The sequence below is a fragment of the Scyliorhinus canicula genome, chromosome 5, assembly GCF_902713615.1.
Source record: "Scyliorhinus canicula chromosome 5, sScyCan1.1, whole genome shotgun sequence".
Taxonomy (NCBI): domain Eukaryota; kingdom Metazoa; phylum Chordata; class Chondrichthyes; order Carcharhiniformes; family Scyliorhinidae; genus Scyliorhinus; species Scyliorhinus canicula.
The window spans coordinates 125,297,449-125,369,537 of record NC_052150.1 but is presented as its reverse complement, the minus strand read 5'-3'; positions in this window follow the sequence as shown (position 1 = coordinate 125,369,537).

Genomic DNA, 72,089 nt, shown 5'->3' with positions numbered 1-72,089 from the left:
ATGAGAAAAAGAGTTGAGGCCCTACATGCAGAGGCATGACTGTGGGTTTCCGGGTCGGACACTGGCCATGCTGGCTGCGGAGGGGGGGCTGTCAGGGTCGAAGTGGGATATTAACCAAGGAGCAGACCATGGTGCTGTGGTGACCCTCCAGGGGATCGGGGTTTCAAGGCATGGACTGCTACTGCTGTGGCCTGCAAGGTAGTTATCTTGCTGCGCACCCCACTGACCACCCAGTGGCCCGTGGTTCTGCAGTGACACCGGCGATATGGGTATCCACCCTCCACCCTGTTAACCCCACATCCCAGCCCCCGCGCTCTGCCATACCAACCCCACCAAATGGCCATGCTCTGGAGTGCCGCTGCAATGACCAGGTGGTTCTAGTACATGGCTGCCTGTGACAGGGCAGGCCTGTCCTGGGCCACGGCCACGGCTTGCACAGATTGCACTTGGCCTTGGATATCTTGACCCATCGACGCAGCCTTCGCCCCCAAATATCCACCGTGGACTCCACCCATGCAGTGTTGGCCTGGGTGGCATGCATGGTCTGCTGCTGCACGCCGCTGGACTCCTCCAACTGCACCTGCAGATGCTGGTTGCTCGCCGACAACCCCTCATGTAGTCCCTGGTTCTGCAACTGCATCTCCAACAATCGATGGACCATCTGTTCCAGAAGCCTGAAATCTATCTGGATGGCAGCTAGTCCCTGGGGTTGGGCCGCCCTCTGACTGTCCGGCCCCTCAAGAGTTTCTAAGTCCCCTTGTTGTACCGCAGCACCTGTGTGGTGCGCACCAGGTAGTGTCCCAGGAGCCTCTTCAATAAAGTGCCCAGGATCATCGAACGGCAGAGGCTGGCAGCCTCCTTCCCACCCCGGGGTACAGGGTCACCCATGTTTCCTCTAAGGTGTCCAGCAAGGTCTCCAGTCAGGCATCTGTAAATTTTGTCTCTGCTTGTCTTGCTGCCATCTTGTTGGCTGCGATGGTGTGTGTGGGGAGTGAATGTGTATATACGGCAGCTTGTCAGCCTCCTGCATGTCAATCGCGTCAATGGCAAATCAGATACCGTTTTTCATTGTAATTGCTCATGTTCCACATGGCGCAGGAGCAAGCGCCTTAACCGTCAGTGATTTCACCAGATTTCCAGTCGTAGAACTCCACAAATCCTGCCCCCGTGTCAACACTTAGAGCCGGATTCTCTGCTTGCCGATGCCGAAAATGTATTCGGCAATCAGGCAGAGAATCCTTTTTGACGCCGAAAAGCGTGTCAGAACTACCAAATTACAGTAGATGTCCTGGGTAACAGTTCCAACTGAAATAATGTGCAAATACTCAAAATATCAAAAAGCCAGGAAATGTAATCTAAAATAAAACTATTTCAGCCGAACAACAATTTTATACTGCTCTCTACCCTATCGCTCCCACCTTATCCCCTCAACCCCAGCTAGTGACATCATCCAAGACTGGGTGCTGAGGAATAAAAAAACATGTGAAGCACCAATGAACTCAGCATGTTCAGACCATCTGTATAATGACAAGAAACTAACATTAATGGAGCACCTCTACTGAATTCTCACATAAACAGAAAGCCTTTCTTCGTCTGAACAAGGCAGTTTTATGAAAGCATTTGCACCTGTATTCTCTGGTGCATCCTTGCTGTTTGGTACATGTTCCCCCAATCACATGTGAGACTGCAACCCACCTCTTCCAGGGGTAAATGCTACCCATTTCAGCAGTACTGTTGTCTCTCCATTGCAAAGTCACTTCACTCTGTCAGCCACCATTAGATAGCAGCAACAGAAAGAGAACAGAAATAGAAACCAATTCACCACCATGAATGACTTAGCTGCCACTGCCTTGGGAAATAGTGCTGAATTGTTGTCAATGCAGGTCGTTCAACAAATTATAAACTGGCTAAATTTAAACTTAATAGTTTTTATGTTGTGACTATGCATGTCGATTTAACTATTTAATCACTTCACTTTCCAAATCACATTGCTTTGTGCGGTGTTCCCTGGAGATAGGCCTAATCTGTTAATTGCCTTGACTTGGTCAGGTGTTTATTTGAATAATATTTTCACCATACATTGTTCTTCCCTCGGAGGTCACAGTACTCTTATAATTGCTCTGCCTGAATTTCATTTCCTTAGTGCGTCTCCAGGGAGCACTGGAATTCTGATGTTTAAATAGCTTTGTGCTGAGACTATGCCACTTGATTGTCGTGTTGGAAAATGTGCATCAGGAATGGTTCAAATTTTCACTGTGCTAGATTTTAGCCTTAAGCCATGTTTTGAGGAATTGGCTGGAGTTTTGTTTAATAAATCAGTGATTACAAGTGCCCATTGAGCTTATTGTTTTGTCTTTTAGATGGAAACCTTCATTTCTCTCACATGCAGGAGATGCAGATCCTTTGCGTACAACTAGTGCATTGTTGTAACCGTGAGACACTTACTTTTAATATTGACCAAATTACTCAACACGTTAACTGCAGTTTATTAGAGCTGCCTCTCTGAAGCCTGCTCTCTCAGGGAGGTATAAATAAAGTTGGTTCAACAATGGCTGCCTACTGTCAAGCATGTGTTAGTCTTACTCAGTGCAATACATATAAAGATGGCAACGAGGATAGGATAGAAATTCTATTTACACTTCATTTGAGAAATTAAGGAGTGAAAAACATTGTGCCGCATCTTTTGGAACTTTAAAGTTAATTTTGAGGAAGTTTGAGCAATTTGAAAGATTGGTCCGTGTGTGCGCATTGCATGCAGGTACACAGTGAGTCAGCATCACATATAATTGAAAAATGGCACTGAGGGCACATTTTGGGATAATGCAAGAATTCAACTCGAACAAGGTGGACTGATATAGTTACAAACGTAGGTTATACATGTGGCTGAAAGAGAATAAAGTAAGAGATGAGGATAAAGTAAACAATTTCCTCTCCATGATGGGGCCAGATGTTTTCTGAGATATTGTCTAAATAACATTCCCCTTGAGATCCTAGTACTATGGACTATTCGGAAATTAATGATATTCTACACTCATATTATGGCATGATTAAAAATGAGATTACACGTGCATATAGGAAGCAGTTGGCAAGTGAGACTGTTGCACATTACAATCTCGCATTAAAGGAACTCTCACCACTAAGGTCATGGCACAAACCTATAAATCAATCTTAGAGACATATTTGTAAGAGACGTGAAGAAGAATATATCCAGACCTAGCTTTTGAAAAAAGGCAATAAGCTGCTTTGGAAGAAGGAGCAACGAGGTTACAATAATTGGGCAGGATTCTTTAATAATGGGGCTATGTCCTCACAGCGGCGTGAAAACAGGCGGCAATGACTCCGGCATCAACGGCCCCCGAAAGTGAGGAATTCTCCACTTTCTAGGGGGCTAGGTTGTCCCCGCAGCTCCAGCCGCTGCGGAACAGCCCACGGGAACAGCCGGAGTATTTCTGCGCATGTGCGGGGGTTCCCTTCTCGGCGCCTGTCCCTAGGAAATATAGCGGAGCCTGAGAAGGGCCCGGCGTGGAGTAAAGTAGGCCCCACTGAACCAGCCCGCCCGCCGATCGGTAGGCCCCGATTGCAGGCCAGGCCACCGTGGGGGGACCCCCCAGGGTCGATTCCCCCCACCCCCCTTTCCAGGACGGCCCCCGCACACTCACCTTCCAGGTCCCACTGTGTGGGAGCTGAGTAATCCACGCCGGCCGGAATCGGCCAAACTCATTGGCCATATGGCCCATCGGGGCCCGGAGAATTGCCGGGCGGCCGCTGTCAACGGCCCCCGACTGGCGTGGCGGTGCTCCCGCGGGGCCCTGGAAAATGGCACCGGAGAATGGGGAAGCCGGCGTCAGTGCGGCAGGGTGCGAGCCCCGGGGATTCTCCGACCCGGCGCCGGGTCGGAGAATCCCGGCCATGTTGTTATAACCTGACCAGAGGCCACGGGGTCTGCAACAACAGAATCCCAATGGCCTCATTTGAATATAATCTCCCCAGATGAGGGGCGGAGCTACACCCTTAAGTAAGGGTTCACTGGGACATAAATACCCCCGCCCAAGTGTGGACTGGGCGTGGCAGACCCTTCAGGAAGTAGGAACTGTATTCTGGAAAGTAAAATAAATATTGAGTTTTCTAACATTGAATCCGTGTAGTCGCCTAGAACTTTACACTGGCAACCAGAGCGAGGTGGAGCTGCAGACAACGCCATTTCCTCTAGACCCAGCCCACCCAACTAGGCCTCAAAAGACTTACCACCTGGCCGCAGGTATGCCGCTCATTTGGAAATTGGAGATGTTCCAAGCTGAGACACAATATATTGAACAAATGCGTTATTTGTTCCAGCTTTATGCCATTCCTAACAACAAAAGGCAAACAATGATCCTCCTCATGGTCTTTGGAGTGGAAACATATAGCATCATCAAAACTTTGACTTAACTGGCTTTGCCCGACACCCATTCCTTTGCAGATTGTTTGTGTTGGTGAGCAACCACTTCGATCCAAGGCTGCCACTTATAGTTAGCTGCTTTTGATTTCATATGGCCACATAGCATCAGGGGGAGTCAGTGGCTGACCTTTAGACCCGGTTACGGAAACTCGCCAAATTTTGTGAATTAGGCCCTGTTTTATCGAGTTTTTCAGAGATCTGCGGCATCCACAATGCGGTGACTCAAGAACTCTTGCTGGGGGAAAAACACCACGATTTACAGAAGGCGGTCAACATTACCTTGTTCCAGGAAGCTGTGGAACGAGGAGTCCAGGATGGCTATCCTAAACTTTAGGCGCTTGGCCGGGAGCGGAGCAACACCTCCCAGGGCTGCAGTTGAGGACTCCCACCACTGGGAGGTCCGGACCAGCATCTGCATTTTCACGACGTAAGGCACTGATGCTTCCCAACACCAGAGGTGCCCGACCAGAGGGAAGGACGCATCAGGACCCAGAGAAAACTACGGGAGAGGCACTGGTAGGAAAGGCCACCCTCCCGTCACTACCCCTCTGATGAAAATTCCCGGGATGGGCTCATCTTAGCGCCATGAGTGGCACATATTCAGCTCATGTTCCGGATCAACAGGGGCCGCAGTCTCGGAGGTCAGCACCACATGTACGACCATGTACACTGGGACATCCGCAGTCTGGTATTACGAGACATGGAAATGAAGTGGGTGATATATACGGCAGAGCCATTGGAAATTGTGAGCACTTCGTGGGAAGTATGGGGTACAGTCCGCCAACCTGCCATTGGTGGTAGTAAGACGTTCGGTCCCCAGCTTGCTGGGATGAGATTGGCTGAAGTGCCTCCACCTGGATTGGCAGAAGGTGTGCCACATGTATTGCGATGGCCCAGATACAGTGCTGCCAAGATTCCTGGGAGTTTTTCAGGACGGATTGGGAACCATCCGAGTGCCTCCGCCAAGATCTTTGTGAACCCTGAGGCCCAGCCATGATATTTTCGGGCTGACCCATCCGTCTGCTTTGAAGTCTAAGGTCAACGTGGAGTTGGACCTCCAGGATTGATCTGGGTTCATTTACTGGATTGGGTTGCTCTGATAGTTCCAGTTTGAAGCCTGATGGTTCCGTACTTCTGCGCGTGGAAGATAAAATGATGGTAAATTAAGGGAAGCACGGTGGCGCAGTGGGTTAGTCCTGCTGCCTTACAGTGCCGTGGTCCCAGGTTCGATCCCGGCTCTGGGTCACTGCCTGTGTGGAATTTGCACATTCTCCCCGTGTTTACATGGATTTCACCCCCTCAACCCAAAGATGTGCAAGGTAGGTGGATTGAACACGCTAAATTGCCCCTTAATTGGAGAAAAATGAATTGGGTACACTAAATTTATTTTAAAAAACAGATAAATTATGGTAAATTGGGAGTCCGATTTGGACCGCTGCCCAGAATTGAGGACCTGTACGTTTGGCTCAGTGGCGAGTGTACTTTCACCAAGATCGACATGAGCTATGCTTATTTACAGTTTGTCTTGCACCTGGCCTTGGTGGAAATACGTGACTGGGAATACCCATTGTGGACTTTAGGAGTATACGAGGTTGCCTTATGGAGTCTCCTCTGATATGGCTTGCACCCAGCAGATGAAAAGGTACAGGCGATCCAGCAGGCCTCCGTCCCAAAAGACCCCACAGAACTCTGCTCTTTCCTGGGCCTGATAAATTATTATGGGATTTGGCGACCATTCTAGCCCCACTGCATCTGTTGCTGAAAAAGGGGCAGTGGTGGCTGTGGGACCTCCCGCAACAGATGCCGTTTGACAAGGTGAAGCGGAGATTCAGCTCCTTGTGTCTGTTGACACATTTTGACCCATAAAAGCCTTTTTTCCTGATCTGCGATGCTTCATGTTATGGCATTGCGCTGTTTTGGCGCATTGGATGGAGGATGGTATGGAACAAATTACTGCGTTTGCTTCCCACACCTTGATGGCAGTGTAGCGGAAATATGTGCAGATTGAAAAAGAAGGTCTAGTGGTGGTTTACACAGTGAAGCAGTTGCACCAATACGCATACCTTTCTGGTTAATACAGACCAGAAGCCCCTCCTGGATTTGTTTAAGGAGGATCGGGCGATCCCCCCCCCGTGGCATCCCCTCACATTCAGCACTGGGCCCTGCTCCTGGCAGCTAACGAACATATGTTGGAACATCGTCCGGGAGCTAAGGTCCCTCACAGGGATGCTCTCAGCTGACTTCTGCTGCCCACCAGTATGCCAACACCCACTACCTCAGACTAGGTGATTGCGGCGTTGCACTTTATGGACTTCTTGCCAGTCACAGTGGCAGAGGTGAAGGCGTGGACACAGGCAGACCCACTGTTGGCCAAGGTCCGTCACATAGTACTGTATGGGGCTCAACATCACACCCGCCTGGATGATCTGCGAGCATTCACCACGAGGGTGCAGAGCTCAGTGTCGTAGATGGCATTCTGCTGTGGGGCTCCTGGGAGGTCGTGCCCGAGGGGGGCCGGGGGGCAATTTGCAAGGTCTCCACATTGGACACTAGGAGTCTCGAAGATCAAAATGTGAGCCCGGAGTTACATATGATGGCCTGGGAGAGACACTGACATCGATACGTTGACGAAACAATGTATGCGCTCCCCCACTCCTCAAAACCCCCACCACCACCCTGCCCCCGGCCGGCTAAAAGCATCGGAATACCATATAACAATCAAAGGTTCAGAGTTTATCTTGGGCAGGCAAAAGTACATGGAAAAGACAAGCCAATGACTCTCCCAAGGCTCAGCATTGGCTCCAATGCTGTTCAACTTGTACACAAATGATCTTCCAAAAACTACTTCCTGAAAATCCATATATGCTGTGACATCTGTCTTGCAGCTCAAGCCGTCGACTTTGACTACTTGAACTGGATCTTAGACATGGACTTGTCAAAACTTGAACAGTACTGCAAGACAAGCCAAGTCCTGAAAAAACAGCATTTAGCTTGTTCCATCTTCACAATAAGAAGTCTTATAACACCACGTTAAAGTCCAACAGGTTTGTTTCAAATCACTAGCTTTCGGAGCACTGCTCCTTCCTCAGGTGAATGAAAATAATGCGTGTAAGCCAAGTCCCGCACACATGAGTACGGCCTCAACCGGGACCTGGGATTCATGTCGCATTACATTCACCCCCCACCATCTGGCCTGGGTTTGCGATATCCTACCAACTGTCCTGGCTTGAGATAATTCACAACACTTTAACCTGTGATTATCCCTCTCTCCAGTTGCTCCATCTGGACCTGTAGACTTATTCACCTGCAAAGACTCGCATTCAAAATATCGTATTGCATCTTTGACTTTGTCTGTATATATCTTTCTGGAACCCACCCTTCATTCACCTGAGGAAGGAGCAGTGCTCCGAAAGCTAGTTATTCGAAACAAACCTGTTGGACTTTAACCTGGTGTTGTAAAACTTCTTACTGTGCTCACCCCAGTCCAACGCCGGCATCTCCACATCATCTTTACAATGCAGGAGCTTAATATCCTTATGAATCAATACAAGTTAATGCACCAAACAACTTCAACATTCCGCAGAGTGACTTTAGATAGGGCATTGGGCATTGACCATCCAGGAGCATCTAAACACAACTTCAACAAAGGTCAAGCCCAACTTAATTGCCATACTAGCCGGCTCAATGTGCTGCTACCACCACCCTCCAAACCTCAGCATTTGCACTGTCATACTCAGTAACAGAATATTGCCCCCCTGTTTGGTCAAGATAATCACACACACACACACACACACATACACACACAGAGCTGGCACAAGCTGAATGTGAACATGTGCTTCATTACTGGAACACAAACTATAAGAGAAGTAGAACCGTAGCTAGCTGCACGTTTGGGGCCTTTTCAGGGTTTTGGTATGGTGATGACCTTTGCTGTCTGCCATTTCTTTGGAATGGTGTTGGAATTCATGACAATTACAAAAGCAAGAAAGTCATGTTGGAGTCATATAGAGCACTGGTGAGGCCACAGCTGGAGTACTGTGTGCAGTTCTGGGCACCACATTATAGGAAGGATGTGATTGCCCTGGAGCGGGTGCAGAGACATTTCACCAGGATGTTGCCTGCGATGGAACATTTTAGTTATGAAGAGCGGTTGGATAGGCTTGGGTAGTTTTCAATGCAGCAGAGAAGACTGAGGGGCGACCTGTTCGGGGTGGTCAAGATTATGATGGGCATGGACAGGGAACAACTGTTCCACTTAGTTGAGGGGTCAGTTACGAGGGGACACAAGTTCAAGGTGAGGGGCAGGACATCCTTTAAAAAGTACCTGGATGAACACTTGGCATGTCACAACATTCGAGGCATGGGCCAAGTTCTGGAAAATGGGATTAGGATTAGCAGATCAGGTGCCTTTCATACGGTGGTGAAGGCCCAATGGGCCGAAGAGCCTTTTTGAGCACTGTATTTTTCTGTGATTGTGTAAAACTGGGTCAGCCAGGCAAGAACTAAGGGCTGGACACCACTTCCTTGGATCCCTATACTGGCAAACATTACTCCTCCATACATCCGCCGACTTGCAACGGCCCACAAAACGATATAAAAAGTTTGCAATGCCCCCACCTGCTACCTCATGCTAATCTAGTCAGCACCCCCATGTATGACTCTCATCAAGAAGATCTGGAAAAGCCCTCCGACACAGGACTTCAACTCAAATTCCACCTGGATAAATGAATGGGAATCATTGGACATGACAAACAAGCACCTGGTCTCAAACCCAATCCAACAACTTCCTGGTTTTAACCTTCCAAGGAAAGAGTGGTCTACCCTTAACGGTGAGAAGTCTTACAACACCAGGTTAAAGTCCAACAGGTTTGTTTCAAACACTAGCTTTCGGAGCACTGCTCCGAAAAGGTACCTCTTCATTCACCTGAGGAAGGAGCAGTGCTCTGAAAGCTAGTGATTTGAAACAAACCTGTTGGACTTTAACCTGGTGTTGTAAGACTTCTAACTGTGCTCACCCCAGTCCAACGCCGGCATCTCCACATCATGGCTACCCTTAACAGGTTCAGGACCGACCTGAGCTCCTGCTTAGCCAACCTCCACAGATGGGGCATTAGTTTCAGCACCCTATGTACCTGTGGGGGAGAGCAAACTATGCACCATATCATAGAAGAATGTCTAATCCACAGACTCAGTGGCAACCTATCTGCGCTCGACACAGCAGGAACAGAAGAAACTGCTTGGCTTCGAGACTTTGCATTTGCTAAATAAATAAATAAATAAATGCAGATAGTTTATTCTGATGCCAAATGTGTTGCTACAGGACACAATGAACACAGAGGTTAAGCTAAGTACTAGAAATATCTGGATGTCATGTTTTTGACAGAGGGCAAACAGCCCAGTCACATCTCCTTAGCAGAGGAGTGCTTTACATTTAGGCCTTCCACATCACGCTCAATCATCTAATGAGTTCTGAATATCAATTAGGCTTTTTCTGATTTCTGAGAAGGACCACAATATTCCACTACTGGCGGATAAAAGTTTAATAAAAAATGAGTTCATACTATGCCTTATCATGCTAAAATATCTCAAAACATTTTACACAGATTGCTTTGAATAGCAGTGATTATTGTTATGTCAGCAAGTTCATGCGTGCTGCTGCTTTATCAAAAACCACTTCAATTTAATACACTGGGCCTCACTGCCTGGGGCTGATATTAATTTAGCATGCATTGGACATTGTATTGATATGAACCCGGTGAGCTTCAGGCATACGAGACCAGCTGAGGGAGGTGGAAATCTGACCAGCCCCACGCAGAACCAAACAATATTCGCAGCCTGACTCAGGGTGGTGGTAAGTGTGTGAGTATGTGTGTGGAGTGGGGGGAGGGGGGGGGGGGGGTTGCTGGAGGGAGTGATACCAGTTGAAGGGGACCATCAGAAGCTTACAGCATTTAATGTTCAAAGTATGCATTGTGTGCATTGCACATTTGCACTTCATAATTTTAATCAATATTCCACGTACGTCATAAGATCTTAATTTGCACTTGACCAGTGTCCTCCCATCTGAAATAGGTAGGCTCTCTGACTACCCATGCATTCCCAGTGAGAACAGGGAAGAGGCAAACCAGCACTGTTGTCACACTGCTACCACACAGTTTATGCCAAGGCAGAGCACCAAAAATCAGCCTCCCTCTACTGGAGAGCCAGGCAGATTAAACTCTTGTGTGGAGGCTTAAAGACCCAGGGTGTGAAATTGGATTCAGTGATGTTAGGCACTAAGAGGCCCCTTCGGCCCACCAAATGGTGCCGGCGCACATTTCTGATGTGACATACATTGAATGCCAACATGCATGCCTCACGTCTGCTGAAAGTTTGCAGAACAAACAGATCATAACGTCGATCATCAGACAATGCTGATTTGACTCTGTCCTGCCATTTTGAAGCTCCATGTTGCAGCCTACTCTCTCGTAATCTCTCAGAGATGAACACTCATTCAATGGAATCAAGGACCACCCCTCACTCCCCCACCCCACCGGTGTCATTTAATTTAGTGTACCCAATTCATTTTTTCCAATTAAGGGGCAATTTAGTGTGGCCAATTCACCTGCCCTGCACATCTTTGGGTTGTGGGAGCGAAACCCACACAAACACGGGGAGAATGTGCAAACTCCACACGGACAGTGACCCAGAGCCGGGATTGAATCTGGGAGCTCGGCGCTGTGGGTAGCAATGCTAACCACTGCGCCCACCAGTGTCATTTAACAGAATCACCAACTACTTACATTTTGGATGCTATGTTTCTTCTGCCTGTTGCTGTAATTCAATGTATTTTGGTGCTTTTCCACACTTGTTAAAAATTTCAGCCCTCTACGGGAGTGGTCTGGCTGGCGCTGAATTAATTTTGATATTAGGAAGACTTGGACACAAGCCAATATTCAGACGTGGGTGGCCCAGTGTGACTCCTTCCTAGCACGAAGCATGACTTGGAAAAATGAGCAGAGGCCACACAGAGCAGGATATATTGCCCAGAAACAGGAAGAGGAGGGTGGGAAGAAAGGTTCTTTGTTGGGGTGAGTGGGGGGGGGGGGGGCAGAATAATGAGGTACAAAGTTGTGCTGATGGAGTTCTGCAGGTTGGGATGGATGAGCTGTGCACAAAGCCATGTGCCAAGTTGATGCTGGACTCTTCCATGTTTCTTGATACTGAACACAATTCTGGCTGTCTTTCCAGTGCACTGAACATTTGGCTATGTACACCCATGAGTTTGCTTCTGCCACCTGGTTCAGTCTTCGCCTCTGTCCTCTACAATACAAATAATATACAAATACTCCCTAGAACAGCAGCACAGGGCTAGTGTTGGACTTCATTCGCTGGTGAGCTGGCACCTTTAATGTACTTTTCCCTTTGCTTTGCATCCAGTATAATGCCCAGTGTCGTACCATGTGCAGATTCCCCCTCTACCCTTATCTTCTGAAATAACTGCAGCATCAGTGTCTGAACCAGTGATTGTGAAATCGAGTAAAGGTGTGACTTCACCTTGACTGTCTTCTTCCTCTTCACCCGCTACCTGGTCAAATTTAGTTTGTTGTATATGTGAAACAGTAAAGGGACAATTATTGGGAGGGGAGAGGAGGAAGTAAATGTGAGTTTTTACTCTCTGCCACTAATAATCAGTTGAACTTGTGAAATGAGGGGGAAGTGGGGTGGAGGAAAGATGGCATGATGATATTGTCAACACTCTAGCCACTGCCTCAACAATAACCCTTCTTTTAATGACAAGCACCTTCTTCTCCAAAGGGGTTTGAACATTTAGGCATGGCTCCCCCACTCTTGATAGCCCCTACTGTCTCTGTATGTTACTTTCTCCTGCAAGAAAACAATATGCTTGCATTTATATATATTATTAAAATAGTGCTTTGCACATCCAGCAAATGTGTCAGACGATTTTCAATGAATTAAGTACTTTTGAAGTGTAGACTATGTTGTAATATAGGCAACATAGCAACCGATTTCACACAGCAAATCCAAACAGCAACATGATAACGATCAGATAATCTGTTTTTATGATGTTGACTTGAAGATAAATATTGGCCAGGACAACGGGATATCTTCCCTGCTCTTCTTTTGAACAAAACATAAGATAATGTACATCCACCCGAGCAGACAGGTGGAGTCTCAGTTTAACATCTCATCCTAAAGCCATACCACCCATATACTGAACTGGTATATCAACATTGATATTTGTACTCTAGACCTGTGACTCAGAGGCAAGAGTTCTACCCACTGAGGCACAGCTGACAGTTATGAGAGAAACACACGGGAAGTGTGTCAGTGAGTGTCATGCATTTTATTTGGGTAATGTGGCTGCATTGTTGAATAGCTGATTGTGTAGGCAAACTGTGAGATGTTGTTTGAAACTTGTAACAGTACTAAATGTGTGAGGGTGAAGTGTAGCATATGAATGCAAGGGATGAGTCCTGATTCATAGATATTGTTTGGAACTTCATTATGTTTAAGATGCCATCCCTACATTAAGAAGATCACACCCTTAACCCGCATCAGTGAAAACTGTGGGTGCATGGAATGGGATCAGGAATCTCAGAATCAAACTCATTTTTTCAAATCCATGGAGTCTCTCCAACTCAATGAAAATCCAGTCCACTATTTCAGGTCAGCGTCCTTTCATCATTATATTTCATAATACCAGACTGCAAAAATTGGATAGTTAAGGACCGAAAGAACTTGCATTTATATAGTATAGGGATTCCCAAACCGTGTGTCATGATTGATCACATAATCACAGAATAATGCAGTGCCGAAGAGGCCCTTTGGCCCATCGAATCTTCACAGATGCATGAAAGGCCCTGACCTGCCTAACTAATCCCATTTGCCAGCACTTGGCCCATAGCCTTGAATGTTATGACATGCCAAATGCTCATCCAGGTACTTTTTAAAGGGTGTGAGGCAACCCACCTCTATTACTCTCCCAGGAAGTGCATTCTAGACTGCCACCACCCTCTGGGTAAAAAGGTTTTTCTTAAAATCCCCCCTAAACCTCCCGCTCCTTGAACTTGTGTATCCTCATAACTGACTCCTTCAACTAAGGGGAACGCTGCTCCCTATCAACCCTGACAATGTCCCTCATAATCTTGTACACCTCAATCATTTCCCCCCTCAGTCTTCTCTGCTCCAGAGAAAACAACCCAAGTCTATCCAACCTCTCTTCATAACTTAAATGTTTCATCCCAGGCAACATCCTAGTGAATCTTCTCTACACGCCCTCCTGTGCAATTACATCCTTCCTATAATGTGGCAACCATAATTGCACACAGCACTCCAGCTGTGGCCTCATCAAAGTTCTTTACAACTCCATCATGACCTTCTTGTTTTGTAATCTATGCTCCGATTGATAAAGGCAAGTGTCCCAGATGTCTTTTTCGCCACCCTATTAACCTGTCCTTCTGCCTTCAGAGATCTATGGACAAACACACCAAGATCACTTTGTTCCTCTGAACTTTCCAATGTCAGACCATTCACTGAATACTTTCAAAGTGTACCACTTCACTCTTATCAGGGTTGATATCTGGCACTTATCCACCTATTTCACCGTCCCGTCTATATCTTCCTGCAACCCAAGGCACTCAAACTCACTGTTAGCTCCCCGGCCATCATTGTGTGGACTGAGATTTTGGTGTTGATGGACTGCGATTTTGGGGTTATGAGCACCAAGGCTGTAATGGTGGTTGTGGAGCAGCGACTCTGAGGAAAGTCCTGTGACTGGCTCCGAAGTCCCATGGTTCATTGGTTTTGCTGGCTCAGGCAGCCTCAGTGTCAGCGTTGAGTGCACCCGCTTTTGTTCCTGGCTCTAAGTTCATTAATGGGGGGAGGGGAAATGAACCTTCAAATGACCACACTGATGCACGATCAATTACACAAAGACGAGAGTTGGATGCAATCGAGGCTTTAATACAGTAAGCTGTGTGGCCTCCTACAGCAGCTGGCGAAGTGGCTGCTGTACGGGGGGCACACATATTTATACTCCGCCTACTGGGCGGAGCCAGCAGGCAGGGAACTACCCCCGTACCTGTAGTACAGGGCCTTACCACAAAACACCTACACTGACATCCTCTATATACAATATATACAACAGTGGTGACTACCACACACACACATGACAGAATCACATCAATCAACAGGAAGCCTGAATGAAAAATCAATAAATGGGGGAGGGAGGTTACCCTTCAATTGAAGGGTTGAGGTGATGGATTGGGACAACATGTGTCTTATTAGGCCCAGTGAGAAAGATATTAGTTTCACAAAATAGTATAAATGGGGCGGAATTCCCCATTTGAGAGACTAAGTTGTGAATTGTGAGTGATCCACAGCCACAAAGGAAGCACTGGTCCCTGAGCAATCTAATGGGCTAGCACCAGCATCAGGTAGAACTTATGAAACTCCAATGTGTGATACTCAGGGTTGGGGGGTCGGCACTGGAGAGCCTGACAAGCAGGAGCTGCATATAAGCACTCCAGTCCCCATGCATCCTCACCCCAGCCAAGAAGATGGCACTGGATGTACTGGAGCATGCCCATCCCGTTGATCGGTCAGCTGGGGCCAGAGGGTACCTGGAGGGGTGGCCTGGGGAGTCACCCATTAGACCCGTGGTGCTAAGGTCACAGTGAGCAGTCAGCACTGTCCGCAGCCGCATGGCTGCCTTGCAGGCTGTGGCAATGGTGGCCCATTCCCGGTCACCCCTTCCCCACGACCCATCTCCTGGCCGCTCCCCACTATGCCCCCCTCCCCTTACATAGATACATACAAGATAGGACCAGGAAGAGACCTTTTGGCCCTTCGAGCCTGCTCCACCATTTATCACGATCATGGCTGATCATCCATCTCAATAGCCTACCTGCTTTCTCCACATATCCTTTAACCACATTCTCCCCAAGTGCTATATCTAGCCGCCTCTTGAATATATTCAATGTTTTAGCATCAACTACTTCCTGCGGTAATGAATTCCACAGGTTCACCACTCTTTGGGTGAAGAAATGTCTCCTCATCTCTGTCTGAAATGGTTTACCTTGAATCCTCAGACTGTGACCCCTGGTTCTGGACACACCCACCATAGGATGCATCTTCGCTGCATCTACTCTGTCCAGTCCTGTTAGAATTTTATACGTCTCTATGAGATCCCCCCTCATTCTTCTGAACTCCACAAAAACAATTCTAACCTACTCAATCTCTCCTCAGTCCCTTTATCCCTGGAATCAGGCTGGTAAACCATCGGTACACTCCCTCGAGAGCAAGAACATCCTTCCTCAGACCAAAACTGCACATAATATTCGAGGTGTGACCTCACCAAGACCCTGTATAATTGCAGCAACACATCCCTGCTTCTGTACTCAAATCCTCTCGCAATGAAGGCCAACATATAATTAGCCTTCTTTACCGCCTGCTGCACCTGCATGCTTACCTTCAGCGACTGGTGCACAAGGACACCAAGGTCCTGCTGCACATTCCCTTCTCCGAATTACAACCATTCAGGTAATAATCTGCCTTCATTTTTGCTTCCAATATGAATAACCTAACACTTATCCAAATTATACTGCATCTGCCATTGATTTGTCCACTTGCCCAACCTGTCCAGATCATGTAGGATCTCTGCACCCTCATCACAGTTCACCCTCCCACCCAACTTAGTATCAGCTGCAAACTTTGAGATATTACATTTTGTTCCCTCATCCAAATCATTAATATATATTGTGAATATCTGGGGTCCCAGCACCGATCCCTGTGGTACCCCACTAGTTACTGCCTGCCAATTTGAAAAGGATCCATTAATTCTTTGTTTCCTCTCTGCCAACCAGTTTTCTATCCACCTCAACACACTTCCCCCAATCCCATGCGCTTTAATTTTGCACAATAACCTCTTATGCGAGACTTTGTCAAACGCCTTCTGAAAGTCCAAATATACCACATCAACTGGCTCCCCCTTGTCAACTGTACTGGTTACATCTTCAAAGAATTCCAACAGATTTGTCAAGCATGATTTCCCCTTCATAAATCCATTCTGACCCTGACTGATCCTGCCACTCCTTTCTAAATGTTTCGCTCTCAAGTCCTTGATAATGGATACAAGAATTTTCCCCACTACCGATGTTAGGCTCACTGGTTTATAATTCCCTGTTTTCTCCCTTTTTGTACATTAGAGTGACATTAGCTATTCTCCAATCTGAAGGGACTGTTCCAGAGTCTATGGAATCCCGGAAGATGACCACCAATACATCCACTATTTCCAGAATCACCTCCTTAAATACTTTGGGATGCAGATTATCAGACCCTGAGGATTTTCGTCTTCAATCCCATCAATTTTCCCAGCACTATTTCTCTACTAATATTGAACTCCCTCAGTTCTTCCCTCTCACTAAACTTTTCATTCTCCAACATTTCTGGTCCCCTGATTCCACAGCCCACCTCCTAGCCACTCCCCACTACTCCCCCTGGCCTTGGAAGACACCCCTAGCCAGCGGCACAACTGTCAGCACACTGTAGTGATGTAGAACACTTTTCATATCCCCTCTCTCTCCATCTGCAACCACAGTGTTGCCTGGTTCCTGATTTTCAATACCACAAGTGAACCTCGTCGTCGGTAATTCCGCCTGGCGGAGGCAGAGCTTCCCGGGAGACCTGGATAATTGCGGATAGGGCCTTTTAATGATATGTCAATGGCCTCTCCTATACAACTTGCATGCCCACGCCGGCATGGAGCATAGAACGCATTCATGTAGCTGTCGAGGCACCAGAGCATGGCATTCTGTTGGGCTCCTGGCGCCGGCCTCTATTTTCGGCCGACCCTCAATCGAGTTTCGCGATGCCGGCGTCGCTGGAATCAGAATCCTGTCCATGATTTTCATACGTTTAAAGTTAGTGTGTATTTTAATATTTAAATAGTGAATGTTACCATCCCGCTGTTTTGTTTTATTTTGATGCCATGTCCACTCTCAACAACTGAAGGTGGCCTCCCCTAACCCCAGCCTTATATCCCCCAAACAATCATGCTAGGGTCACAAATCTGAGGCATTAAAATGGGGTGACCACCAGGTGAAAGTACTTTTTATGACCTCAGGAAGCTTCAAAGTCTTCTGCAGTGAATTAAATACTGTTGATGTGCAGTTACTGTTGTAACGCAAGGAAAAACACCAGCCAATTTGTGCAAAGCAGGATTCCACAAATAAGAAAATAATGTCCAGACAATTGTGGTTTTGTGCTGTTAGGTACAGAGTAAATATTGACCAGGACACTGGGAAATCTCCCCACCCCGCGCCCCCCCTCCGGATCAAAAGAGAGTTATGGAATCTTTTATGTTCACCTGGGAAGTCATACTGGATCTCCGTTTATGTCTCATTTGAAAGATGGCATCTCCAACTGTGTAGCACTTCCTCAGTACTGCACTATACCATCAGCCTGGATTATGTGAGTCATAATAGAATAGTGCAGGTCTTTCAGCCCATCTCACCTGTACCATCTCTTTGGAATCTTTCTTACTCTTTAATATTGGAGTGGAACCTGAGCCCAAATTCTTCTGACTGAGAGACTTGAGTGCTGCTACTGAACCAAGCTGACACCTTGGCTTTATCGTAAACCCATTACCGTGCAATTTTGTAATAAAATGGTTCAAAACTGAAGTAATAACTGATGTTATGATACCCTAGGGCCTACATAATACTCCATTATGTTCAATATAGTAGTGCAACCCAGCTTTACGACAATGGTGAGTTCTTGTGGAGTGTCTGGTGGACTGTTAAACTGGATATCTGACTTTTCCAAACGCATAAACACCAAAGTATGTCATATAAATTTTTAACTTCTCAAAACAAAATGTTGAAACATTTTTGGCAGTGATTTGGTGGAAGTCACAAAGAACCCAACATGCAGATGAATTTTAAAAATGTATGTGGCCTAATTGGCTGTAAGTCAAGCTTAGAGTCACAGAGTTTTACAGCACAGCTAATGGACTTTCGGCCCATTGTGTCTGTGCTGGCTATCAGGCGCCTATCTATTCTAATCCCATTTTCCAACACTTAGTCCATAGCATTGTAGGTTGTGGGGTGGGATTCTCCCTTCTGGGGACTAAGTCCCCACGTCCACATGAAAACGGGCGGGAATCACTCCGCACTTTTTCCTAGAAACTCCAGCCAGAGCTGCAGTTACACCCGCGCAGCCGCGCATGCACACGGTTGCCGGCCATGGGTCCGCGGGCGCGGCGCCCTCCAGGAGCCCGGCATGGAGTAACATAGGACAAAGGCCACCCCGGAATGAGCACGCCCACCAATCAGTAGCCATCGATCGCGGGCCTGGCCACCATGGTGCCCCCCCCCCGGAGTTGGATCGCTCCGCCCCCCACCAGGACGGCACCGCAGCCAGAACGCCGAGGTCCTGCCGAGTGGGACCACATGTGAACCACGCCAGCAGGACTTGGCGGAACTCGGTGCACACTCGGCCCATCTAGCATGCAGAATCGCCGTGGGGGGGGGGCTTTCAACGGACCCCGACAGACGTCGCGTCGATCGCACGCAACTGCCGGAGATTATCCAATCGCGAAGAATCGCGTGCCAGCGTGGGAGCCTATTTTGTGTAATTCTCCACCCCTGCGCCGAGCGGGATTACAGCATGGAGGGTCGGAGAATCCCGCCCATGGCATTTCAAGTGTTCATCTAAATGCCGCTTAAATATTGTGAGGCCTGCTCTCTACCACCCTTTCAGGCAGTGAGTTCCGGATTCCCACCGCCCTCTGGGTAAAAGAGGCATTCCTCAAACCCCCCTCTAAATCTCCTAGCCCTTATCTTAAATCTATCCCCCCCGATCATTGACTAAGGGAAAAGGTTATTTCTACCTACCCTATCTACGTCCCTCAGAATTGCATACACCTCAATCAGATTCCCCCTCAGCCTTCTCTGCTCTAAGAAAACTAAACCCAGAGTAACCAGCCTCTCTTCATAGCTGAAATGCTCTAGTCTAGGCAACACCCTGGTGAATCTGGTGCATCAAATTAGCGGCTCTGAGTGCCTCCAGTTGGTGGGAGCTGCCTGCCTGGTGCCAGCAGCAAAAGCAGATGGCAACCATGTTGGGGGCTGTCGCACCCTTACATCAGAGAGCAGGCAGCTGCTCAGATAACCAGGTGTTTGAACGCATGCTGGAAAGTGGCTGCAAAGGATAAGGTTACAAGCAACACGAGCTGGCGATAGTTGATCTCACGGATTAAAATAAATATCAACGACAAAGGGGCTTACTTGAATCTCATATGGAACCTGACAGGTGTGAACAAAGAGATCTAGGGGTGCAGGTTCATAGGTCTTTGAAAGTGGAGTCACAGGTGGACAGGGTGGTGAAGATGGCATTCGGCATGCTTGGTTTCATTGGTCAGAACAATGAATACAAGAATTGGGACGTCTTGCTGAAGTTGTACAAGGCATTAGTAAGGCCACATTTGGAATACTGTGTACAGTTCTGGCCACCCCATAACAGAAAGGATATTATTGAACTAGAAAGAGTGCAGAAAAGATTTACTCGGATGCTACCTGGACTTGATTGTTTGAGTTGAAGGAGAGGCTGGATAGACTGGAACTTTTTTCCCTGGAGCGTAGGAGGCTTATGGGAGATCTTATAGAGGTCCACAAAATAATGAGGGACATAGATAAGGTAGCTAGTCAACACCTTTTTCCAAAGGTAAGGGAGTCTAAACATAGAGGTCATAGGTTTAAGGTGAGAGGGGAGAGATACAAAAGGGTCCAGAGGGGCTCTTCTTTCACACAGAGGGTGGTGAGTGTCTGGAACGAGCTGCCAGAGGCAGTATTCGAGGCGGGTAAAATTTAATCTTTTAAAAAGAATTTAGGCAGTTATATGGGAAAGCTGGGTATCGAAGGTTATGGGCCAAATGCGAGCAATTCGGACTAGTTTAGCAGTAAAAACTGGGCGGCATGGACAAGGTGGGCCGAAGGGCCTCTTTTCATGCTGTAAACATCTATGACTCGAAGACTCATTGCTTTTCTTCAAAAATAAGAAATGCACTTTTCTTCAGTTTTTATTCATTCATAAACGTGGATGTCACTGGCTAGACCAGCATTTATTGCTCATTGCTAATTGCTCTTGAGAAGCTGGTGGTGAAGCACCTTTGAAGCAACTTTGAATGTCGTCCATGCCATATAGACACGGACTGCTTCACAATCTGAGGAATGATGGACGATCAACAAAAGAACAAAGAATAATTCAGCACAGAAACAGGCCCTTCTGCCCTCCAAGCCTGTACCGGTCGTGATACCACCCTTGGTCAAAACCCTCAGCACTTCCTAGTGCCGTATCCCACTATTGTCACCCTATCCATGTATCTCGCAAGATGTCTTTTTTTAAAATAAATTTAGATTACCCAATTATTTTTTCCAATTAAGGGGCAATTTAGCGTGGCCAATCCACCTACTCTGCACATTTTTTTTTGGGTTGTGGGGGCGAAACCCACGCAGACACGGGGAGAACGTGCAAACTCCACACGGACAGTGACCCAGAGCCGGGATCGAACCTGGGACCTCAGCGCTGTGAGGCGGTTGTGCTAACCACTAGGCTACCGTGCTGCCCTTCAAGATGTCTTTTTAACACCGTTAATGCATCTGCTTCCACAACCTCCCCTGGCAACGCGATCCAGGCACTCACCACCCTCTGTGTAAAAGGCCTGCTTCGCACATCACCTCTAAACTTTGTCCATGGACCTTAGACGTATGCTCCCTGGTGACTGACTCCTCCACCCTGGGAAAGAGTGCCTTCCCATCCATTCCATCCATGCCCCTCATAATCTTGTAGACCTCTATCAGGTCACCCCTCAACCTCCGTCATTCTAATGAAAACAGTCCGGGTCTAATCTGCCTCTCCACACAGCTAACGTGCTCCAGATAAGGCAACATCCTGGTAAACCTCCTCAGCACCCTCTCCAAAGCCTCCACGTCCTTCTGGTATTGTGACGACCAGAATTGTGCGCAATATTCCAAGTGATGTTAAACATTGTGCAATAATTCACTAACTTCTGGCCTTAATGATGGAGCAAAGGTCATTGATTTTTATTTATTGCACTATAAAACATTCTACACATTAACTTAATCCCATCCAAGTTATGTTTGGGTAAACAAATAAACATGGCGGGAAATCTGGCGGAAATGAACATTGCTAGTCTCTCGGTTTGACCATTAATGTAAATGTTTTTGTTTTCTTAGGCTCTCAGTAAATATTAAGGCTAATTTTGAGTCATTACCTTTTCATAAAGGCAGGAGAACAAAAATGAAAGTCGTCTATGGTAGTTTTATATATTATAGTGCATGAATTCTACACAAATTGGTACAAATCACTTAGCATCTTATTTGTATGCAGCTTGAAAGCACTCCACATAATGCCAATCTGTTCAAAAGGAACAAACATGGCTGGATGCCACATTACTCAAACATACACATGCTGATAACCGAGGTAACACAAAAACTCAGAAGCTTCAGTTAAGTGAACATTGAAAGTCAATGTACAAAATTATTAATTCAGATTTTTTACACCGCAAGTGCTGTATTTCTTACACATGTATTGTATAACTGCTCTTATCATTCAAACTGGTAGCTCAGCTGGTTGACTTCATGGGGATCATCTGAATCATTAGGTTTAGCAAGATAACGCAGAGTCATTTTGACAGTGTACCGTCACCAAATATTATTTATTGAATTACACAGGTTCCACGTCTCAGTTGTGGGTACAGGCTGTTGAATAATTTCAGTTTTTTCAGCCATCTGTGATTTGAATGAGTACTTGTTCAACAGAATCTGTAACTCAGTTCCAGTAGCTACCTGACTTAAAATTCCAAAAGGAATGTAGCTTCACCACAATACAGAGACCCCTGGTGTTTATTGTTGCCCGAATCAGTGTTAATATGAATATCAGAGGAAAACTTAAAGGGTTTTGTGGTAGGCCATTAAATACTCGGTACAAGGGAAGGGTTCAAAACAATGCTGGCATAGCATAGGAACAAGTATGCGGTTTACAGATAGGAAATGCTTTTGACAAATCAGATATTTATGTTACAACTCAGCTCCTTCCAAGCATTATCTATGCATGCTGTTAGGATACCAGACAGGACCCCAACTTTAGTTAGGACACCGGACAAGAACTCCGAACAATTTTTCTATTTGTAAAACTGAGGGAAAGGCTACTTAAACCCACGAGTAACTACTCTGACCAATATGTACCTTTTATGTTAAAACAAACTATAACTTCAATACATAATTAACCACATTAACATCAAACAAATGGTTCACAATTATCAGTTAAACTATTCTAAATGAAAGGAAAAACTTGGTAACTTACTATCCACACCTGCCACTAAGTCTAATTAAGCAACCCAATACAGTCCATATGCCACTTAGAAATAAAGTTAGCACAACAAGTTTACTTGCTTGGCTGTGAAGAGACTTTACAGAGTGCAGAACTATAGACAGACCTACCTCCGCCCATTAATTACATCATCTGTATCCCACTAAATTCCATGACCTGCTTTGCTAGGACTAAACGCGAATCCCTCATATATTATCTAGAATCCAGGGAACCATCCAAAATGTTCACTGAGCTCTTTATCTGTCACCAGGTAAGTGGTCAGAAGGAATAATGACCTCACTTTTATGACTTTTTGATTACAACTTTAGTAGACACACTGCTTACATGCTTTTTAAACCAGGATTACCACAGTTTTAAGATTGTCAATTGCCTCCTGACATTCTGACGTCCACTGAAATTTCTGGTTCTTTTTTGAAAGTTCGGTCAATGGAACAATTACACTGCTGAAATCTGGCACAAAACTTTCACAGAAACCACTCATGCCCAGAATCTCAGAGCTTCTCTTCTCATTGATGGTATTTGGAACTCCCCAATAGCTTTTGTTGTCAAGTTCCATGGGGCCATCTAATCATGTCCAACAGTATCGCCTAAGGATGTGATTTGGACTTTTGCAAACTCACTTTTAATCATGTTTTCCCCCAAGCCAGCCTCCAGTAGTTGATCAAACATTCCTTTAAATATTCCAAATGCTCGTTCTAAGTTTGACTAAATACCAACAAATCGTCAATGTACACTGCACAATTGTTTAGCCCAGAAATGACTTTGTTGGTTAGTCTTTGGAATGTTGCTGGTACATTCTTCATTCCAAACTGCATAGCTTTAAACTGATACAGATCATTTGGTGTCACAAAAGTTGAAACTTCCTTTGCCCTTTTTGATAAAGGTACTTGCTAGCATCCTTGAAGTAAATCAATTTTGGTAATAAAATTTGCTTGTCCCACCTTTTCAACAATTCTCCCAAACGAGGAATATGATACGAATTTGACTTCATAACTGCATTGACTTTCCTATCATCCACACACAATCATTGTGTTCCATCTGGATTTTGTACCATCACAATAGGTGAGCTCCAATTTCTGCAACTCATTTCAATGGTTAATCATGCTTTCAATCCCCTTTTGAACCATGTGCCAACTTTAGTGGATTCAGTCTACATGAATGTTGCTTAATTGGAATAGAATTTCCGACATCTACATCATGTATAATTAACTTTGTGCTCTCTGGTTTGTTTCCACATATAGCTTTGTGTGACTGTAATAACTCTTTCAGGTCACTTAGATTTTCCTCCAGAAGGTAATTCAGTAATTTATTTTAATTTCTTATTACTCCCTCATTGTTCAATCTAATCTGAGGAAAGTAAAATTCAGAAGCACCTGGATTTATCTCTTCTCTCTGAGGTATAACGACTAACACATCCTACTTCTTTCATTCCTATCAAAATACCTTTTGAGCATATTATCATGACATATTTTCGGAGTTTTCCTTCGATCTTGCGGTTCTGATCAAATAATTAATCTCACTCAATTTCCTTTTGATTTAATAAGGTCCATTAAATCTTGCTTTTAATTGTTGATTTACTACTGGTAATAATACTAATACTTTTCTCCACTAAAAAAAACTACGAGTTTTTGGTTTCTTATCTGCCTCTTTTTTCATCACATGCTGTGACAATTTTAAATGCTTTCTAGCCAAAACACCTGCCCTAGTTAATCTCTCCCTAAAGTTTGACACATAGTCCAACATGGTAGTCTCAGAACGCTGCCTTACCAATTTCTCCTTAATCAAGTTAAGTAGTCCTCTTATTTCATGATGAAAACTCAATTTGTGGACCAGCTGAAAGAATGAGAATTCCTTCTCACCGGGGTGTAGGAACCACCATGGGTCCCCTGCCCCCATCTGCTCCAAGAATGTTGCCAGCTCTCTGGCCATGTCCATCCTTTTCCCCGATCTGGGGTTCAATCGGTCTGTCACTGGGTCGTGTACACAGTTGAAGTTGCCCCCCCCCCCCATGATCAGATGGTGCCTGTCAATGTCGGGGATTTCCGTCATAGTCTTTTTTATGAAGCCTGTGTCATCCCAGTTGGGCGCGTAAATATTAACCAGGACAACCGGTGCCCCATCCAGAACACTGCTGACCATGAAATACCGTCCCTCTTGGTCCGTAACCGTCCTTGTCGCCGTGAACTGCGTCATTTTACTAATCAATCTGGCTACTCCCCTAGCTGTCGTCCAGTAACACGAGTGATACGTCTGTCCTACCCAGCCCTTTCTTACCTGCAGTTGGTCCATCTCCCTCAGTTATGTTTCCTGTAGGAAGACTATGTCAGCTTTCAGGTTTCTCAGATGGGCAAAGACTCTGGATCTTTTCACTGGGCCGTTATGTCTCCTAACATTCCAGGTGATAATCCGGGCGGGGGGGCTTTGTCCCTCCGCTCCTGTGGAGTTAACCATACATACCTGGTGGATGCGGCCCTGCACTCCGGGGTTTCCCTTTGTTAAGAGACCATCCAAAATGGCCACGGTCACCAAACTCATCATGAAGCCGGGCTCCTGCACTCCAGGGACACAGAACACGGCCAGCAATTATATGTAAGCCACGTAGGTGACTTCTTTGCAGTGTGGAAAGCGGTGCTTCCAGGAATAGTAAGAACAGGGTACTCCGCGATAGTTATCTCCGACCACGTTCCACATTACATGGATGTGTGATTGGAGATGGGCCATGCCCAGAGCCCCATGTGGAGGTTGGACACGGACCTCTTAGATGATAATATCTTCTGCCAGTAAATATCACAGGCCATAGGCGAGTACGTTATAAACACCGGAACGGGGACGTCTCACCTTCTCTGCCTCCTCTTTGGATACCTTCCAGCTTTGCCAGTCTGGCAAAGTGATCGCTCTGCGAGGAACTAAAAGCAGCCATTAGGGGAGAGAATATAGCCAACAAGGCATGAAGAGATAGGGAAGCAAGGGCGGCCAGGCAACAACTTATCGACTCTAGCCTGGAGGTCGACACAAAATACTCTGAGGCCCCGACAGTAGAGCTTCTGGCAGAGAGGAAAAAGCTACAAATGGACTTTAACCTGCTAATCACCAGGAAGGCAGTGTACCAACTCTGCCAGGCACAGGGGACCTTCGATAAACACGGAGAAAAGGTTGGTCGCCGACTGGCTCACCAGTTGAGAAAGCAGGCAGCACAAGGAAGACAGCACAGGTGAAAAATAGCAGAGGTAGACCGGTAATCGAGCAAAAAGGGATCAGCCAAACATTTGAGACATTTTACCAAGGGTTGTACGCCTCCGAGCCCCCTGACGGGATGGGAAGATGAAACGGTTCCTCAAAGGATTGGACATGCCAGTTATGGGCGACGATTGGCGGGGGGAGCTGGAAGCACGAGAAGCACTGGGAGAGATCATGGAGAGGATCAGTTCCATGCAGGCAGGGAAGGCGTCGGGACCCAATGGATTCTCGGCAAACCTTGATAAGAATATCATACCAGCCCTGGCCCCACACCCACGGGACATGTTTGAAGACTCGCAAGGGCACCCTTCCTCCCAAGCCAACATAGGCCACAATATCGCTGATATCCAAAAAAGACAAAGACCTGACGAAATGTGGATCATTTAGACCCATTTCACTGCTGAATGTAGTTTTGAAGATACTCACAAAGGTCCTGGCCAAGAGACTGGAGAACTGCATACCAGAGGTGGCCGCAGAGGACCAGATGGGCTTTGTCAAGGGTAGTCAGCGAACTGCGAACATCAGACGGCTGCTGAATGTAATAATGACCCCATCTAGGGAGGGAACACCAGAGGTAATCATCTCCCTGTATGCAGAAAAGGCCTTCGACAGAGTTGAGTGGATGTACCTCATTGAGATACTGGAGTGGTTTGGGCTGGGGACAGGGTTCACCTCATGGGTGAAACTCCTGTGCAACACGCCCAAGGCTAGCGTTTGGACCAACACCACCAGCTCTGAATATTTCCAGCTGCACAGAGCAAAAGGCAGGGATGCCCACTGTCCCCACTCTCGTTCGCCCTGGCAATTGAACCACTAGCGATCACTCTGCGATACAAAGATGGAAGGGCATCCAAAGAGAAGGCAGACAGCACAGAGTGTCACACTATGCGGATGACCTGCTCCTCTACGTCTCGGACTCACAGGTTGACCTGAAGGCAATCATGCAACTTCTGAGAGAGTTCGGGACCTTCTTGGGCTACAAACCCAACCTGGGCAAGAGCGGGCACGCCCGGTGAACCCGAACGAGGCAGGGACAGAGCTGGAGGGACTACTATTCAAACCAGCCCAAAACAAATTCCGCTCCTGGGGATGCAGGTAGCCCACGACTGAACACGGATCCATAAGTGGAACTTGACCAATCTGGCGGAGGAAGTTAAAAAGGACCTGTAGAAATTGGATGCACTCTCGTTTACCCTGGCAGGGAGGGTGCAGGCGATGAAAATGAACGTACTGCCGAGGTTCCTCTTCCTCTTGAGATCCATACCGATGTTCATTCCCAAGGCCTATTTCCACAAAGTAGACAAAATGATTATGGCATTTGTGTGGGGAGATAAGAACCAGAGCTTCCCTAAGTCAACACTGCGAAAAAGGAAAAGCATGGGTGGTCTAGACTTACCGAACCTACAGTGCTATCTTCAAGGCGATGTCCAAGGTTGTGAACGTGAGGGTGGAGCTGTGCCCGAGAGTGTCAGTCTTCATGGGTATCGGACCAGCCAGTTCTTCATTAGGGGAAGAGGGCCGACGCCCTAGCTTTTGCATCCCTAATCGCATGCCGGAGAATCCTGCTCGGCTTGAGATCAGCAGCACCACCCACAGCGGCGGACTGGCTGGCAGACCTGTCGGAATTTCTGCACCTGGAGAAGGTCAAGTACACCATTCGAAGGTCGGACAAGGGCTTCCACAAAGGGTGGGGGCAATTCATTATCCTGCTCCAGGACCTGTTTGAGGCAAACAGTGACTAGGAAGAGTTGGGGTGGGGGGGAAGAGAGGGAGAATCATAGAATTTACAGAGCAGAAGGAGGCCATTCGGCCCATTGAGTCTGCACCGGCTCTTAGAAAGAGCACCTTACTTAAGCCCTCACCTCCATCCTATCCCCGTAACCCAGTAACCCCACCCAACCTAAGGGCAATTTTATCATGGCCAATCCACCTACCCCGCACATCTTTGGGCTGTGAGAGGAAAGCGGAGCACCCGGAGGAAACCCACGCAGAAACGGGGAGAATGTGCAGATTCCGCCCAGACAGTGACCCAAGCCGGGAATCGAATCTGGGACCCAGGAGCTGTGAAACAACCGTGCTAACCACTGTGCTACTGTGCTGACAAAGAAAAGGGAGGACACATTTAAGAGACAGGGACGGGGGGGGAGGAGGATACATTTAAGAGACAGGGACGGGGGGGGGGGGGGGGGGGGGGGTGCGGAGAGGAAAGGGATCCCAAAGACGGCACAAAAAAAAGCACGGAAGGCAAAGGGAGAAGTGGAAAGGCCATGCAGACTCCCCTCCTCCAAACAGCAAACTACAAAAATAAAAAACTCCAGCGGGGGGAATAAAGGAAAAAAACAAAACATGCCTCCATCAGGGGAAGGGAAGGCTGGGGTGGGGGGAGGAGGCTCGGATCACTTGTAAAAACTGTTGTACATAAGACATGAACTGGCTTATAAATATCAGACACACTTGAGCTGCTACTTTGTAAATGAATCTTGCACGCCAAACTGTTTTACTGTTGAAAATGCCAATATGAATATTTTTTTAAAAAGAAATTAAAATTATTCAGGTGGACCTCAGAATCAAAAGTTTTGATTTTGAAACTAAAAATTAATAAATCTGAATATCTAGCGAAATCTCAACTACGCTCTGTTGCCATAAAGAATTCAGAGCAGAGCCATGGTTGGAATTTGGGAAGTTGTGGGATTTATTTCAGAAGGTCTTCGAGGTTGGAGCTGAAAACACCCATGTTGATGGGCGTAAAGCCTTGAGTTCTGCTCGGAGCTGTATAGCGGCTGTTGAACAGAATAAAAAGAGCTGTCAGAAATCAAAGGTATTTCTGAGGTGGAGGTATTGAGCAAGAGTGCAGTGAAGCCCCAGCTCGAGCTGGAGTGTCCACAATTGTCAGGTGCTTAAGGAGTGATTGACGGGTTTTGGCTGGAAGGTATTGGTAGAGTCCCAAGAAAACTAAAATGTTGGAAAACAGCAGGGAACACACAGGAGAACCATTGTGAATTCCAGAGAGCTGTGGCATTTTAGCTTGGTGTCGGGACGTGAAGAAATCTTCAAAGTAGCCAAAGAGTTTCTGGGGGAAATCCACAGTAAAAAAATAGGAGGTCTAGTTTTTTAGTCGAAGGTACACGTGATAGTGTTTTATTATGCTTTTCAATGTAAAGTATAAGTATTCACCCAAGTAGTATTTGCTTCACCTGTTTCTTGCATAGTGAAATTAATTTGTTTCAAAAACACCTCAATTTGAATGGACTGATTTCAGTTGATTCATTCAGTGCATTCTTAATTGCAAATAATTCAAGTGGAATTCCTTTATTCCAATCCTCTGGATAATCCTGCCTATAGGCATTCAGCATGGTACTTAAAATTTGCCGCCACCTTTCTAAAGCTCCCTGTGATTCTGGATGGTACACAGTTGATTAAATTGCTCTACTCTTTAGTTATCCATAACTTCCCTGAATAAATTCGACATAAAATTGGATCCCTGTTCTGATTGGATTTCTTTGGGCAGTATGTATCTCGTAAAAGACAGTGGGCGCGATTCTCCGCCCCCCACGCCGGTTGGGAGAATAGTGGGAGGGCCTCCCAACATTTTTCATGCCCTCCCGCTATTCTCCCCCCCCCCTCGCCCGACCCACGTCACAAATCGCCGCTCGCCATTTTTTACGGCGAGCAGCGATTCTCCGCGGCCGATGGGCCGAGTGGCCGGGCCTTTACGCACGTTTTTTCACGGCAGCAAACACACCTGCTTGCTGCCGTCGTAAAAACAGGCGCTGGATGCCCGTTTGGGGCATCCAGAGGCCCGTTTGGGGCGGGAGCAGCACCGTTGTGCTCGGGAAGGGACAGGCCCGCGATGGGTGCCCACTGATCGTCGGGCCTGCATCCAAAAGGGACGCACTATTTCCCCTCCGCCGCCTGACAAGATCAAGCCGCCACGTATTGTCGGGTGGCGGTGGAGAAATGCGGAACCGCGCATGCTCGGGTTCCGTCAATGGCGTGATGACGTCACCCGCGCATGCGCGGGTTGGAGCCGGCCGCGCGTCATCTTGGCGTGCAGCCTTAACGACGGTCGTTAAGGCCGCGACGCCGTGATTCCCGGGGTCCCGCTCTTAGCCCCGATTGGGGGGGGGGGGGAGAATCGGGTCCCGGGAACGGGCGTGAAGGCTGCCGTGAAACACGGCCAGTTTCACGGCAGTCTTTACGACTCTCCGCATTTGCGGAGAATCTCGCCCTTAGTTCACTCCTCTGCAACCATCTTGACTGTAATATTGCTTAATGGAATGGCCACCAGAAACCTCATAGATACATCCATTATGGTCAACAAATACTGATTCCCCGTATTCATCTTAGGAAGGGAACGCGCACAATCAAGTAGGACCCGAGTAAAGGGTTCCTCAAATAACAGAATGGATATAAAGGTTTTATTACCTAAGGTTTTCCTATCACGTGGCATGTCTGACATGTATGGTAAAATTCAACTACATCCATATGCAAGTAAATGTCCCATCGTCCCTGCCGACCATAGGCTGCATTGAGGAAAGGATTGGACTGCTGGTGATTTAACCTGGGATTACCATATCTCAGGTGTGAGGCAAGGATGAGAATGTGGGCATTCATGAATGCCCTCAGTGGGTACAGGAATTGAACCCACCTCACTCTGCATCACGAACCAGCTATCCAGCCAACAGAACATCCTTATGCGCTCCAGGCCAATAGGTGGCCAAGGGGTGGCGCGAATCCTGCCCCTCTGCCCCGATGTCAGCGGCCATATTCTCCGCCGCTGGTTTTCAGGCGGGGGTGGGGTTCACGCCACGCCAGTCGGGGGCCGTTGGCAGCGCCTCCCCCTGGCAATTCTCCGGGCACTGATGGGCTGATGGGCCGAGCAGCCGTCCATTTTTGGCTAGTCCCGGCGGCGTGGGTTAGGCATGAGAAGACAACCCCCTTGTGCATGCGCCAGAATACGCTGGCCGCTTTGCGCATGCGCAGAACCACGCCGACGGTTCCACGCATGCGCGAGATCATGCCAGCCCTTGTCGCATGCGCAAACTCACACAGTCCCTTCGCCGCCGGTTGGAGTGGGGCCAACCCCTCCGGCGTCCACTTAGCCCCCGGAAGTGCGGAGAATTCCGCCCTTTCGGGTGCTGTTGACGCCAGAGTGGTTGCCGCCGGTTCTCCCGCCGGCCTGGGGAGTTAGTCCCCAGAAAGGAGAATCCTGCCCATTATTTCTAATGTGATAACACTCTGGTATACACTCAGATTCTATTTCTGTAAATGCTTTCTGATACTGCTGCAATATCTCTCAATCCTTCTGTTGTAATTGTATCAATTTTCCTGAACTAAAGCTATCAGCTTCATCCCCCACCTGCTCCTGCTCTTTATCAACCATCTGGTCAAAGATAGTGGGCGGGATTTTCCATCGGCCAACGGCAAAATCGGAAAATGCGATTGGGTGGAGAATAGGTTCCAATGCCGAATCGCAATTCTCCATCACCTCGGCAATGGCGTCAATGCGTTCTGGTATGCACGTACAATAAACATCGTTTGCATATCATTAGTGGGCCTTACCCGGTATTCTCCGGAGCCTCCATGATTCTCCGCATCCAATGGGCTGAATTGCCGACTACCCGGTTCACTTGTGCTTTTAAAATTTATGAAGGTGGCATCGTGGCCGATGTGGGAGAGAGAGGAGGTGGGACACAGAGCGGGGCGACTATAGGCTGCTGGACCATCACTGGCTGGGCTGGCTGAGGTGGGGGAAGCCCTGCCAGGGCAGGGGTGCGGGGGTTAATGGGAGAATGGACCAAATGGCCGGAGATGAGCCCCCCATGGGACTGACAGTGTTCAGACAAGGTCAGCCATTTGCCGCAGCCTGCAAAGCAGCCATCTTGCTGCGCACACCAGTGACCAGCCACCTTGGCCCCTCGTTCTGCAGAGTGACACCGGCCTCACCCCCACAACACAGTTTCCACACCCGCACCCCACCCTCCATCAATCCTCCCACCACCCAACCGGCTGCCACCCGCTGGCAGGGCATCACACGACCACGGTAGACCCTACCAGGGCGCTGGACAGCGCTATCCGAAAGTACTCTTGGCAGCAGGGGCGGGTGCCAGGGCCAGATGCCCCCATGGTGCCAGGCACCAACAGGGCCAGGGGTGCGGAGATGATGGGGGCACACAGGAGCAGAGCCCGCAATACCAACCGGGGTCACCATGCAGCCCGGTGGACCTGGTTGGGCACGGGGGGTATACACCATACTAACAAATCGGTCTTTCAACCCCTGCACACGATGGATATTGGAATTCAACCAGCAATGGTGGTCTTCCTGCTGGTCATTGCAGCCCTGGAGGTTTCCCTGTGACCGTACGTGCTGGAGCTGCTCGAAGAGGAGGGACCTACAGCAGCGGAGCGTGCCACAGAGGAACAGGAGGCAGCCGCCCAGGATGAAGAGCCAGCCACCAAACTGGCCGTGGAGGAGGGCCTGCACAGGAGGTGCTGCATGAGGCCTCATGTGTACTGGTAGCGCCTTCATTTGGAGACCTGCTGGACCTGGCATGCTGTCGAAGACTCCCGCTGAGCAGGGGGATAATGCAACATATCTGCCACATCATGGTGCCCTTGGCACCACAGGAGAATGAGGAGGACACCCGCACCTGGTGCCGTCAGGCTGTATGTTGCCGTGACCTTTTACACCACTGGTCCTTCCAGATGCTGAGTGGGGACTTGCCCGGGACCTCACAAAACTTAGTGCACAGGTGCATCCGCACCGTCCCAGTTGGCACAATACATCCCCAGGCTTCCCCGGGGTGTGGGGTTCACTGCCATTGTCGACATGCCCCCGATCCAGGGGATGATCGAGAGGATGCATGTCGCCTGATCAGCACCTGCAGTTGACAGGCCGCTCTCCACAAACCGAAAGGGGTTCTACTCGATGAATATGCAGCTAATATGTGACCTTCATCTGCGCATCATATACGTCTGCGCCTGATAGCTGGGCAGTGTGCATGGGGCCTTCATCCTGGCACACTCCACCATTTCTGACATGTTCGAGATGCCCCCCCCACCCCCGGCTGGGGTGTGGGCTCCTGGGCGACAGGGTTTATCAATGCAGTCGTGGCTGCTGACGCCTATCCTTAGGTTACAGACTGACACGGAGACCCGCTACAACAACCTCCATGCAGTGATCAGGGGTGTGATCGAGCGGTACTTTGACATCCTGAAGATGCGGTTCAGATGCCTGAACTGCTCTGGAGGGACCCTCCAGTATGACAGCTAGAGGGTCATCCACATCGTGGTGGCCTGCTGCATCCTCCACAACATAATGCAGCGGAACGGCGATGTGCTGGAGGGGGATGATGCACACCAGTCCTTGTTCAACGAGGAGGATGCGGCAGAGGATAGGGATAGGCAGGACATTGGGGGGCGGCCATTGAACACAGGGAATGGACCATCGCTGTCTGGGACTGCGCCACATTACTCATTGACTGAGCCACCACCTGCTGGGTCTGTGTCACATCAGCCAGTGACTGTGTAATCCCCCTCTGGGGCTGGGCCACCTCCCTCTGGGACTGGGCCACCTCCCTCTGGGACTGGGCCACCTCCCTCTGGGGCTGGGCCACCTCCCTCTGGGACTGGGCCACCTCCCTCTGGGGCTGGGCCACCTCCCTCTGGGACTGGGCCACCTCCCTCTGGGACTGGGCCACCTCCCTCTGGGACTGGGCCACTTCGACCAGAGCCTGGGCAATGCTGTTCTCAGCCATGGCCCACTGTGCTTGGGCCACACTCAGAAGCCCCGCTTCAATTTCAAGGTGGCTCTCACATGGCTGCCTGTGAGGCAGAAACCCTGTCCTGGGCCTTCACCTGCGGTTGCACAGAATGCTGAACCATAGCCAAAACTCTCGTCTATAATGCCTCCACCGCGGATGCAACCCATGTGGTGTTGGCCTGGGTGGCACGCTTGGTCGGCACCACCTCCTGCTGTTCCACGCTGTTGGACTCCTCCATCTGCAGCTAGGATTAATCCCTGCTAGGATTACAGGGAGGTTCACCAAGTGCCGGTGCTAGCCTCTCACCGGTCCCGGAATCGGTGAGGGCTTTACGCAGATGTTTTGGTTTTAAAAAGCACACAAGCTCCGCTGGCACTGGTACTTAGCCGCTGAAACAGAGAATCCAGCCCACTGTCTTTAAATTCAATAATCCCAAACCAAACTAGGAATTATATTTTTAATCCTGGTAAACGGCCCCCCAATTTTATTAGGATACCGGACCAGGCCCCAACCTTTGTTCGGATACGGGGCGAGAACCCCAAACAATGTACCTAATGATGACTCTGACCAATAGATATCTTTTATGTTCAATGAACGTTAATTTGAACACAAAATTAACCACATTAATATCAAAGAAATAGCTTTACAATGATCAGTTAAACAGTTCTTAAATAAATGAAAAAATTTGGTAATTTACTAATTACACCTATCACTAATTCCAATTAAGCCAGCCAATAAAGTTCAAATGCCGCTTATAAATAAAGATAACACAACAGATTTACTTGCTTAGCTGTATAGAGGCTTTCGGAGAGAGTTCATTTCAAGAGCAGTTCCAGCACACTTCTGCTCAACCTAACAGCAGCTGGCAAAAATGCTGTTCAACTAAAAATCCTATAACAGACTGAAAAACTAGAGACAGACCTGGCTTCCCCCACTAATTACATAATCTATATCACATTAAGTTCCATAACCTGCTTAGCTAGGACAAAACACCCAAATTATCGACAATCCAGTGAACTATCCAAAATAGAAAGAATGTTCAATTAGCCCTTCATCTGTAACCAAGTAAGTGGTTGGAAGGAATGATTATCTCAGGTTTATGACTTATTTATTAAAGCTTTAGCAACCACTGACTGTATGTGTAATGAACTCCAATTGGCTTTATTGGTTGGCCAATTGGAGTATGAGCTCCCTCAATGATAGCTCATTGAGGGGGCCCATATAATCACCTGTGTAGGCTTTGTGAGGGAGTCTTAAGTTGACTGGACAGCTAGCAGCACTATTTGTAGCTGCTCCTGTAATATCGTTATTGTAAATAAATATTGGTGTGGTGACGGAACTCCTGCCTCCCGTGGATTACTACAGTGACAACGAGGTAAACTCCGAATTTTACGGAGACCAGCTGCCGCACTCGGAGGGTAAGCCTTGCCATTTTAAAAATGCTGTTTTTTGGGAGGTTAGAGGCATTCGACCCGGCTATTGAAGACTGGTCCCAGTATGTGGAGAGAATGTGTTACTTCTTCCGGGCAAATGATATACTGATGGACGAAAGGAGACGGCTTATCCTGCTGTCGGCGTGCGGACCCTCCGCTTTCGCCATTATACGTAGTCTGACTTATCCCGATGAGCCGGACACGAAAACTTTCCAAGAAGTAACGGAATTGGTGAAAGAGTACTACGACCCAAAACCACCCCTCATTTTGCGTAGGTACAGATTCTACACAGCGAAGCGGGAAGACAGGGGGTCAGTCACGAATTTCTTGACCCGCCTGAGAAGGCTGGCGGAAAAATGTGAGTTCGGCCCGACGCTAAATGAAATGCTTCGGGACCGGTTAGTGTGTGGTATAAACGACCTCACAATACAGAAACGCCTGTTGGCGGAAACGGAGCTAGACTGCAGGCAGGCGTTACAGCTCGCACTGTCCCTAGAAAAGGTAGCAAGTGGGGCGCAGGAACTGCAGGGCACGCCAATGGAGGTAGATACCTGTGAGAGGGACTACCACAACGGGTCCTGCTACCAGATAGCCGCTCTCAGGAAAAACCTGAGGAATAGAGGGAAAAAGGAAAATCCCAGAACTGCCCCCAAGTCTGCCAGGACTAACTGGAGACAGAGGGCAGTACCGGCTGAGGCTCCCCCAACAGAGAAGGAGCGTTTCTGGCACCAGACAGAGTGGGGTAACAATGACAGAAACCCTAGAAGGAGGTGGCAAAAGAGGAATAGCAGGTGGGGACGCAGGGAAGTACACAACCTAGACGCCCCATCCTCCTCCGAAAGGGAATAATTATATATATTACAACGAAGAAAGCAGAACGCATTAGGATTACCCCACGGGTGAACGGGCGGTCGACAATAATGGAAATAGACACGGGTGCGGCCGTATCAGTAATGGGAGTGGCAGCATTTAGAAAAATCAAAGATGGACTCCAGCCACTAACCCTAACAAAAACATCGACGAAACTTAAAACCTACACGGGGGAACCCCTGGAAGTTCTAGGCACGACTCATGTACCTGTGGAATATGAGAAACAATTGCTCAGATTACCGTTGACGATAGTAGAGGGCTCCGGACCGAGCTTAATTGGACGGAACTGGCTGAAAGACCGAAAATTAGATTGGATGAAAATTTTCCAGAGTGGAAGCGGGCAGTTGAGTGGAGTACTCCAAAAATACCCGGAGGTCTTCCAGGAAAGTTTGGGGGAAATCATAGGCGCCAAAGCAACTTTGCACGTGGACCCAGAAGCACTTCCAAAATTTTGTAAGGCCAGGCCAGTACCTTCTGCATTAAGGAAGAAAGTAGATGACGAAATAGAAAGGTTACGGCGCGACGGCATTATCAGACCAGTACAATTCTCGGAATGGGCAGCGCCGGTGGTACCAAGTTTGAAGCCAGACGGCTCGATACGTCTCTGTGGAGATTTCAAACAGACAGTAAACAAATACGCACTGCTGGACAAATACCCAATCCCGAAAATAGACGACCTATATGCCAAATTGACAGGTGGGCTTTTGTTCACGAAACTGGACATGAGCCACGCCTACCTGCAGTTAAAACTGGACAAGGGCTCCCAGAAGTTCGCTACGATCAACACCCTGAAGGGCCTTTTTCGTTATACTAGGCTACCTTTTGGAGTGTCATCGGCCTGCGCTATATTCCAGCGTATGATGGAAAATATTCTGCAGGGACTACCGCAGGTGGCGATTTATTTGGACGATGTCTTAATCACGGGTAGGACAAACAGGGAACACTTAAGGAACCTGGAGGAAGTGCTCAGGCATTTCGCAAAGGCAGGCATACGGCTAAAAAGGGAAAAATGTGTTTTTCTGGCCCCACAAGTGACGTACCTGGGATATAAAGTAGACGAGTCAGGCTTACATCCATTAGAAGACAGAGTAAGGGCAATAAAAGAAGCCCCAGCTCCCACCACGGTCCAGGAGTTACGATCATTTCTAGGGTTGGTAACCTATTATGGAAAATTTATTGAAAATAGGGCATCCATCCTAGAACCCCTCCACCAGCTACTAAAAAAGGGGCAAGAATGGAAATGGTCCACCCGCCAAAACCGAGCATTTAGGGACATTAAGGAACAGCTGTCATCCGAAAATGTCCTAGAGCATTATGACCCAAGGAAGGAGTTGGTGGTCACTTGTGATGCATCCCCCTACGGGGTAGGAGCCGTCTTAGCCCATAGAGGAAGGAATGGGGAAGAACGGCCAATAGCCTATGCTTCGAGGACCTTGGCGATGGCTGAGAGGAAGTACGCCCAAATCGAGAAGGAAGGACTGGCGGTGATATTCGCAGTAAAAAAATTTCACCAGTATCTGTACCGGCGGAAATTCACCATAGTGACGGACCATAAGCCGTTATTAGGGTTATTAAAAGAAGACAAGTCAATACCCCCGATTGCATCAGCTAGAATCCAATTCTGGCGTTGCTACTGGCGGCATATAGATACGTTCTGGACCACAGACCGGGAACGCGAGTAGCAAATGCAGATGCTTTGAGCAGACTTCCCCTCCCGGACACTCCGCCGCAAATAGCAAAAGTAGAGGAGACAGTAATGACTCTAAATTGTTTGGACACCCTACCAGTAGACGCACAACATATTCGGTTGTGGACGCAAAAAGACCCAGTTTTAGCCAAGATGAAGCATTTACTGCTAACAGGGGAACTGGAAAGACCAGTGAAGCCCCAGATGCACCCATACTGGAGCAGAAGGGACCAAATAACCGTAGAAGACGGTATCCTATTATGGGGAGCCCGGGTAATCGTCCCAGCTCAGGGCCGTCAGGCAATCTTAACTGAGTTACATCACGGACACCCAGGGGTGTCTAAAATGAAGATGCTAGCTCGAAGCTACGTTTGGTGGCCAGGTTTGGACACAGACATAGCAGCCTTGGTACGTCGGTGCCAGGAGTGCCAACAGGGGCAAAGAATGCCACCAGCGGCGCCATTGCACCCGTGGGAATGGCCAGGCAGACTGTGGACCCGCCTGCATATTGACCACGCCGGCCCTTTCATGGGCTCAATGTTTTTGGTGATAGTGGACGCCCACTCCAAATGGTTGGACGTCCACCGGGTAAACACGGCAAGCACAGTATCGACAATTGAAAAGCTCAGGGCCTCGTTTGCAACACATGGACTGCCGGAGGTATTGGTGTCGGACAACAAGTGGGGAATTTGGAAAATTCCTGAAGGAAAATGGAGTCCGTCACATCAAAACGGCCCCTTACCATCCAGCGACCAACGGCCTGGCAGAGAGAGCTGTCCAGACATTAAAAGCGGGACTCAAGAAGCAGCCGGCAGCGTCAATAGACACAAAGCTCTTCCGCTGGCTGTTTGATTACAGGACCACACCGCATTCCACAACGGGCATACCGCCAGCTGAACTCTTAATGGGAAGGCTGCTGCGAACGAGGCTGAGTCTCCTTTTCCCAAATTTAACGGGGAAAGTGGAGAAACAACAGGAGGCCCAACGCAGGGGGCATGATAATAGTCGGCAGCAGAGACATTTCCAGGTGGGGGCACCGGTTTGGGTCAAGAATTATGGGAATGGACCAATGTGGGTCAAAGGCACGGTAGAGTCCCAAACAGGGCCCATATCCTATGAGGTTTCAATAGGAGGTAAGGTGCTGAAGAAACACCTAGACCAAATAAGGGCAGCGGAACCACACCTGGAGGCAGGCGAAGCAGGACCGCCTCAAGCTGGAATAGCCCAGACGGAAAGGATACCCGCACCCAAGCCCCAAGCAATTTCTCCAGACCCCGTCATCCAGTCATCCGAGTCGGAGATGGACACACTCGACGAGGCCGTCGCGACACCTCTCCCCGAGGAGGAGGACGAACAACTTCCAAGGAGGTCGACAAGGAAAAGACGAGTACCTATAAGGTACACCCCGCCCACTTTGGAGAACGACCTGGCGGATGACACAGAGGTGACAGTCCCAGACATGAGGAGCAGGAAGAAGCTCCGAGGAATGCCAGCTGGCAGGAATTCCTCGGACCTTGCGGGGGGGGAGGGGGGGGGGGGGGGGGGGGGGGGTTTAATGAACGCCAATTGGCCAACCAATAACATTTTATGAAACACTAAATGAAATATAATGGACGGTATTATCCATTTCGGAGACAAAGTGTTGACACCAATGCAGAATTTGTGGACTTTCACAACAGAAAATCGGCGCCGCGCCTGGACCAATTCTGCAGATGGCGGGGGAGCCTCGGCGGATAGCTCTGCTCGGACTCCCATCCCATGAAGTAGCTCGAGGGCCATCAGGCACCCCGAGGGAGGGGGAGGTGATGGGGCCCTTGCCGGTGACTCCTGCAGGGGAGGACCCAGAATATCATGCTAAATTGCCCGTAGTGTCCTAAAAAGTAAGGTTAAGGGGGGGGTTGTTGGGTTACGGTATGGGGTGCATACGTGGGTTTGAGTAGGGTGATCACTGCTCGGCACAACATCGAGGGCCGAAGGGACTGTTCTGTGCTGTGCTGTTCTATAAATACCGCAGCACATCGGATTCTTCCCCCTCCTGTCCTTGGTGCATCTGGTGGACAGCGGGCAGCACAGGGCGCCACCACACCACCTGGGACATCTGAGCAACAGCTGGGCCCATCCAGGCCCAGTCACCCTAGAAGACGCACGCCAAAGAAGACCCGTGGCAGGGCAGAAATCCCAGCAGGCCACCTCCACTCCTGCTGTACCATGTGGGGAACCACCTAGATGTAGTGTTAGGGCCCGTAAGGCCAGAACGTTAGACACCAGTTAAGGTAGCTTGCTCCTCCTTGTGAAGCTGCAGCTCGTTCAGCCACAGGGCATCCCCCAAGGGCTCTGATGAATAGGAGGAAGGCCACCTGGTTGAATTCCAATATCAATTGTCTGCAGGGGGTGAAAGGCTGACATGTAAGCAATGGCTCTGGCTGGCACTGCGGGCACCCTCTCCGCTTGCACCCCCCCCCCCCCCCCCACCCCACACCCCTGGCCCTGTCGGGGCCCGGCACTGTGGGGGCCATTGGCTTGGCGCCTGCCCTGATTCCAGTGGTACCATTGGCTGGCACTGCCCAGGCCAACAGTACGCTCTGTGGCCCATGCCCGCCACCCCCAACGGGCCTTCAGTGGACATTGCTTTGTGTGGGCCACCTGATGCCTGCCGGCGGGTGGCGGCTTGGTAGGGGGATGTTTGGCGAAGGGTGGGATGCGGGGGTGTGCAGTGGAGGCACCCATACGGTCAGTGTCACTCTGCAGAACCAGGGGCCAAGGTGATCAGTGGGGTGCGCAGCAAGATGGCTGCTTTGCAAGCTGCGGCAGTGGCGGTCTGTACCTGGACACCGTGCCTGTCCCGCGGGAGTTCACCTCGGCCAATCGGCCTGTTACCCTATCACCACTACCCCCCCCCCCCCCCCCCCCCCCCCCCCCGCCACGGGCCATGGCACCGCCCCCCCCAACCCCAGCCAACCGGCCAGTGTCCGGCCCAGCAGCCCAGGGTTGCGCCTCTCTGTGTTCTCCCTCCTCTCTCTCTCCTTCATCAGCCGGTTTCACTACTTTTAAAAGCACAAGTGAATCGCGCGTCGGGAACTTGGCCCATCAGGGGAGGAGAATCGTAGAGCCCCGGCAGAATACCGGGTCAGGCACGCTAATGATATGAAAATGGTGTTTACTGTAACTGCGTTCCAGAATGCAGTGGCGTCACTGTCGAGGTGACGGAGAATTACAATTTGGCGTCAAATGGTACCATGATTTGACCGTCGGAACGCATTCTCTGCCCAATCGCTTTTCCGATTTTGATGTCAGCCAACGGAGAATCCCGCCCGTGATCTTTTTGGTCTTAATTCAGACTAGCCTATTCCTCTGCATTTATTAGTTTGAGCTCATAAAGAACTTAATGTAAATTATCTCCAAGTCATTAAAGAGCCTCGGGTATTGTACATTCTATTTTCTTACAGAAATGTTTCCATACCTGCAAGTGAGCCACGCTTTCCTTTACCCGGCAACCTCCATAACATGGCAATATTACACTGTTAACAACAGCTCTGCTGTATTATGCAGCAATTCAAAAAGCTACTTAGTTAACAGTTGCTAACCTCTTATTGAACTCGGCCAACAAGGTGCATGATTTATTGCAGCTTGGAGGATGACAAGTATGTTTTTAATGTTCAGTGAGCTTTAGATATGCACAATTAACTCTTGATTAGTGCACCAACAGCAATTTCTCGGCTTAATTCACCTATTTATTTTTGAGAGCTGCAATATGTGTTCAATTCATGTTGGCTCGACATAGAAAGTGTTCTCAAACCCTATCCTGTTAAAGCAACAGATACAAATCCTTCTTCACTTGAGTTCTTTTCTTCATTGCTGTAAACACCTCATTATCTAGATAATCGGATTGTGAGGACACACAGTGAAAGATTAATTGGTGGAAACGTATGTAAATCTTCTAAAGCTTCAGGAAGCAGATGGATAATGGATCACTGACTCAGATATGTATAAAACTGATTGATTTTTGTCTCTTTTGTCCAGTTACTTCTCTTTGAGGTTTGTCCAAATTGGTCTATGTCTGACAGGCCAGTCATTTTAACTTTGATGGTGAGGAAACCTCCGGAAACAATAATCCTGGACAAAATTAATAGTCACATAGAATATAAGAAAATAAGAACAAGGTGCAGCCGTAGGCAATTCAGTCCCTCGAGCCTGCTATGCCAATCATTACGCTCATGGCTGATCTCACCTCAGCCTCATCTCTGCTTTCCTTCCAATACCCCTCTGGTAGTCACCACTGATTGTATAATGGTTGATATTAGAGGTAATACGGTAAGGCTCCTGTACTACAGGTACGGGGGTAAAACCCTGCCTGCTGGCTCCGCCCAGTAGGCGGAGTATAAATGTGTGTGCACACCGAGCTGCTCCCATTCTGGTAGCAGCTGCAGGAGGCCACACATCTCTGCTTAATAAAGCCTCGATTACTCTCTAATCTCGTCTTGTAGTAATTGATAGTGCATCAACCCCATAATCCTTCAATCGCTACTAATTAAAAATGTATCTATCTCCCCAAATTTGTTTCATGTTCCTGCACCCACTGTGCTCCAGAGCAGTCAATTCCACAGATGCACAACCCTTTGAGTAATTCCTCCTCATTTCTGTTTTAAATCTGACACCTGTGGTGTTCTTTGTGGTTCTGATCCGAGGATGATTGGCATAGTGTTCACAAAGACTACAAGTAGCTTTTATATTAAACAAATGTATTTACACTACTTAATTGAATGCAACATTACTCCTATATCATAAAGTTAATAATAAACATACAATCTACACTCACCTACTACGAATCTCTACTCTAATACAATAACTATGATCTGCTCTCACTCACACTGTGTTCTAGCCTTCTCAACACTCTCCCAGAAAGCTTAGCATCGATGCCTTATATAGTTCTGTGTCTCGCTCTCTCTAGTGGTTGATTTGGATATAACATTAACCCTTAGCTCACTGGGCTAAATCGCTGGCTTTTAAAGCAGACCAAGCAGGCCAGCAGCACGGTTCGATTCCCATACCAGCCTCCCTGGACAGGCGCCGGAATGTGGCGACTAGGGGCCTTTCACAGTAACTTCATTGAAGCCTACTTGTGACAATAAGCGATTTTTCATTTTTTCATTTTCATTTTTTCATCACTCTTTCTTTGGAAAAAGAGTTTTTAAACTTTGTAACTTTTTTCTTTGAATATTACATTAGCATCATTATTTTGTTTTACATTCAGTTGCAAAAATAATTGTCACATCATAGTAGTGATTACAGACGAATAGTTATTAATATATCATTAGAAATTCAGTCTATTCGGTGGTTTCCTTGGGCGGGATTCTCCGACCCTCCGCCAGGTTGGAGGATCGCCGGGGGGCGGCGTGAATCCTGCCCCGCTGCCGTCTGCCGAATTCTCCGGCCCCGGGGTTTTGGCGGGGGGTGGAAATCGGGCCGCGCCGGTTGGCAGCTGCTGGCAGCATCACCCCGGCGATTATCCGCTCCACAATGGGACGAGCGACTGCCCGTTTTCGGCCCGTCCCGTAGGCGTAAATCAAACCAGATCCGTACCTGCGGGACCTAGCTCTACGGCCGGACTGCAGAGTCCTTGAGGGGGGATCTGGCCCCAGGGGGTGCTCCCACGGTGGCCTGGCCCGCGATCGGGGCCTACCGATCCGCGGGCGGACCTGTGCTTTGGGGGGCACTCATTCTCTCCATGCCGGCTGCTGTGAACCTCCGCCATGGCCGGCGCGGAGTAGAACCCCCCTGCGTATGCACTGGGATGACGTCAGGACATGCTGGGGCTCCCGCACAAGCACCAATTTGCGCCGGGCAGCAGAGGCCCTTCGCCGCCGGTTGGCGTGGCGCCAAGCCCTTCAGCACTGGCTGGCGCGTCGCCAACCCCGCCGCCGCTGGCCTAGCTCCTGAAGGTGTGGAGGATTCCTCACCTTCTGGGCGGCCCGACGCCGGAGTGGTTCACACCACTCCTCGGCACCGGTAAGGCCCGCCCCGCCAGGTAATGGAGAATCCCGCCCATTGTTCTCAATGATCATCTCAGTGTTCTTGTTGATGTATTCAAGTTGTCTTCCAAGTTGTCTTGATTCGTTGTTGATAATGAACAATTTAGAAAGTCAATGGCCAGGTCTCTCTGAGCACGTGCCGGGTTGGAGAATCGGCAGTGACACAGGAAATTCCTGCTACGCTGCTCCGATGCCGGGATGCGATTCTCCTGCTACCAGAGAATCGGTGCCAATCGCGCCCGCACGGTCCACGAAAGAGGACCATGAAAGAGGCCCAGCGGCGATTCTCTGTGGTCGACCAGCCGAATTCCGGCTGAGTCCCGCCGGCGTGGTTCCAACCTGGTACCACCCGGCGGGAGCTTGGACCCACGGCCTTGGGGGCCGTCCTGGTTGGGGATCAGACTCCGGGGGGGGGCGGGCCTCCATGGCATCCAGGCCCGCGATCAGGGGCAACCAATCGGCGGCACCTGCGATCTGGAGGGGGCCTACCTCCTTCCGTGCAGACCCACTGTCGGGCTCCGCCATGTTGCGTGGCGCCGGCACGGAGACGGCCACCATGTGCATGCACCGGCGCGGAGACAGCTGTCATGCGCATGCGCGGACCTGCACCGGCAGTGCAGGAGATGGCCACCACATTCTGCTCGCTGCTCCGGCACCATGCTGGCCCTCTGAGGGCCGCTGAATCGCTGAATCGCTGGGCCAGGAGGCCCGTGGATGCTGGTGTGCACCACTCTGGTGTCTACGCCGGCGTAACTTGTTTGATTCTCCGAAATCCCAGCCAATGTTTTGGAAAATGGCATCCTGAGCAATAATATTTGGAGTTTGAAGTGGAACATAGTTCTTTATCTTCAGTAATGCTCTTCTATTTCTTCTAAACATTGTGCCTTTTTTAGTGTGCACCAAATATGATCTTGGTGCTATTTATCGTAACACCCTAGCAACACGTGACCATCCACCATCAGGATTTTGAATTCTGATGTAGTCTCCTCTTGTAATTGCGTTAAAGGTTTTGTGTGCCTGTTGTAGTAGTCGTTTTGCATTATTTTTTGTAACCTCAGTCGGTTATGTAGTTCTTGTTCATCCATATTCTGAATCGTGATTTCTAGTAATGTGGTACGAATCTTTCTTCCAACATCTGGGCAGACGGCAAACCTGATGACAATGGAATAGCTGTGTCTGTCAACAGTGCTAATTTAATCTGTTTCTGACTGCAATAAATTCAGGAGATCAATCAGATTTGTGCAAGGTAGCGATGCTCCTCACAGCGGCAGGACCCTAAGCATTGCTGTGTTTAATATGTTCAAATTTACAAACAATGAAGATAGGAAAAATTTTGACAAAGTATTTTGAACATTTGATGAACATTGCACCTGCAGAAATAATTAAATTTATGAACGCTATGTGTTTTGATCATGTTTACAGAAGACAGAAGAGTCCATAAATGATTTCATCACTGATTTAAAGTTAAAAGCTAAAACCTGTCATTTTTCTGCAGTGGAACCTTCCATGATTCGGGACCAGATTGTGTTTGGTGTGAATGAAAATAAACGGAGGGAACGGTTGCTGAGGGAATCGGAGCTGTCTTTGGAACAAACAGTTAAGATTTGTCAGGCTCACAAGCTAACAGCACAGCATTCTAAAATGTTTCTCAGTAATGGTGGCGCCTCCTTGGAGGAAAGCCCTTCGATTGCCGCCCTTTTTCCAAAAAGGCGGGAAAGTTCCTGCAGCTCCTCGCATACCAACAAATAGGTTTAAGTTCAGGACAAAGTACTTCTGTGTAAAAGATGTGGTCAAAGGCACAAATTAAAGGAGTGTCTAGCGTTTGGCAAGTTTTGTTCCAGATGCAAAGGAAAAAACACCACTCTGCTCCAAATTGTTACTCAACCCCAGATCAGTCAGCACAGTGGAAGACACAAGGTGGGATTCTCCCGAATCCGCGCGATGGCTCGACGCTAGCATAAAAATGGCGTGAACCACTCCAGTGTTGGGCTGACCGGAAGTTGCGGAATTCTCTGCACTTCCAGGGCTAGGCTGGTGCCGGAGTGGTTGGCGCCACGCCAGCCGGCGCCGTAAAGACTGCCCGAGTTAGCGCATGCGCAGAACCGCCAGCGTGGGCCAGCGCATGCGCAGACTGGCCGGCGTATTCTAGCGGATGCACAGGGGATGCCTTCCCCGCACCGATCATGGCGGAGCCCTACAGGGGCCGGCGCGGAAGGAAGGAGTGCCCCCAAGGCACAGGCCCACCTGCAGATCGGTGGGCCCCGATCGCATGCCAGGCCACCGTGGGGAACCAACCGGGGTCGGATCCCCCCACAGCCCCACGAGGACCGCACCAGCCAACTTACCTGCCAGGTCCCACCGTGGGGGACCATGTCCAATCTATGCCGGCGGGACTGGCCAGAAACCGACAGCCACTCAGCCCATCGGGGCCCGGAGAATTGCCTGGGGGACCGTTGCCAATGGCCCTCAACCGGAGCGGCGTGATCCCCGCCCCCTCCCGAAAACTTGCGCCGGATAATACGGCAGCAGGCGTTGGAGCGGCGAGGCGGGATTCACGCTGCCCCCAGGGATTACCGACCCGGCGAGGGGGTTGGAGAATCCCGCCCACAGTCTCCAGAGTTGGAATAATAACACAGAAGAATACTTTTTGGAGACATCGAAACATTCTCAGCACTTAAAAAAATACAAACAGATGTTCCATTTACAATAAATGTGGTTGAAGTGAATGGTACAGTGGTCAATTTAAAGTTAGACACTGGTGCCAAAGCCAATTTAATCATCATGACTGATTTAAAAAATCTAAAAATTAAGCTGATTACAAGAAATCACAAAATATCTCTGAGATATTAGAATGGTTCAAGTATTAAATGATATTCTGCTTGTGACCTGAGTGTGGTGGTGAAGAAAACAATTTATTCCGTCCCATTCTGTATTGTATCCAAGGGCTTGGATTCATTATTAGGTGATCAGTCCTGTGAAGAATTAGGTCTCGTGCAGTTGGTATATAGAATCCACAAAGGATTGGATCAACACTCCAACAATTCTGAGAATATTATCAGCAAATTCAGTGATGTGTTCACTGATTTTAGTGCACTACCATACGCCAACAAGATACAATTTATAGAAGATGCATTATCTAAAGCACCGATATAAACCATTAGTAGTGAAATTGCTGAAGATATAGATCTGTATGTCAATCACATTTCTATCCTAGGGGCAGCACTGTAGCATAGTGGTCAGCACAGTTGCTTCACAGCTCCAGGGTCCCAGGTTCAATTCCCCACTGGGCCACTGTCTGTGCGGATTCTGCATGTTCTCCCTGTGTTTGCGTGGGTTTCCTCCGGGTGCTCCGGTTTCCACCCACTGTCCAAAGATGTGCAACTTAGGTTGATTGGGTATGCTAAATTGCCCTGCGTGTCCAAAAAAGTTTACAGGGATAGGGTAGAGGTGTGGGGATAGTGTGGAGGAAGAGACTTAGGTCGGTTGCTCTTTTCAAGGGCCGGTGCAGACTCGATGGGCCGAATGGCCTCCTTCTGCACTGTAAATTCTATGAAATGTATGAAATCTATCCTTCTATCTGTATAAGATACAAAGCCACATGTTATCAAGAAGATAGAAGAACGTACCAATGTGGTCATTTCCATGGTATGTGTGAAACAGGAAAATGGTGATGCTCGTATAGGCATGGATCCCAAAAATCTCAACGAAAAAGTGTACATATTGTAAAATAATCATTAAACAAAGCAATGGACAGCCAATATGATCCATATCTCACAAAATCACGTTACAAAGCATTATCATTATCACATGGTAGATCATCAGCTGAGTTACTCATGAATAGAAGGTTGCGTACCACACTTCAATACTTGGAAAAGCAGGACGAGAATTCAGTGGTATTGCAGGAAATGCAAAACATTAAAGCAAAACAAAAGCAGCTATCTGATAGAGAGTCGAGAACTTTACCACCTCTGAGTAGTGATGACATTGTGAGAATAGAAGATTCTGGCAATTGGTCGAAAAAAGGCATTGTACTTGAAGAACTAGCACCTCGTTCGTACAATGTCCAGACAGAGGGTGGGTTGGTTTTAAGAAGAAATCTTGAAAACCAGAGATGACTTTCACAACAACGTGATGGATGACGAATCTACATCAGAATCAACATCAGCAGCAGTGTCAGATAGTTCAGCAGTTCCTGAGCATGAGAATGTCATGGAGAACATTGAATCTACAAATTCTGAGCAACAAGGTCAAACTTTAATCAGAAGAAAACCTGATCGACTCAATTTGTAGATTTTGACTATTTTTTACATACTATTTATGCTTACTGTTCTTGCATATATTTGTTAAACCAGTTTTAAAAATTTTAAAGAAAGAAAATACTGTTAGACTCATAGGTTAATGATGTCACATGTTAATATACTGATGATAGTGTATAAATTTATTTCTTCAAAGGAAAGGGGATGTACTGATATCATGGCCGTGTTGTAATTCACCGACTGACCACTAGGAGTCTCATTACAGTGATCATGCAGCAGACGGGGTGGAAGAATGCAGCCCTAAGTGTCATTGGATAGTGACGGGGAACTCACCGAACGAGCCGACGGAAAACTTCCTGAAAAACTCACCACAAAAGAGCTTCAAAATTTTTCTAATGAATTCAACCCTCAGGGTCATTTTGGGGAGGGTTTGGTGGGGTGTTCCCCAATGGCTGCATTGGCGAGATCACAGCTCATATTCAATGGCACTTATTTCCAAAAATGAGCCTCCACAAGCTTTTCACCATTCCTGGGGGTCTCATTGTCTGATTCGCCAGACTCGCACCTCAGCTTCTCACCGATAACAAGGGGGAGCTGCTTTTAAACATTTCCTCACCACTCACTTCCAGTCAAAACACAAGCATGGCAGCGCACAGACCTGCTACTTGCTTTGGGGATGCCAGGCTGCTCGACACTGTGAATGACACTTTACAATGAGAATGTAAAGCCTCTGTAACGTTAATCTTCACAGCTTGCCTGCCTGAGGGCCTCCCTGGTTGTCTGGGTGTGCTGGATCCTTGCCGCCGCCGCCTGCCCTCCATCCTCCGAGTTCCTCCCTGGGATTGTCCTCCAGACCCTCCTGGTTTGCCTCCTTCTCTTCCTCAGATCATCCTGAGACAGGTTAGTTTTACCCTACTGATGATTACAAAGTGTTGTTGCAATAGTAATCCTGCTCAGTACGAGAGGAAGCGCAGGTTCAGACATTTGGTGTATGTGCTTGGCTGAGGAGCCATTGTGCGAAGCTACCACCTGTGGGATTATGACTGAACGCCTCTAAGTCAGAATCCCGCCTGAACGTAATGATACCCTAGCGCCGCGGATCACTGGTGGGCCTGGGATAGCCCAATCCGGTTGGTGCGGACTGACACTCGATTCAGGGCTGGAGCACAGCCGGATGAGTGCTGCCTCTCTCCTCTAAACGCACAGCATGTTCGTGGGGAACCTGATGCTACAATATTCATAGACAACCTGATTCTGGCTCAGGGTGTCCTATGTAGCAGAGCAGCTATCTCGCTGTGATCTATTGAAAGCCGTCCCTCGAACCATACTTTTGAAAGGGGCAGCACGGTTGCACAGTGGTTAGCGCAATTGCTTCACGGCTCCAGGGTCCCAGGTTCGATTCCCGGCTTGGGTCACTGTCTGTGTGGAGTCTGCACATTCTCCCTGTGACTGCGTGGGTTTCCCCTGTATGCTCTGGTTTCCTCCCACAGTCCAAAGATGTGCTGGTTAGGTGGATTGGCCATGATAAACTGCCCTTTGTGTCCAAAAAAGGTTAGGTGGGGTTACTGGGTAACGGCTATCGGATGGAGGAGTAGGGTGTTCTTTCTAAGGGTCGGTGCAGACTCAATGGGCCGAATGGCCTCCTTCTGCACTGTAAATTCCATGACTATGTCTGGATGAGGCCACATGTCCCTCCTCTTCCTCCAGCTCGTCGCCCACTGGTGTGCCAGGTTGTGGAGGGAACAGCAGACCATCACAAAGCGAGGTACCCGGGATACGTGATGATCAGCCATTTGTGGAGACCAGCACTGAACGATGCTCGAGGTCTCGGCGAAAGGCTGCGCTGCCTTTCGGGGGGATTGTGGCCAGTGGATCGCGCCCATTGTCTCTTCATGCATCCCACACCTGGACAATTAGCTTTTCTTTCCAAATACAAGAGTTTGTGTTTACAGGGGGAATCAAAGAAATGCAAATGAGTGGGGAAGATGCACACATCTTGAAATTTTAGGATTAGATTTTACTCATTTAAAAAATCCATTCATCTCGCCAATCAAAGAAATGAAACTCAGATAATCTGGTCTCCCATCCATTATCCAGTAACCGAGATAGCTTCAATCAACGTGAGTTTTTCAAGCTGGTACATGTGCTACAGTTGATGTTAAAGGAAGGTGTTCATTGACTGTGTTCCCTAAATATAACCAATAACCATGTACATCATAAACCTCTCTCAGGTAGCTAAATCCCTTCACCCCAGGCGCTGTGTGTTTATCTGGCTGAAATGGGCACTGCCCACTGTATTTGTGATCGTTAGTTGCTGTGGGCATTTCTTGACCATTTAGCTCCATATTGAATCCTGAGCCATTGAGAGCTGCTGAACCGGAAGAAGGCCCAAGCCTTGCTCAAATACACAGGCACTACCACTTTCACCCGACTCAGCCTCTCCTTTCTCTTTTCTTCACAGATTTTTGGTCTCTCAGGGAATTAAGGAATATGGGGAGCTGGCAGTGAGTGGAGTTGGATTCCAGAATCAGCCATTGTCATACTGAATGGCTAGGCAGACTACTTGATCTTCTCCTGCTTATATTTCTTATGTTCTTAGGCTTATAAGTTACCGGGGAATTTTCCAGAGTCTCTCTTCTGCCACTATCCTTAATCATGAAACTGGAGTGCCTTCCCCCTCTCGAAGGCCCTGTCCAATTCCTTGGCTCCTGCTCTTCTCTATACTTCACCTCTGGATACACCTCACCCTTATTCTGCTTGAGCTTGCTGCTCCTTCAATCACCCATTCCGTCTCTCCTCTGCCTTTTACTCCTATTATCATTTCCTTCTCTCTTGTGATGCGACCATCAATTCACACGAAACAAGGACTAGCAGCAAACTGTTTCTTTAAATTACTAGAACAGTGCCTGCCTGCGACTGCTCTGCTACTGAGAGCCGCCTACAGGGCTACTACTCTTTATACCTCCCCTCAAGGGGTTGAGCCAGGGGCAGAGCCCACAAAGGCACCAGCATGATGCATTCCAGGTAATACCTTACAGCGGTCCATAGGTGGAGCCCTCATGGGCAACAGCGTGATACAGTTACATACATGGTAAATGATTAATGCAATACATTCACCACATTCACCCCCTGTTAAAAAAATGAAGTCCGGCGAGGGTGAAGGGTTCACAAGTTCAGCCTGTCCGGTGCCCGAATCATGCGCTGTGATCGCCGAAGCTCTGGTATCGTAGCTGGCCCGGGTGTCAAACTCATCCGTGCGGGCATGGGTAATGAAGTCGCCACTGCGGGTACAAACGCGGACCCTGGGAGCGTGTCATCTGGAGCTTCGTTCCTGCGGGTCAGTGAAGGGGGAATGGAGGGTGGGAGGAGGTGCGGGTGCCATGTAGGGGCGGGGGCGCTGGTCAGCGTAGTTTGGATGGGGTAAGTTGGCATGACGGTGGTAATGGAACTTGCGGGTGCCAGGTCCCAGAGGGAAACCGTATCTTGTCGGCCGTCGGGGTGTTCTATGTATGCGTACTGGGGGTTGGTGTGAAGGAACTGGACCCTCTCAACCAGGGGATCGGACTTATGGCTCGTGACGTGTTTGCGGAGTAGACGGGCCCCGGTGTCTTCAGCCAGGATGGAAGCGAGGCGCCAGAGGTGGATTTCCTGAGGAAAACAAACAGGCGGACATGAGGGGTCTCGTTTGTGGCAGTGCAAAGGAGGGACCTAATAGAGTGGAGAGCGTTGGGGAGGACCTCCTGCCAGTGAGAGACCGGGAGATTCCTAGACCGTAGGGTCAGGAGGACGGCCTTCCAGACTGTCACATTCTCCCTCTCCACCTGCCTGTTTCCCTGAGGGTTATAACTGGTAGTCCTGCTTGAGACGATGCCTTTGCCGAGCAGGTACTGATGCAGTTCGTCGCTCATGAAGACGAGCCCAGGTCACTGTGAACATACATGGGGAAACCAAACAGGGTGAAGACACTATGTAGGGCTTTAATGACGGTGGAAGCGGTCATGTCAGGGCAGGGGATTGCAAAGGGGAAGCGGGAGAACTCGTCAATGACGTTGAGGAAATATGTGTTGCGGTTGGTGGAGGGGAGGGGCCCTTTGAAATCGATACTGAGGCGCTCAAAGGGCTGGGATGCCTTTACCAGGTGGTCCTTACCCGGTCGATAGAAGTGCGGCTTGCACTCCGCGCAGATCGGACAGTCCCTGGTCATGGCTCTGACCTCCTCAGTGGAGTAGAGCAGGTTGCGGGCCTTGATGTAGTGGAGAAGCCGGGTGACCCCCGGGTGGCAGAGGCTATCGTGGATAGCCCGGAATCGGCCACCTTGCGAGCTGGCGCATCTGCCGTGGGACGGGGCATCTGGGGGCTCGTTGAGCTTCCCAGGACGATATACTATATCGTAATTATAGGTGGCGAGTTCGATCCTCCACCTCAAGATCTTATCATTCTTGATCTTACCCCGCTGCGTATTATTGAACATGAAGGCTACCGATCGTTGGTCGGTGACGAGGGCAAACCTCCTACCAGCGAGGTAGTGCCTCCAGTGCAGAACGGCTTCCACGATGGCTTGGTCTTCTTTTTCGACTGAGGAGGCGGTGAGGGTACATGAAAGAAAATGCTGCTGGCCTGCCCGCCTGATTGAGGGTAGTGGTGAGGGCGGCCTCTGACACGTCGCTCTCCACCTGGAAGGGGACGGACTCGTCCACCGCGCGCATCGCGGCTTTGGCGATTTCCGCCTTGATGCAGCTGAAGGCCTGGTGGGCCTCGGCCGCCAGTGGGAAGATGGTGGCCTTGATTAGTGGGCGGACTTTGTCCGCATAGTTGGGGACCCACTGGGCGTAAAAGGAAAAGAACCCGAGGCACCTTTTCAGGGCCTTGGGGCAGTGGGAGAGGGGGAGTTACAGGAGGGGGCGCATATGGTCGGGGTCGGGTCCTAGAACTCCATTTTCCACGATGTTTCCGAGGATGGCTAGTCTGGTTGTGCGGAAAACGCATTTCTCCTTGTTGTAAGTGAGGTTAAGGGTTTGGGCGGTTTGGAGAAATCTCTGGAGGTTGGCATCGTGATCCTGCTGATCATGGCCGCAGATGGTGATATTGTCCAAGGATGGAAATGTGGCCCGCAGCCCGTACTGGCCCACCACTCGGTCCATTGCTCTTTGGAAGACCGAGTCACCATTTGTGACGCCGAAGGGGACCCAGAGGAAGTGGAAGGGGCGGCCGTCTGCCTCAAAGGCCGTGTAGTGGCGGTCCCCCGGGTGGATTGAGAGCTGGTGGTACGCAGACTTCAGATCCACCGTGGAGAACCACAGTAGTGTGCGATCTGGTTAACCATGTCTGCGATCTGGGGAAGTGGGTACGCATCAAGGTGCGTGGACAGGTTTATGGTTTGGCTGTAGTCTACAACCATCCGATTATTTTCCCTAGTCCTGACAACTACAACCTGAGCTCTCCAGGGGCTACTGCTGGCCTCGATGATCCCCTCCCGCAAGAGTCCCTGGACCTCGGACCTGATAAAAGTCCTGGCCTGGATGCTGTACCGCCTGCTTCTGGTGGCGACTGGCTTACAGTCGGCGGTGAGATTTGCGAAAAGCGGGGGAGGGTCGAATTTTAGTGTTGCGAGGCTACATACGGTGAGTGAGGGTAGGGGCCCACCGAACTTCAGAGTTAGGCTCCTGAGGTTACACTGGAAGTCCAATCCCAACAGGAGAGGGGCGCAGAGGTCGGGGAGTACGTGTAATTTAAAATCGGCGTACTCGCCGCCCTGTATTGCTAGGGTTGCGGTAGTGCACCCCCGGATCTGCCCCGAGTGTGACCCAGAAGTGAGGGAGATGGTTTGGTGCGCCGGGAATATTGGGAGCGAGCAGCGTCTTACCATGTCTGGATGAATGAAGCTCTCCGTGCTCCCGGAGGCGAACAGGCAAGGTGTTTCGTGTCCATTTACCCGGACGGTCATCATGGAGCTCCGAAGGTGTTTGGGTCGTGACTGGTCTAGGGTGACCGCGCTGAGTTGCGGGTAGCCGGTGTGGTTGGAGTTCCCAAGATGGCTGCCCCCATTGGTCGCACGTGTCGGGCGGCGTTGCAGATGGCGTTGCAGATGGCGGCCCCCGTTGGTCGCACGTGTTGGGCGGCGAGGAAGATGGCGTCCAAAATGGCGGCCCCCATGAATTGCACGTGGCGGGCCGCATGGGCGAGGATGGCCAAGATGGCGGCCCCCGTGAGTCGCACATGTTGTGCGGGCTTGGAGATGGCTGCCCCCACGAACAGCACGATGCCGATGACGTGTCCGGGGGCAGAGACGGCAGGCAAGTTGCTACACTGCGGGATCTGCGGGTCTGTGAGTCTGAGGGTTGGGCCTGCGACTTTGAGGGTTTGGACCAGGCCAGACAAACCTTAGCCAAATGTTCTTTTTTCCCGCAGTCGCTGCAGTTCACGTTCCGGGCCGGGCAGCGCTGCCTGGGGTGCTGATACTGACCCCAGAAATAGCAGGGTAGCCCAGCGTGTTGGGCAGGCAGCCACGTGGCACAGGCCTGAGGTACTCTTTGGTCGGGGGTTCACGAGGGTGTCGCGTGATCAGACGGGAACGCATTGAGGCTTTGGAACGCTACTTCTAGGGAGGAGGCTAGCTTTACCGTCTCTTCCAGGTTCAGGGCACCCTTCTCGAGTAGGCGCTGTCTCACGTAGTTGGACCTGACTCCAGCCAGTCCGAACTCCCGGACGGCGAGGTTGAGTGGCCGTAATGGCCTGGTAGTTGCAACTTCGCGCAAGGACTTTGAGGTCGCGTAGGTGCTCCCTGGGGCGTTGGCGGCGCGTAGTGAGGAGATGCCGCGCGCACACCTCATTCACGGGTCTTACGTATAGGTGCTTCAGCATCGCGAGGGCGGCTGCGTAGGTGGAAACTTCCTCGAGTTGTACAGAGATTCGATGGCTCACCCGGGCATGGAGGAGGCTCAGCTTCTGATCGTCAGAGACGGAAGGCAAGGAGGAGGTGGCGAGGTAGGCCTCGAAACAGCGGAGCCAGTGCGAAAGAATCCCTTTCGCCTCCGCGGCTTGTGGGTCGAGTTCCAGTCGGTCAGGTGAAAAAAATGAAATGAAATGAAAATCGCTTATTGTCACAAGTAGGCTTCAAATGAAGTTACTGTGAAAAGTCCCTAGTCACCACATTCCGGCGCCTGTTCGGGGAGGCTGGTACAGGAATTGAAACATGCTGCTGGCCTGCCTATGTCTGCTTTCAAAGCCAACGATTTTGAGGGCCGATTCCATTGTGGTGTTGTAGTCAATTAAATTTATACAACCATCAATTCACGTGAAACAAGGTGTAGAAGTAAACTGTGGCTTTAATCGATTAGAATAGTGCCTGCCTGCGACTGCTCTGCTACTGAGAGCCGCCTACAGGGCTACTGCTCTTTATACCTCCCCTCAAAGAGAGGAGCCAGCGGCGGAGCCCACAAAGGCTCCAACATGATACATTCCAGGTAATACCTTACAATGGTCCATAGGTGGAGCTCGCATGGGAAACAGCGTGATACAGTTACATACATGGTGAATTGTTAATGCAATACATTCACCACACTTCACCTCTGGATACACCTCGCCCTTATTCTGCTTGAGCTTGCTGCTCCTTCAATCACCCATTCCAGCTCTCCTCTGCCTTTTGCTCCTCCTATTATCATTTCCCTCTCTCTTGTGCTGATTGTTCTGCCTGTCACAGATTTCCTCTCTCTTACACCCGCTGCTCCTGATATACTTTACTAATATACTTTACTTGCTCTCTGTGCAGCCGCTCACACTTCTGCATTTTGGGTTTGAAGCACAGCCGTGCTCCCTGTGTGAGCTGCCTGTCCAGATTATTGTGCGGTTGCACACCAACGTGGTTTAGAGTGAACCTTGTTTATAGCATCCAGGTGACAACAACGCAGTGATTTGTGTTACAAGTTGAAGAACTACTGCTAATTAGTTCCTTTATAGAAGACTGTTTTTTTTTTTAAATGACTGCAGGAAAATTCTAGGATCTTCCAGGCTATGACCCTGACCTGGGAACCACATGGGCACCATCCAGACAACTCCAGTGATCTGAAGATTTGCTTGAGATAAAGAAGGTGGGAGCAGTGGGAATGCTGGTAGTTGACTTCATCCCACTATCACAAAAATGTTGACACCTGCTTATGAATAAAGCTGATGGAACTGCCACCCACACTTGCACAGAGCAAGCATCCCTATGTGGAGACCTAGTGGTTTTGAGTCCTGTCTGATCTTGTGCACTTTTTGCATTTGAACGCCACCTCTGCAGGCCTTGAGGAAGTTTGGGCCCACTTCATCTCCAGGTTAGCAGTAGAGCTTTATTTTAAATGAAGCAAAAGTTGGCTTTTCTAGGACAACAGAGTCGACAGTATGAAATAGACAAGCTGCTGCCCGTGGCATTTTACTGGCCTTGGGCAGATTGGCCAGGGGAACATTTTGTCAGTCAGGCAGACAGGCCCTGTCACGACTCTCCACAACCCTCCTCTTTGACAATGCTGACGGGCTCCTTGCCATAAATTTCTTCACTTCTCACGCTTCCCTTTTTAAGCACTCTCAGACTCTCTTTTATGTGTGGAGTAGCATATAAATGTAAATTGTGGTGGTTCTACAAATCAGCAATGTCGGGACTTTCAGAGCCTTTGGGAATCATTCAGGAGCTAGAAATCAGTCCACCAATGGTGACTGACAGTGCAGTGGGCATTTATTTTTGTTCCAAACATGTCAGTGCAGTGAAAATTGTTCTGTAATCGAAATGGAGCAGATCTCACAGGACTGGGAGCTCCAGTATGATACATGGTCACTTATGCTTCAAGTGATTTTTCAATGTAAAGTAGGGGAAAAATAAATGTCATAGTATCTTCTGCATTTCTATTAGCTTATAAAACAGAAATGTTTGGTACAAAAATAAATGCCCACCAGATGATGAAGTGCTGAAGACAAAGTCGGATTTTGGTGCATAGTTTGCAGAAAGTTTCTAAAACCAAAGCCAACCCAGTAATTCATGCATCTATTAAATAATTCTCAGGGAGGATTAGGGGCTTACCAATATGACTGATTGCTTATTCAGATAACATTTGTGTAACAAATCTGGAGTTTATAAGATGTTTATAATGTGGGACCGTCTCCTTCATTTAGGGTACAGTGAAAGAATAAAGTGTAACGAACACCTGGTCAGATCCCAATTGGGCTAAGATGCTGGACCAGAACCGCAACGTTTATTTAATTTTTAAGACTGTGAGTGGGCAGCACGGTGGCGCAGTGGTTAGTATTGCTACTTCATGGCACCAAGGTCCCAGGTTTGATCCCCGCTCTGGGTCACTGTCCGTGTGGAGTTTGCACATTCTCCCGCTGTATGCGTGGGTTTCGTCCTCACAACACAAAGATGTGCAGGGTAGGTGGATTGGCCACACTAAATTGCCCCTTAATTGGGAAAAAAAAGAATTAGACACTCTAAATTTATTTAAAAATAAAAGAAAAGATTTGCAAGAATTGTCCCAGGTATTAGGGTATTCATTGCATGGATTGGAGACAGTAAGAAGTCTTACAACACCAGGTTAAAGTCCAACATGTTTGTTTCAAACACTAGCTTTCGGAGCACTGCTCCTTCCTCAGGTGAATGAAGAGGTATGCTCCAGAAACATATAGACAAAGTCAAAGATGCCAGACAATGCTTAGAATGTGAGCAGGTAAGCAAGTCTTTACAGATCCAGAGATAGGGGTAATCCCAGGTTAAAGAGGTGTGAATTGTCTCAAACCAGGACAGTTGGTAGGATTTCGCAAGCCCAGGCCAGATGGTGAGGGGTGAATGTAATGCAACATGAATCCCAGGTCCCGGTTGAGGCCGTACTCATATGTGCGGAACTTGGCTATAAGTTTCTGCTCAGCAATTCTGCGTTGTCCTGAAGGCCACCTTGGAGAACGCTTATCCGGAGATCAGAAGCTGAATGCCCTTGACTGCTGAAGTGTCCCCCGACTGGAAGGGAACATTCCTGCCTGGTGATGGTCACCTCAGCACTTTGCTTTACCGCAAGCCCACGGATAACCTCACGATGCTCCACTTCTCCAGCTTCCACCCTAAATACATTAAAGAAGCCATCCCCTATGATCAAGCCCTCCGTATACACAGGATTTGCTCAGACGAGGAGGAGCGTAACAGACATCTAGAGATGCTGAAAGATGCCCTTGTATGAATGGGATATGGCGCTTGAATCATCGATCGACAGTTCCAACGCGCCACAGCAAAAAACCGCACCGGCCTCCTCAGAAGGCAAACACAGGACACAACCGACAGAGTACCCTCCGTCGTCCAGTACTTTCCCGGAGGGGGAGAAACTACGACATCTTCTTCGCAGCCTCCAACACGTCATCGATGAAGATGAACATCTTGCCAAGGTCATCCCCACACCCCCACTAATTGCCTTCAGAACAGCGACCACGACACCACACAACTCTGCCATGGCAATCTCTGCAAGACGTGCCAGATCATTGACATGGATGCCACCATTACACGTGAGAACACCACCCACCCGGTACGCGGTAATTGCTTGGGCGACTCGGCCAACGTTGTCTATCTCATACGCTGCAGGAAAGGATGTCCCGAAGCGTGGTACATTGGCGAGACCATGCAGACGCTGTGACAACGAATGAACGGACATCGCGCAACAATCACCAGGCAGGAATGTTCCCTTCCAGTCGGGGAACACTTCAGCAGTCAAGGGCATTCAGCCTCTGATCTCCGGGTAAGCGTTCTCCTAGGCGGTCTTCAGGACACGCGACAATGCAGAATTGCTGAGCAGAAACTTATAGCCAAGTTCCGCACACAAGAGTACGTCCTTAACCGGGTCCTGGGATTCATGTCGCATTACATTCATCCCTCACCATCTGGCCTGGGCTTGTGAAATTCTACCAACTGTCCTGGTTTGAGACAATTCACACCTCTTTAACCTGGGGTTACCCCTATATCTGGACCTGTAAAGATTCAATTAACTGCAAATGCTCACATTCTAAGCATTGTCTGGCATCTTTGAATTTGTTTGTATATATGTTTCCGGAACAAACCTCTTCATTCACCTGAGGAAGGAGCAGTGCTCCGAAAGCTAGTGTTTGAAAAAAACATGTTGGGCTTTAACCTGGTGTTGTAAGACTTCTTACTGTGCTCACCCCAGTCCAACGCTGGCATCTCCACATCATGGATTGGAGAAGCTAGGGCAATTCTCCCTCCAGAAGAGAAAATGGAGAGGACATTTTATAGAGGCGTTGAAAATAATAATCTGGAAAGAGTAAATAGACAGAAACTGTTCTCATTGGCAGAAGGGTCGAGAACTGGAGCACACTGGTTTAAGGTGATTGGCAAAAGAACCAATAGTGACAGGAGGAAAAGCCAATTTATACAGGGAATGGCTCAGATCTGGAATGCGTCGCCTGAGGGTGTGGTGGAGGCAGATTCAGTTGTGGCTTTAATTTGGATTATTATCTGAGGAGAGAAATTTTGCAGGGCTATTGGGGAGGGTGAGCCTAACAGAGTTGCTCTTGCAGAGAGCTGATATAGACACAGTGGGCTCTAGTTCAGTCATCAGTCTATTATCCTATGATTCTAAGTTAGCAGCAGCAGGCAAATGGAATAGTGAGTATGGAAAGAATTAGGATCGTTCAGCTCACTGTCAGGTAACTGCATTGCACTGGATGACTCACACATCACATTCCCCTTCTTTTCAAGATTGCCTTCCATTGGATAATTTAACAGAGACAAAATAAAAGTGAGAAGATGAACAAGAGCAGAATTCAGAATTTCACAAAGCCCTGCTTTGGACTACTGAGCATGAGAGGGACAGAATTTTGGGTCTGCTCAGTAGCAAACCCCAAAAATGTTTCTGATGCCATGTAGAGGAAGCTGCTACTGGCACGGAACTGAATGCCAACACATTCAGTCAATGGCTGGACAAGACAAACAAGCTAAGAACAAGTTGTTCGTTCTCTTCAATTTTCACAACTGTGTTTTCACAGCACACTAGCACAGTGATTAGCACTGTTGCTTCACAGTGCCAGGCTCACAGGTTCGATTCCCGGCTTAGGTCACTGTCTGTGGGAGTCTGCACATTTGCCCCCTGTCTGCATGGGTTTCCTCCCGGTGCTCCGGTTTCTTCCCATAAGTCCATAAGACGTGCTGTTAGTTGAATTGGACGTTCTGAACTCTCCCTCTGTGTACCTGAACAGGTGCCGGAGTGTAGCAACTAGGAGTTTTTCACAGTAACTTCATTACAGTGTTAATGTAAGTCTACTTGTGACACTAAGAAAAATTATTATTATTATTAAATGGGACACTAATTAAGAACCTTGTAGTATGTCATCTCCCTGAACCAACACTTACTTCTGTGTACAAGTTTAAAACCTCTTCGCCGACTTTAACAAGGTGACACCATTACTACCTAGCAGTCAGCCAAGACTGACTAAATGTCTGGCACGTTGATGTGTCCATCACTTTGCTGCATAGGGCATCTCAAACCATTCTGTTCCACTTTTAAAGGTTGTCTTGCACTGCACCATCAAGCAATGACAGTTAAAAAAGGGACAAAGGCAAAGCAAAGAACCACAAAAGAAGAGTTTACAACATCAGTAAGACTGGCCTTCAACCTCTGCTGAAGAGAGCCAGATTGCTTGGCCTCGGAGTGTGTGGGAGCGAGAAAGGATACAGTGATTTTAAAAAGGCAGCTCACCATCACCTTTGCAAGGACAACAGGGATGAATAGTAAATACTGACTTTGCCAGCGAAGCTCACCTTTCATAAATTAATAAAAATAATCTGACCCAGGAAATGAGATTGAAGAAATGGGCGGGTTTCTCCTTCCCGCCGCACCAAATTTCTGGTTCAGCACGCTGGCGGGATGCTCCGTTTTGCCGACTGGTCTATGGGGTTTCCCATCGTGGGCCAGCCCCACGCTGTTGGGAATCCCCCTGGCTGCCGACAAAATGGAGCATCCCAACAGCGGGGAATCCAGCCCAAGATGTCAAAGAAAGATTGAATACAATTGTTGTCCAGAGATTCAAGGGATGGTTTAACCTTTACATCCTCTCCCTCATTATTATTCTTCTTGCTATGGAAATTATCATAGTCCTGAGGAAAATTTCCCTCATATGCCCCTCTTCCAGGAGGATCATCATTAATCCATTGTTTATATGATGGATTTGCGGGAAAGAATTATACAAGCTAAACATTACAACAAAAGTGAGTTGCTCATGAACTTCTTTGTCACTAAGATTAAGACCATCTGCTTAACTACCTCTGCCAATTCACTCCCTTGCCTTACTCAACCAGACCAGATTTCTACCCTACCAACCTTTAACTTTCATCTTTATCTAATTTCTTTGTATCTCCTTTCATGTCCTTATCGATGAGATGTTCCTCCTGCTCCCTCAACTCAATTCCCACGAAACTGCTGACCACCCAACCTGCCTTCCTGGCCTCTGTGTCAGCTGATGCTGATGCTTTTTCTCCTTGGCTATTTTGTCCCTTCACCTTCAAATCTGCTGCCATCACCTCACCTCACCTCAAAAACCGAACCCTTGCCCCTATGGTCCTTGAAATCCACCATCCCTTTCTTCTTCAAAGTCCTTGAATGTACTGTTGCCTCGAAAATCTGTGTCCCTCTTTCCCAGAATTCTATGTTTGAATCGCTCCAATCTGGTTTCCAACCCTGTGACAGTACTGAAATAGCTCTCACCAAAGTCGCAAATCAAATTCTGTGTGACTGACCAAAGTAAAATATCCTTCCTCATCCCTTTCAACCATCTGTGCAGCCTTTTGCATGGTTGACCATACTATCCTTCTCCAACACCTGTCTACTGTCATCCAGCTGTGGGACTGCACTCACATGATTCCATTCATATCTAATCAATGAAGCCAACGTGTTACTTGCAATAGTTTCACTTACTACCCCTTCAATGTTACCCTGATGTTCCCACAAGATCTATCCTTTGCCCCCTCCTATTTGTCATCTACATGTTGCCTCTTGGAGACACCATCTGCAAGCACAACATTGGGTTTGACTTGTAACTAATGACACCAAATTCTACCACACCACCACCCCTGTTGATCCCTCCACTGTCTCTAAATTGCCTGACGTACAATATCCGAATGAGCAGAAGTTTTCACTAAATCGTGGGAAGATTGAAGCTATTGTATGCGGTCTCCTCCATGAACTCCATTTCCTACCTATTGATTCCACTCGCCCTGACAACTGTCTGAAGCTGAATCAGATTGTTTGCAATCTTGGAGTTCTATTTGACCCCAAGATGCGCTTTCGAACAGACACATGTGCCTAAGAGCATCTATTCCCATCTCTGGAACACTGCCTTATTCCTACCCTGCCTTAGCTCGTCTACTGCTGAAATCCTCATTCATGCCTCCGTTACTCCTGGACGTGACAATTCGAAAGCACTTCTGCTTGGCCTGGAGTCTTCCAACATCCACTACTTGATTCATCCAAAACTCTGTGTTCACTAACTCACATTGGCTCCTGGTGAAGCAGTCTCATTTTTAATATTCTGAGTCTGTTTTTCAGAGCCTTCCATCACTGCACACCTCCTTATGTCTGTAATCTCCTGCATCCCTGCACCTTCTGCAATACTTCACTTGTCCAACTGCTGATCCTTTGACACAACTCACTATGTAGAATTTTAATGTCATACTTTGTACTGTCAGAAATATTGACATATGTTTTCAGTGAGCCTCTTTGCACTTAATGTACTTCTGAAGTAAACATTAGGCATGCAGCAGATCATCACACTGAGATAGATAGAGATAGAGAAATACAGCACAGAACAGGCCCTTCGGCCCACGATGTTGCGCCGAACTTTTGTCCTAGGTTAATCAAGCAATTTTGGACAATTTAGCATGGCCAATCCACCCAACATGCACATCTTTGGACTGTGGGAGGAAACCGGAGCATCCGGAGGAAACCCACGCAGTCACAGGGAGGATGTGCAGACTCCACACAGACAGTGACCCAAGTCGAAACGAACTTGGGACCTTGGAGCTGTGAAGCAATTGTGCTATCCACAATGCTACCGTGCTGCCCTTAAGAAGTTAACCTACACTCTATTATTCTACCCTAATCCATGTACCTATCCAATAGCCGCTTGAAGGTCCCTAACTTTTCCGACTCAACTACTTCCACAGGCAGTGCATTCCATGCCCCCACTACTCTCTGGGTAAAGAACCTACCTCTGACATCCCCTCTATATCTTCCACCATTTATCTTAAATTTATGTCCTCTTGTAATGGTGTGTTCCACCCAGGGGAAAAGTCTCTGACTGTCTACTCTATCTATTCCCCTAATCATCTTATAAACCTCTATCAAGTCGCCCCTCATCCTTCTCCGTTCTAATGAGAAAAGGCCTAGCACCTTCAACCTTTCCTCGTATGACCTACTCTCCATTCCAAAACTGCTTGTTTTATTGCTGAAATCTCTGGGTTTCAATGAGATTGATGAATACTGAGTTTATGCAAGTCTGGGAGTAGTCAAAGTGAATAAAATGGCAAGGTAACAAGCCTTGCAGGCCCCTCTCTGTATGTTTGGCTTCCAGAACTCTTTTCATGCTGCGATGATCATGTTTTATTTCCCCTCACACTTTGATGCTCTCTTATTCAAAACTTCACTCATGACAAATTTAATGTGTTCGCTTCGTACATTAACACTTTCTATTAATTACTTCAGTAGTGTTTTGCCACTTTATACTTACACACTAATTCATTAACGCTAAGCAAAACTGTAAGAAATGATTTCAAATGCCTACCACTTAGCTGACAGTGCACAATGGGAAGAGCACACATTAACACCTGCAGTCAGGTCTATCTAATCAGGGATATGAAACAAAGCATATTTCACAGCAAGAGCAGTACACTGCCTATAAATACACAGTGCCATCTAATATGTCTTGTGACAAAGACAAGGCTTTCACCCCTCCCTGCCTCCCCCCCCCCCCCCCCCCCCCCTACACACACACACACACAACACTTTTCTTCCTTTTGGAAAACATTAACAGCCACCCAAGCAACCTCAGCCAAAAAATAATTCTTCAAGAAGATCAGCAGAAGGAAGGTGCAACACAACCAAGCTCAATCTTGTCACACCCACCATCTATATATATGCATTTTTCAACAGGCATCACTGAATAAGCCCAATTGATTTTGACAAAAGGCACTCGTACCAGAGTTTGAAGGGACTATATGTTCTTAGACATGACAAAAACATGGCCTTTAGACACTGCTGTGAGGGCACTATATAAGTTATTTTCTACATTTGTGTATACTGTTGTCGTACATTTATTTTTGTTCTTTACTTTCTGTCTACCTATACACCTATATATACAAATGGATCCTAAGATTTGGAGAGATGTAAAGTGGGCTGCCAATTTTCTGTCATTCCTTTTACACTGATCTGCAGATTAGATCCTTTGGATCACTATGTTCAATGCCAAGGGACATTGACAAAAAATCGTGAGTGGATGTAAAGATGCGCTTTCAGAGACTCCATTAATAAACACAAAAAGGAATTATTAATAAGAATTGTTCAGCTTACTCCTTACATGTCTCCCGCCAAAAAGCGAGTCTCACTGTGACTCCCAATTGGTCGCTCAATCCAGATGACCCTTTTCTGCTGTGTTGTCCTTAAAGGGACAATCACCAAAGTGGACACAACATTTCCTATCAAAATGCATTGAAGGATTCTAATGTATGACAAAATCTATTGTAAACATAACAGGACTGGAGGGGGCTCTGAAGTTCCACAGAACTTAATACTAGGACTTCTGCTGCTTTTCATATACACAAATGACTTGAGTTTGTGGGTAGGAGGCATTATTTTGACATTTGCCGATGTCACGAAACCTGGAAGTGTCATAAACAGTGAGGACAGATGACAGATGAAGTTCAATCCTTTAATGTCTGGGGTGCTACATTTTAATCGGTAGAAAGAGGAGCAGTCAAAGGTATGAAATGGTGTAAATTTAAAGAACTGCAGGATGCTTGAACACAAATAAAAAAACATGGCAAGACATATTAACTTAGCACTTAATGAAGCATAACAGTTCTGTATGTTTTAAACACAGGCACATAAATGGAGTATAGGTGCCTGGATTAATGAAAATGCTTAAAAAGACTTAAAAAGTAAAATGGATAAATGCTTGATGGAAAAAATTGGCAAGGATATGAGGAAAGAGCAGGGGCAGTGAATTAACTGGAATACTCCACCAAAGAACTGGATGGGCCGAATAGCCTCCTGTCTGTACTGTTCTATGATCCTATGATTTACCTGCAGTAACTCTTTCACCTGCAGATGGCACTGATATGATGGATTCTAATGTAATTCAGTGTTCTGCTTGCGAATGAACATCAATTGACAGCATCACACTTCATATTCTATTTATGTAGTGAGTGAATATCATAGAACCATAGCATGATGCACTCTTTCCCCACAGCCAAGCTAAATTTTCCTTTTTAAGTATTTGTCCAATTCCCTTTTGAAAGTTATTTTTGAGTTTGCTTCCAACACCCACTTTCAGGCAGTGTGTCCAAGTCACAACTATACGCCACATTTATTTTATCCTCATATTGCCTCTGGTTCATTTGCCAATCAACTTAAATCTTGGTTCTCTATTTATTGACCCTTTCTCCTTATTTAGTTGAGCAAAACCCTCCAAGATTTTGAACATCTTTATCAAACCTCACCGATCACCTTTTCTTCTCGAAGGCAATCTTCAAAAAATGTCTCTATTCGCTCCACATAACTGAAGTCTTTAATCCCTGGCACCATTCAAGTAAATATTTTCTACACCTTCTCTGAGACCTTGAACCCCTAAAGGTGTGCTGCCCAGGTTTGCCCACAATACTCCAGCTGCAGCCTAATCAATGTTTCGTAAAGGTTTAGGATAACTTCCTTGTTCTTGTATTCTACCAATCAAGCCAAGAATATTGGCCGGGATTCTCCCCTACACGGCGGGGCGGGGGGGGGGGGGGGGGGGGGGGGGGGGTCCCGGAGTGTTGGAGTGGCGTGAACCACTCCAGCGTCAGGCCGCCCCAAAAGTGCGGAATTCTCCGCACCTTTAGGGGCCAAGCCCTCACATTGAGGGGCTAGGCCCGCACCAGAGTGGTTCCCACTCCGCCGGCTGGCATGAATGGTCTTTGGCGCCTCGCCAGCCAAGGCCGAAAGGACTTTGCCGGCTGGCGTAAGTCCGTGCATGCGCCGGAGCGTCAGCAGCTGCTGATGTCATACTGGCACATGCGCTGGGGAGGGAGTCTCTTCCGCCTCCGTCATGGTGAAGGCCATGGCGGAGGCGGAAGAAAAAGAGTGCCCCCACGGCACAGGGCCGCTCGCCGATCGGTGGGCCCCGATCGCGGGCCAGGCCACCGTGGGGGCATCCCCTGGGGTCAGATCGCCCCACGCCCCCCCAGAAATCCGGAGCCCGCCCGTGCCGCCAATCCTGCCAGACAGGTAAGTGGTTTAATCCACGCCGACGGGAAAGGCCTGTCAGCGGCGGGATTTCGGCCCATCGTGGGCCGGAGAATCGCCGCGGGAAGCCCGCTGACTGGCGCGATTCCCGCCCCCGCTGAATTTCGGGGGGCGGAGAATTCGGGACACAGCGGGGACAGGATTGACGCTGGCTCCGGCCTATTCTCCGACCCCCCGGGGGTCGAGAATCCCGCCCCTGATATGCCTTTTCAGCAGATGCTCAAATGTTCCTGTAACCTTCAAAGACTTGAGCAGAGGGAACCCCCAGGACCCTCTGTCAATGAAACTGCTTTAAAATTGCATGACCTAGATCATATTGCCTCTCCCCAATTTTCCGACGAAATGAACTCAAGCTTCACTATTTTACATTTCATTTGCCGTGTGTCATGTGTCTGCCAATTTCGCAAGACTGGTCTTGTGAAGTCTAGTACTCTCCTCCTCATTGCTAATTACATTGAACATAGTACATCGAATTCACAACGCAGAAGGAGGCCATTTGGCTCATTGGGTCTGCACTGACCCTTGGAAAGACCACCCCACTCAAGCCCACACTTCCACCCTATCCCCGTAACCTAGTAACCCCTCCTAACCTTTGTGGACATTAAGGGCAATTTACCACGGCCAATCCACCTAACCTGCACATCTTTGGACTGTGGGAGGAAACCGGAGCACCCAGAGGAAACCCACACAGACATGGGGAGAACCTGAAGACTCCACACATTCAGTGACCCAAGCCAGGAATCGAACCTGAGACCCTGGAGCTGTGAAGCCACAGTGCTAACCACTGTGCTAATGTGCCATCCACATTTGCAAGCATTGTGTCAAAAGCAAACTTTGAAATTCTGTATGTCAAGGTCAAGGTCATTATTTTTTTTTAACTAAGGGGCACTTTAGCATGGCCAATTCACCTAACCTGCACATCCTTTTGGATTGTGGGGGTGAGACCCACGCAGACACGGGGAGAATGTGCAAACTCCACATGGACAGTGACCTGGGATCGAACCCGGGTCCCCAGCGGCGTAAGTCAAGGCCATTATTAGGCAACAAAAAGAGCAGTGTTGTCAATTTCTTTTTGCTCTCCCCTTCTGTGAATGGGGTGGAACCTTTGAAAACCCAATCGTCTGGCACTATCCCATACCTGAGGAAACTTGCAGCCAGAGCCTCTGCAATTTCCACCTTTCTTCCCTCCATTGCCCGGGATGTATCCTGCCTGGACCACGTGATGTTTCTACTTTGAGAACTGCCAGCCTTTTAATCACCTTTTAAAAAAAATCTATTTTTAATCATATCCAATTTCTCAACTACCTCCTCCTTTACTGTGATTTTGGCAGCATCCTCTTTCTTCTTTCTTGAACACATATTTAATGTAATATTTAGTACCTCGTTTCTATGCATCAGCCTGAGCTTGAGGTTTCTTAAAGCTGCTGGGATTCCTCTCCTTTCCACCCTCACTGTTACTCTGCTTGGCAACTTTTCATTGCCACAGGCCTTCTCTGCATTGACCCTCAGGTTGTCAATGCTTACCTGACAAGTTTCTTCTGGAATTTCCTGCTTGTTCTAGCTTAATCCCCTTTGGTCTGCCAAAGCAGAATTTTAATTTAGAAATTAATTGGTTGCTCCTATAGAGGGTGAATCTCAACTCTGGCCACGGTTGCTAAATGAGAGAACATAAAAAACAGTAGTAGGAGCAGACCGTACCTCCTTTTGAACTAGCTCCGTCAATCGGTAAGATCATGGCTAATCTGAACTCGGCCTCAACTCCACATTCTCGCTTATTCCCCATAGCAATGAACTCCTTTAGACTTCAAGAATGGTCTATCGCGGCCTCGAATACATACAATGGACCAGCTTCCATAGCTCTAGTACAGAATTATTTTTAAAAAAAGTTAGAGTACTCAATTCATTTTTTCCAATTAAGGGGCAATTTAGTGTGACCAATCCACCTACCCTGCACATTTTTGGGTTGTGGGGGTGAAACCCAGGCAAACACGGGGAGAATATACAAACACCTCACGGACAGTGACCCAGGGCAGGGATCGAACCTGGGACCTCGGCGCCGTGAGGCAGCATTGCTAACCACTAGTACAGAATTCTAAAGATTCACGGCCCTCTGAGAGGAGAAATTTCGCCTTTTCTTCATTCATGGTAAGGTAGCACAGTGGTTAGCACTATTGCTTTACAACGCCAGAGACCCGGGTTCGATTCCCAGTGTGGGTCACTGTCTGTTCAGAATCTGCACGTTCTCCCCGTGTCTGCATGGGTTTCCTCTGGGCGCTCTGGTTTCCTCCCACAAGTCCCGAAAGACATGCTGTTATGTGATTTGGACATTCTGAATTCTCACTCAGTGTACCTGAACAGGCGTTAGGGGCTTTTCACAGTAACATCATTGCAATGTTAATGTAAGCCTACTTGTAACACCAATAAAGATTATTATCAAACGGGTGACCCTTGATTCTGAAATTATGCCCCCCCCCCACTTCTAGATTCCTTCTCAGTATCTATCCTGTTGAATACCCTCAGAATCTTATCCACCCGCCCCTCCCCTCCCACGCCCGGTTCTTCTAATATCCAATGTGTATCTGCCCAACCTTCCTCATGAGATAACCTCTTCATCCAGGAAACAGCCTGAAACTTCTATGTACCGTCTCCAGTGCAATTACATCTCTCCTTAAATAAGGAGACCAAAACTGTCTGCAATACTCGAGGTGTGGTCTCAGCAATACACTGCAATTTTAGTAAAACTTCCTTAATTTTATACCCCATCCACTTGCAGTGAAGGCCAACATTCCATTTGCCTTCCTAATTGTCGCTTAATCTTCACTCTAACATTTTGCACTTCGTGGACAAGAGGTGGTGAATTGAAAGAGTATAAAGTTTTCTCAGCTTGTCAGAATTGCCTTGAGTGCAAGGCATTGTAGATAGTGCTTCTGTGGACATTGGCGTTCTTCACATCCCCCATGGCCTCATTCTGCCACAGATACACAGCTGCATTCAAAAGTGTGTGCCATTCCACCCCTTTGCCTGCTTGTGGAAATTATTGTCAAGTTGTTTACATAAGAAAAAGATGTTTAACAAAGCCAAATCTCAAACAAATGACCAATGAATAAGAACATGGAGCCTGTATGCTGGTATATTCAACCAGCAACTTTAATTCGCAAGTACCACAGAAGCATATTTTGTATTTCTGCTCACTAGTATCAGCACTTGACACGAACAATAACAGTACTTGACACTTCATCTGGTCTCTGCTAAATGTAACTGCTTCATCTAAACCTGTGTTTTTGTTTTCTCATGTTCTGTAATACTATTAAATAATAAATCTGCCAGTTCAAATCATCTGAGACTGAGCTGAACATTGATATAATTTGAAGGAAAGCTGTTATATGCTAATATTAATATCTAACATGCTCACAAGCAAAGAGACAAAAAGTGACTACCCCATTGAGAAGCAGGAGATGCCTTGATACCTGGGCTGGATAGATTGATTCATATCCACACCTAGATGCTGAAAACACCTATCCAATTTCAATTCAAATTGAAATGAATGATGATGTTACAGCCTGCACATTTTTGAAATGAGTCAGATCCCAAATCAGTACACTAAGCTAGAATCTTTCTAATCATTGCAAAATACATCTTCAATATATAATGATGCAGGGCGCAATTCTCGGGAAACATTTCTAAGTGTGGTAGTGAGCGGGAATTGCCGCAATCATCCCCCGGCGTAGCGAGGCCAGCAATGCTATTCAATGCTAATGTGTCCACATAATGAGGCCCCATGGGCTTCTCACTGCAAATGAAAGCTCACTAGATGATTCGCCAGCACCGTGCTCGCCAGCCCCCCGCTAACAAGGTCAAGCAGCATTTAAGCTGCACTTGCTCAGCCAAGTCGCAACAATGGCACAGAGGAGGCCAGCCCCACAACTGGGGAGACTGCTAGACACAGTGGAGGCCAGGAGGGATGTCCTGTTCCCCCGAGTGTCCCAGAGGGTTAGCCAAAGGGCAGCCAGTGCGGCCTGGGAAGATGTGGAGGTGGTTGTAAGCACCCGGAATGTGACCAGTACAAGTGAGTAGACACCATAGCCCCCCATCCCACCTCCCCCCGCACCCCCCCCCCCCCTCCGACCCCCCCCACCCCCCTCCCGCCCCGAGACCTTTCCGCCCCATGTGGGCATCTACCCCCTCCCCATTCAAACCCCCCATAACCGTTCCTCCACCCCCTCCCACTTCAAATTCCTCAAACCTTCCTCCACACACCCTCCCACCACTGTGAACCACGCGTGTGGCTAAGGATGCCCTCTCTGTGTCTCCTCAGGAACAGTTCTCCCACAATCGCCGGGAGAGAGCCCAGACTGGCAGTGGCGTACTGCACATAAGAATTCTTACCACCTTCGAGGAGCGGGCCCTGGACGTGACTGGGGTAGCCGAGGACAGAGCAGTCACCAATGCGGAGATTGGCGGATGCCGCAGTAGTAAGGAACCACCGGGCCTCACCCAAAGGACCTGCCAAACTTGAGTTGTTTTTAAAAGCAAATTACTGCGGATGCTGGAATCCTAATTTTTCCCTCCTCCTCACCCATTCCAACCATTCTCCTTCTGACCATTCCACTCTTCACTCCGTCAGGTCCAACCCTGACTTTGTCATCAAACCTGCCGACAATGGGGGCGCTGTTGTCATCTGGCGTACTGACTTCTACCTCGCAGAGGCTGAGCGCCAACTCTCAGGTACGTCCTCCTACCTCCCCCTGGACCATGACCAGACCACTGAAGATCAAGCCATTATCTCCAACACCGTTAGCCTGCATGCAAACCCCTTCATGCACTTCACCGGGGCTTGCCAGCCTGCCCAGCAAAGCCCTTTCCTACTTATCTTGGGGTCTAATCTCAACGGGAGTTTGCCTGTAGCTCCAGCAGTGGTCACTGTTCTACACCCTATTCCCACTTTGAATTCTCTGACCTCAGCCTCAAGCAATATTCCAATGAAGCTTAATTGACCTGGAGAAACATCATCTTGTGTGGACTTTAATGTCCTCCTCCTTGGTGAGTTAGGTGACCTGAGCATTTCATCGGAAAGTGGAAGGTAAGGGCCCTGTCATTTTCCCACCTACACCCACTTAAGGGCCTCATCCACCACCACTGGTTTTCACCAATCGGAGGTGGGGGTGTGGTGGTGTCGGGGGCGGGGGTGGCTCACCATGCAGGGAGGATGACAAACAAATCTGTATACCTGATTGAGGGGCCCGACTTCAAGAAAGTGGGGGACCTGACGACAGCCACACCTTCTCCCGCCCCGCTTGCCGACAACCCCCCCGACCCCGACTCCCACCATCATGCACCTTTGGTCAGGTGTCCCATGATGATGGGTTTCGTACCAGCAGCAGCTACTGCTTCTGGCAGGCTGCTCTTGACAGGCAAGAATTCCTCCCACAGGTTCCTTGATCCGTGGG